The sequence below is a fragment of the Mesoplodon densirostris genome, chromosome X (genome assembly GCF_025265405.1).
Source record: "Mesoplodon densirostris isolate mMesDen1 chromosome X, mMesDen1 primary haplotype, whole genome shotgun sequence".
Lineage (NCBI taxonomy): Eukaryota > Metazoa > Chordata > Mammalia > Artiodactyla > Ziphiidae > Mesoplodon > Mesoplodon densirostris.
Window position 1 is genome coordinate 48,186,761 of NC_082681.1, and position 72,089 is coordinate 48,258,849.

The 72,089-nt window shown below is 43.7% G+C and overlaps 1 protein-coding gene and 1 pseudogene across 1 annotated transcript; both read right to left on the minus strand.

Moving 5' to 3' along the window:
• Positions 1-14,606: 14,606 nt before the first annotated feature.
• On the minus strand, positions 14,607-49,355 carry LOC132481426 (nuclear RNA export factor 2-like). The gene is made up of 19 exons (XM_060086265.1): positions 49,212-49,355; positions 48,518-48,601; positions 48,290-48,400; positions 48,099-48,179; positions 47,891-47,960; positions 47,656-47,744; positions 47,429-47,536; positions 47,137-47,246; positions 45,287-45,323; positions 44,840-44,908; positions 44,701-44,756; positions 44,450-44,557; positions 44,285-44,343; positions 44,061-44,176; positions 43,923-43,965; positions 17,998-18,070; positions 17,289-17,456; positions 14,816-14,876; positions 14,607-14,680 (listed from the first exon to the last, which is right to left on the minus strand). The coding sequence occupies exons 1-19, from the start codon at positions 49,338-49,340 to the stop codon at positions 14,636-14,638; spliced, it is 1,617 nt and encodes a 538-aa protein (XP_059942248.1). The 5' UTR covers positions 49,341-49,355; the 3' UTR covers positions 14,607-14,635.
• Positions 49,356-71,667: 22,312 nt separating this feature from the next.
• The window catches only part of LOC132481560 (nuclear RNA export factor 3-like), a 17,162-nt pseudogene continuing 16,740 nt past the window's right edge, over positions 71,668-72,089 (minus strand).

Consider the following 72,089-nt stretch of genomic DNA (forward strand, 5'->3'; position numbering starts at 1 on the left):
CTGCTCTGCCCTTCTTGGTCCATCTTGTGAAGGATGTGTTTGGATGATACACGCCTTTTCTCAATTGCACAAAGCCAGGGCACATGCTGACAGCCTCCAGTTTATTTTCCCCATTTCGGTACCCTGAAGTGTTTAAGGTATGACTGTTCTCACCATCCAGCCGAGTGGTGCCAGTTCTTTTTATGCACATGTGCATGATCTGTTGAGGCATGAGTGCACCTTCTGCAGGGGTGTCCATGGAATGCCGGTTCTGAGAGGGTCAAGAACATGGAGTGCTGGATTTGCTCGTGGGCAAATTGAGGCTTCTGTAGGTGATGGGTCCTATGAGGTTTGTAAGGTACAGTCTCTGAGGCAGTTAGAAGAACTGCAGCCCTTTGTTGAGCTTAGCGCCCTGTTTGCTGTGAGCCATTGCCCTTTCCCCTTCTCCTTGCTATCCCAAGACTATTCAGCCATGCTCATCGCCTCTGGGTTCTGGGTTTGGGCAAGAAAGAAGTGGGATTCCTGGGCAGCATCTAGCACCACTGGGTATTCAGGGGCTCACCACACTCTCACTTTCCCCCATGGGAGGAATTGCAGGCGTAGTGCGTCTATCTAGGCATTGATATGTGTAGCCTTGGGGGAAGTTTGATATTGGTAGGGTGAAGCTGTTCTTCCTACTCTCTTCAACGTGTCTGTTCTTGGATTCTTTTTTCTAATGGATCAGGGTGTTGGAGCTTCATCACTGGATACTGGGGCTCCCACAAAAACACTCTTGCCCATGGCTGATTAGGCAAAATATTTATTTGGAGACTCCTGTTATGCCAACTTCCTGACATCACACTCTAGAACTATGTTTTGAATGGAAAAATATTTGACTGGATAAAAAGAAGCAGCCCAGGAAAAAGTTCATTCCCGACTAGTACTATGAAAATCGATGAACCACAATTTTATTTTCAATGGTTTTTACGTGGAAGGGGTTTCCAAATTGTACTGGACAGTCATGTCATGACAAACGACACAGCTCATGAATAAACACCCTGTACAGAATCCCTATCTTCTCACTTGTCTCCATCCTTGGCCTGGAAGAAACTGTAATTTAATATTAACTTTAATCCATACTACAGTAATCCTTACAGGATGAGCCCTTTATGCTACCTATTATATTCAACTTAGGGCTGTTGAATTTTACTTCGTGATGGTTGGTGGGTAGGGATATTCAACTCTACGCCACAGGACAGTAACTGCAACCATTTTCCTTCTTTTGAGGTGGATGGACCTAGAATCTGTCACACAGAGTGAAGTAAGCCAGAAAGAGTAAAACAAATACCGTCGGCTAACACATATATATGGAATCTAAGAAAAAAAAATATAGGTCATGAAGGACCTAGTGGTAAGACAGGAATAAAGACACAGACCTACTAGAGAATGTACTTGAAGATATGGGGAGGGGGAAGGGTAAGCTGTGACAAAGTGAGAGAGTGGCATGGACATATATACACTACCAAACCTAAAATAGATAGCTAGTGGGAAGCAGTCGCATAGCACAGGGAGATCAGCTCCTTGCTTTGTGAACGCCTGGAGGAGTGGGATAGTGAGAGTGGGAGGGAGGGAGGCAAAAGAGGGAGGAGATATGGGAAGGTGTGTGTATATGTGGCTGGTTCACTTTGTTGTAGGGTGGAGGCTGGCACACCATTGTAAAGCAACTGTGCTCCAATAAAGATGTTAAAAAAAGAATAAAAACACTGACTGTAAACTTACTTCCATATATCTTAACGAATTTCACAAAGGAACAAAGAAAAACAGGTTCTGAATGCAATTTCCATAATGATACAGCCCCATCTGACGCTATCTCCTGTGTACTGTTGCTAGGTAAGTCAACTTTGCTCTCTGAAAGTAAAGTCACATAAGACATCTAGTTCAGTTGTACATAAGTGTGTTAGAACCAGAAGAATTTGAGTATTTTCCTTTAGGGAAACAGCATCACAACTGTTCTCTTGCTCCCCTTTCCCACTTCTCTGTGTTACATAAAGCCACTCCTCCTCCTAAAACCACTGGCACTAACTTCCAAAGTGGCCACCTCAAAGCAAAAAAAGATAAAAGAAGGAAAATTTGTTCCCATGAAGTCCTGCTAATCACATGCAAGAGAAATGGATTATCATGCTGCCTAAACACAGTGCCTGATAAATGTAATGCCTAAACTGGACCCCAGATACACAGATCTTTAAATATAGAGTTTCTTCCCTGCCCCTGCGATATGTAGTAGAGGGTGGTGACAGAGCCCCACTGATGTAACTAAATGTTTTCAAAAGGTCCTGAGGAACTCCTGATCGTCCTCTCAGAGAAAGAAGGATTGATTTGAGTTATCAGGTCTGACAGGAGCAGAAGCTGACTTAAGAAGGTAACGAGGAGGCCACAATTGTTCTTTTGGTCAAAAAAGTTGACCTGAATCACCATCAGGTGAGCATAGTTAGGCTCGATAAAATTGTTCTGCATCTTGCACTGTTGATCTGCTCATCTGTATCTAATTATAACAACTATATCAGGTCTTGGTGTCAGATTCCATCCTATGACTACATGGAGATGTTTCCTAAATCCAGTGTAAAGTTTCATAATAGGCTCTATTTTAAATAAAGATATACGTCCTTTTTTGTCTCCTGAATTTATGTGTGCAACAAAAAATTCTCCACAGTTACATGAGACACAGTGATCTGCACGAATAACTGTCTTCTCTTAGTATTCTATTCCCCAAACTAGGACATTTTTCAGTAGGCCTGGAACCACAGATTCTCTTGACTTTTCTAAATACTTCAACTTTAACCACAGTGGAAAATTTGATCTGTTGCATTTTCTTCAGCTCATTTATGCAGCCATGCCACATTGCAGGAACCTAGAAAAATAATCCGAACAATGTATAACATTGTTTACCAAGCCCAGCAAACCAGAAAGATCAGATCACACTTATTTTGGACATACTGATGATCCTGCCGTTTCCCACACAAATCAGTAAAATAGGTGTTCCTGGATTTGCAATTAAAAAAACCCCACAATATATATCCTCCTACTCCTTTCTCTCTTCTTTCTGGGGAGAGACAGACAGAATATACACTGTAAAATCTAATGAATTCAGATTCCACTCATTTGAAATTGTTGTAGTTCAAACTTTATGATACTTCCTTTTCAGGGTTTATTTAAAAGAAGGAAATGTTTTCATCTATCATCAAGCAATTCATAAACCACTCATATATACATATTCCACATAGTAGATATACATTTATATCTATACACAAAATTTAAATAGAGGCCATGAAATAGACTCAAATTTGACTGGGTGTAATTAGTGTGGCATCCCAAAGAGACCTCTCATGATCTCAACTTTTCAGTAACTGGGGCTGATTTCCCAGATTTTGTGAATTAGTAAGGGTGAACTCAATGTTACCTTCTGGTGAGGGCCCTGGTGGCTGAGCAGAACACAGATCCTGGAGCCAGATGGACTGTGGGCCACTCTTGGTGTGCCACCTGCAATATCCATGACCTCTTAGTCAACTGATCAATTTAATAACTCTGGAGTTCAGTGTTCACATCTGTAAAATTCTGTAACAGCACGTAACCTATAGAGTTACCTGTCTTAAATGAGTTATCCTTCTCAGGTTTGTGGCCTGCAGTCATCACTATACACTATTCCTCCAAAATTAAAAACTACAACTCATTAGACTTGCTTTAATTTCCTTTAGACCTGCATGAAACTGAAGTCAACAGCACTTACCTGTACCCACGGCTTAGGCTGTTAACAGTAGTTTCTACAGCATGCCTAGGACAGTGGTTTTGGGGGAAGACTTATTTCATCCTTATGTGTTAATTTGTTACCTGTTAAATTTCATGTGCTAACGGCGGGAAAAAAGCACATAAAATTAACACATTAGAGAGGGGTGGGTGTAGGTAAAGCCCAAGCTTGTCCGCTTAGAAGGTCACTCAGAGGCACCAATATCAGGGAGGAGATGAGGAATGGGGGCAATCTCAGATCTCCTGTTCTCCCGAAGGTAATGTTCCCCTGAAACATGCAGATAGAGTAGAACCCTAATGTCATTGGACTCTACTGTCAGAAAGCTGACTCGGCCCTCCCAGGCACATGAGCGTTGTGGGTACCTAAGGGTGCGGGTCATGTGGATGCTGCCCTCCTGTGGACAATAGCTACCTGACAGGCCAAGCCCTTCTTGTCCAGTCAGAACCCTGGGCTCTTAAACCCAATGGGCATGTGGGATCTTTGGGCCTGTTGCCGCCATGGCCCTGTGGTAGATCCGGCCTTACAAGTCACTAGAGCATGGTGGACTCCTAAACCCTGTGTGTCACATGGCTCCTTCTCTCATGTGACCCTGTCTAGCTACCAGCATGTGGTAGCCTCAGCCCTTGATGTGATCTACTGCTTAGGGTTATGTGGATGCTATGGTCTGGTACCCTTCCCAGCATGGTACATGCCAAGTTCAGCAATATCCATCATGTGAAGTTTGTGGGCTACTAAATGCTGTAGATCCATGTATGGGCAACAGTGTGGCTCCTACCACACGTGGCACCCAAGGTTCTTCCACTCATGTGAACTCTGCAGCTTCTGGACCGCTGTTGGTCTAGTGGACCTTATGGTCATGTGCCACCATGTGGTCACGTGAGACTCAGCCCCCTCAGTCAGGTGAAGATTGAGGGCTTCTCATTTTGGTGGTTCAGGTGGTCTCCGACGTCATGTGATCACCTATGGTCGTGCAGGATGGGATGCCATTTAAGAGTGGGTAGGGTCTACTGAACTGCAGTTTGGCTTAACCTCCAGAAGAGTCAGACCCATAGGTGCAGAAGACCTTTAGACCTGTGGTGGTCACTCTGGCTGAGGGGGCACTTTGAGGAGACTCTGGCTCATATCCCAACCTTTCCACCAACTTTAATATCCTGCCACGGTTGGTGGTACTCGGGTAGGAGTTGCCCCCGCCGGTACTAGAAGTTTACTCAGGGAACTGGGTTTTTAGAGGCGCCCAAGCAACATCAGACCGAGGTCCGGCAAAGAGCCGTGGGCCCGAGAGAGAGTGTTGGACATAGGTGGGGGGTGGGAGGGGGCTTCTGGACACGGCCTAACTGTTGTACAGCTGGCAGAGAAAGCCTGTGGGTGTGAGCGACCTGAACCTGGACTGACGGGAGCAGCTTCTGGTAGAGAGTGAAGTGGAGAAGGAGGATGGCCTGGCCTGGGTGGGTGGGGCGGCCATGGACAGGGTGGCTGGGGTTCATGGACTTGGATGTCATCTCTCAGCAGCAGGGTCCTGGTCTGTCATGAATGTGGTATTGAATGAGTCAAGTTGAGCAGATAGTGAGATTCTGTTTACATTTATGGGGTAGAAATACTTCTTGCTACATGGCTCAAGAATATTGTCACATGTGATAATTTATATTACATGATGCTTAAATAATCCACTTTAGTTTTCTCTCACTTCAGCATTTCTAAGCTTGTTCTGCAAAACACTAGGGCCACAATAAAACAGCACCAACGAAATTGGACACTACGTCAGACATGTGTGGAACACACAGGACTAGAGGTAAATGAATTTCAAAACAATAGGATGTTTTTTAGATAATATGGTAATATGCAATATGAATGTCAAAAGGAGGGATAGTTTCCCCAACTTATGCAGGGATGATACATTTTTCCACAGAGCATCTGAGGAACGAGTGTTCCCAGAAATTATTCTGTGAAGACCTGTCCACACTAAGTCTCCTACCACTTTAAAACCTTGTGCCTTTGCTTACTAAGAGTAAGAGAATATGTTTATAATTATTATAATCTCTTCTTCTCTTTAAGAAATTACTTATTGCTCTGAAATGCAGTTTATCTTATCACATCAGCCAGAGTTTCTCCTGCTTAAATCTATTCACTTTTTAGTCTTCAGAGGTAACTTCAATTTCTAAACATATGTTTGATAGCGTGGTGGCAAAGAGAAGTGCATAAGTGCAAATCATTAAGCAGTCTTACCTATAGCAACAAATATAGTGCCCCCCTCTGGAAAGCAAAGTACACCTTACCTGTCAGGATGAGCAGACACCATACCTCTCATTTTATACAAATATCCCACACTTTTCCAAAACAATTTTTTTAATATGTAATAATTAAAGCTGCCATGTTTTGAGTCCCTATAATGTGTCAAGCACTGAGATAACCTCGTCATGTAAGTTAAGTCATTTCACCCTCAGAAAAATCCTGAGAGGTTGTTATTTCAGTTGGCAGATGAGATACGTGAGTCAGGAGAGGCTGAGCTATGCTGTGGTCATAGACAATCTCCAAATCTCACTGGCTTATTCCTCACTCCCACTACATGTCCATGGCAAGTGCACGTCCATCACAGGATATTGGAGGTCAGAGATCTGATCTCTTCCTAATGGAATGACCTGGAGACTGAACCCGACAGAGCAGCCACCATGTAGAAAGTTTTTGATCGCTGTGCCCGAGGGAAAGAGGGCCCTGGGCCTGGAGGGAGGTCTCACACCAACAACCATATGTTGTGGCCCAGAATTATTTCACATATCACTCAAACCCATTAGGCAGAACTAGTCACATTTATGGCCCCGCCCAAACAAAGGGGATAAAGCAAGAAGTGCAGTTCTGCCAGGGGCCTGGAACAGGGGAGAAGTGGAAACACTTGGCAAACAGGACCACTGACTGCTGCATGATGCAACTGAAACGCAGAGAGATTGAGTACTTGTGTAAAGTCACATGGGCAGTAAGGGCCAGAGCAGGATTTGAATCCAGACAGGTATGTTTTCAAAGTCCAGGTTGTTTACATACTCTTTTCTATATTGTATGCTATTCTCTTAAATGAAATACATATATATTCTTGACCCTTGAACAATGCGGGAGTTGGGGACGCCGACCCCCTGCACAGTCAAAACTCTGCAGATAACTTTTGAGTCCCCCAAAAACGTAACTACTAATAGCCTACTCTTGACTGGAAGCCTTCCCGATAACATAAACAGTGGATTAACACATATTTTGTGTGTTATATGTGTTATACAGTGTATTCTTGCAACAAAGTAAGCCAGAGGAAAGAAAATGTTATAAAGAACATCATAAGGAAGAGAAAGTACATTTACAGTACTGTACTGTATTTATTGATACCGAAAGTGTGCATCATCTGCTTACAAAATGAATCGTCTGTCCGTCAGTACCAACATCAATACTGTCTTATATGATACAAAATATGGTACATGTTATATGTACTACTAATGCTAGACACCAAAAGTAGAAAGATACTGTGAAAAAAAATTCATATTTTTTAGAGGTATAGGGATTAGTGCATTGATAACGACGAAGCAGCAATATGATTGCTTTATGGTTGTCCAGTGTGATGGATACCATTGCTTCATGGTAGCCTAGACCATACACTAATGAATGAATCGTTATAAAACTTTTATTGCATACAGTATCACCGTCATATTCATAATACAGCATGGAAACATTGTTATACTAAAAAAAGCACATACCTGTGGTGATGATAGGCTGATGCATAGTTTCTCCAATTATGAGAGAGACAGAGACAGAGAGAGACAGAGAGACAGAGAGACGTACTGAATGGGTATGTAATTCTTTGAAAGCAAAGTTGTAAAAGAGTAAGAAAACAAACACGTCATTAATTTTTTGTTAAATATCCCTCACCTTCTGCCTGTGTAAGGATAGGCTATCCACTTCAATACCTGTCTTGTACACGATGTTCTACACGTGTATTTTTTCTACATTTTTTGAAAAAACTGCACATATAAGCAGACCCACGCAGTTCAAACCCTGTTGTTCCAGGGTCAGCTGTACTTAGAGTAGAGAGCCTATTACTTCAGTGCTCCAGTTCCCTCTTCCTCAATCATCTGATGTGCCAACAGTGGAACTGAATAGACGTCGTGGCAGTGGCAGCATTGCAAAGCTTTGGGCCTCCTCCAAACAGATGAATGGATTGGATATTTGTGTGTTCATTATATTCAAACATAAAACTTAGAAAATAAAACCTGGAGTTAGATGCAAAGCCTGTTCATGGATCATTTAATGTACAAAAATTAATCTCATGTCTTTCCACTCTTGTCAAGGAAAAATAATAAAAATAAGAACAGAAATTAACGGAACTGATAGGAGATATGACAGAGTTCAACAACAACAACAAAATGCTAGCTGCAAACAGTTTAGAGAGATAAGAAAATAAGGATACATCTGGCAACAAGGCTCAAGAAAATTAGAGATAAGGCATGGAGAAGCCACTCTGAAATGAGAAAAGCTGTCACACTTTCAGTTTCAGCAAAGATTCAAAAGATACAACAGTGTTATGGAAAAGATATGCTGATAAATTTAAACTTTACAGAAAACAGACAAATCCCAGAGAAAAACATGATTTTCCATGCTAAAGAAACAGAAAATCTTAATGTTATTAAAAGTATTCTTGACAAAGAATACATGAGAAGGCAAAATTATTAGCCAATCTCAGATAATTACACAAATGCAAAAAGTATTCATAAATGTATAGCAAGCTAAATCCTGCCACGGCCAAGACAGGAAGCACAGGATGACAAAGTCGTGTTTAACTCCAAGCATGCCACGTTGGTTTAACATTAATAGATCTATGAAAAAAATTTTAGCCCATTAGTGCTATAAAGGAAGGAGGAAAGGAGGATTATCAAAAAATACTCAGTAAAAAAAGGCCTAGAAAAATTGAAACAACCAGTCAGCAGTAAAACTGACAATAACAGGAATTCTCAGCAAGTCATAAATTGAAAGATGTTTCTTTAGACTGACAACAATTATTTAAAAAAGAGTAAACTGCATCAAACATCATATGTAATAGCGAAATGTTGGAAGCATTCCCTTTAAAATCAGAAGACAGACAAAGATGACTTACATGACCATTTTGTTTTAGCATCACACTACATCTACTAGGCAGTACAGTGAGCCAGAATGTATATATGCATCTATACACATGTGAATTAATAAATGTGTACAAGGGAAAATAAAGCTGTCAAGATAACACAGTTACCTTCATGCAAATTCAAGAGAGGCTAAGGAAATTAAGATTAACGATAGAGATTAATAAGTTTGTTGAGTATAAGACAAATATACACAAAATAATTGTGACAAGTACAAAGTCCCGTTTCCATTTTGAATATACCATTTACAGAAGCAAAAATTATAACGTTCTATAAAATCAACGATGAATCGGATTCCATTGGCAACTCTTCAGACATACCTGAACACTCATATGCTTTCCTGTTCTTTAGTGAACAAAAAGCTAAAGACATGAAACCAGTGTCTGTGTGTGTGTGTGTGTGTGCGTGTGTGTGTACACATTAAGCAGAACCCCTTACAGCTTAATTCCAAGTGGGATCTCGGTTGTATCAAGCATATGCAGCATCCTGAGAATTGGAGGTGTAAATGAATGACATGGGAGCCACGTATGGCTCAGTGACTTGGTAAGCTGTGTATGATGGGAGGGGTCTCTGGTTCTTATGGAGCAGTCACAGCAAAGTGCCTGGAATGCATACATGTCAGTTAGCACACAGGCAGCAGTGGTGTTTCAGCTATAGCAGTCCCAAAGCGTGAGTGGACTTCCCCTGGCTGCATAGCATCCAAGCCGGCTTTTCTGGCCCTCACAGAGTTTTTGTCAGCTATGTAATATATTTTATTAACAACATCTTATTTTTATGAAATAGCTATTAGAACGAATAGCTGGCATAGGCAAGTGGGAACTTTGATTGATAGAGTCCTTGACACCAAAATTGGTTCAAGCCAAGAGCCCTGGAGGAAGTGGGAAGCTGAGAAAAGTTATTTGGCTTAGGTGCATCTGACGACGGTAAGGATCCAACTGACATTAGAGGATGAAATATTGGTGTCCCATGGCACACAATGGTGAAACAGTTGCAGGAGTTGTCGCCTGTGGTCACTTGAATGAAATGCCTTTGAAGTCAATGTGTCCGTGGTCCAAACAGATGCTGTTAGGGACTCAGAGGAGGCTCCCTTCCCCACAACACTGAGAAACACATTAGTGCGGAGGGCATCTTCATCTTCGAAGTGTTCTGAAGTGGCTGACTTGTGTAGGCCACCGATGAGATGGGAGATCCCCTCAATTTAGTGGGGATGTTGTGGTTGTGGAGTTGCAGGCCGAGTAGGAGCACTTAACCTCCTGCCTCAAGGTGAGTGCTGTTTACCTTAATAAGCAGCAAGGCTGGAAGGGTAGTCACATTGGTTTGACCAACAGCAATCTTTGAAGGTGGCTAATTGATCAACAGATCCCTTGGATCTTGAAATATCTGAACATACTCCAAAGTTGCATTTGATCAGTGTAAAAATAAATAGAATATAAATAAGTATTTATTTATAATAAAATATAAGAATATTAAAGTTAATAAATCAAGCGCTAGATCTGGTGACTTGAGCTATCATGATGGCAAATGGTAGTCCCTTACTCAATTCCCACACTTGACCCAGAACACGATGAATGAGTGGACTACTGAGGAAGGACCCTACAGTGAAGTCGCAAGTTACTGCAGTAAATTTTCTTCCCAGGCTTAGCCAAAGGGACCGTCAGCCATTTACTGCTATTACTGTGCATTTGCTTTAAGGACAATTGCTCTAAGCCAGAGCTCAAAAAACTTTTCCTGGAAGGGCCAGATGACAAATATATGAGGCTTTGCAGGCCTTTCAGTTTCCGATGGTGCTATTCAGATCTGCATTGTAGAGCAAAAGCTGCCACTGACACAGCATGTCTCTCTTCCAATAAAACTTTATATATGGACAGGGACATGTGAATTTCAAGTAATTTTCACATGCCAGGAAATACGATTCTTCTTTGGATTTTTTTAACCATTCGACTATGTAAAACATTCTTAGCTTGCAGGTCATACAGAAACAGGCTCGTGGACCACAGTTTACCAATCCCCACTGTAAGCTAATGGAATCACTAGGTCCCCAAAAAGAGCACTGAGTGGAAAGTCAGCAAAGTGAGGTGGCAGGCATTCCTAAGGTCTTCTGCCAAGCATAACCCCAAAGCTGAGGCCTTTTAACATAGTGGTTTTCAACCTTGGTTGCACACTGCAATCACATGAAGAGTTTTAAAAATGTGATTGCTTGGGTCTACCCCCAAATCTGTTTTAAGTGTTGTGGGTGTAGGCTGGCGCTAGTGATTTTTTTCAACCTTCCCAAGTGACTCTAGTGTGTAAACAAGGTTGAGAAGTGCCTAAACAATTTAAATGATGAGAGTGCAAGTATTTTACAATATTTAGTTTAAAAACCTTATAATTGTGGTTTTGGAATAATAATAGTCCAATAATGAATACATAGAATATTCCATTCATAATAAATACATAACTGTGCTCGAAAGTATGAAATAAGAATTCCCATGTAATAAACGGAGAATGCTCTCCTTCAAGGAAGGAAAGAAGGAAGGGAGGGAGCGAGGGAGGGAGGGAGCGAGGGAGGGAGGGAATGAGTGGTAAGGCAGGGGCCGCCAGTGGTAGGGTCAGGGAGGAAGGCTAAACCACTGACGAGCCCAGAGCCAGGTATGGGTTAAAGCCAAGCACCCACGAGCCCAGGGCTGACTCGACAGTGAAGTCTTCTCTTCAGGAGACGGTCACAACCCAGGGTAAGCGTGGAAGGGACAGAGCAAACACAACACATGGAGTGATTGGCACTGAGGGAAAAGGAAAAAGAGAAAAGCCTGGAAAAGACCTAAAGAGAGAATTTCCCTAGAGAGATAAAGGAGTGGTAAAGGTTGAAATTATATCCATTGTATAAGAGGAGAACACTGACCAGGAAGATGGCTGATTGAACACAAGGGTGGAGTTTCACTTCCTCCTGAAACTTCATTAAGACAACATGAAAGGTAAACAAATCAATACAATGGTATATTACCCAGCAATAAAAAGGCAAGAACACGGGTGGATCTCAAGAAAAAAAAAAAGCTAAATTCAAGAAGCCAGACACAAAGGAGTACAGGATATGTGATTCCATTTATACGAAATTCTAGAGCAGGAAAAGCTAATATATAGAAAAGGAAATCAGATCAAAGTTTGCATGGGACCAGAGGAAGAAGAGGAGATTAACTGGGAATCTTTAGGCAGAGTGGTACGTGTTCTATATGTTAATTAAGCTGGCGGTTATCCCTAACCCCTGATTTTTACATGTAAGGAACCGGGCATCAGGAAAAGTTGGGTGAGTCATGTAAAGTGTTGCAGCTTATTAATCAGCGAGGAGATACTCATATCTGCTTATCAATGATAAATTGTCCTTGTTATGCTGCGTAAGGAGCAAACAGGTATAGTGCTTCACCCTAAGCACCTGGGAAGACGCTGACCCAGACACAAACATCCTTTTGTACAAGCAAAGCGTAGATCTGAATGAATAACTATTGTGCATTCCAATCACATATTTATAAACATAGTTGACACTCTCACACGTTCCTTTGGCTTGACTTCTTAATGTTAATTATTACACATAAAAAAAATAGGGCTTCCCTGTTGGTGCAGTGGTTGAGATTCCGCCTGCTGATGCGGGGGACATGGGTTCGTGCCTCAGCCCGGCAAGATCCCACATGCTGCAGATCGGCGGGGCCCGTGAGCCATGGACACTGAGTCTGCGCGTCTGGAGGCTGTGCTCCACAATGGGAGAGGCCACAACAGTGAAAGGCTCACGTAGCGCAAGAAAAACAACAAAAAAAAAAAACCCATAAGCATTCATTAATATCTTCTTCTGAGGGACCATACTGTAATATACAGTTTTATACCCTGAGTTTTTTTTTTTTTTCACATTGTATCATGCGGTGTCAGGAATATTCTGTCTTGCATTTTGCAACCTACCACTTAAACCCAATCTGTTTCCTTTTTTAAAAAAATATCTTTAATGGAGTATAATTGCTTGCTTTACAAGGTGTGTTAGTTTCTGCTTTATAACAAAGTGAATCAGTTATATATATATACATATGTTCCCATATCTCTTCCCTCTTGCTTCTCCCATGAGACTGGCAGCCACATTCACGGTCCTTCTTGCTGGTCCCAGGGGTCATAATATGGACCTTGTTCTCCCCCAAAACTGTGATTGTGCCTTCTGCCCTCTATGGAGGACCCCTGAGGGTATGGCACAGAGGATGAGATTTGTTTCCCATGGCCCATCCCAGGCATGGAGTGGCTTTCTCGGTTGTGTCTCTCAAAAACATCTAAAAACGTATCGTACCCATAGCTGCCTGGGGCAAGGGAAAGAAGATAAGGCAAGCAGCAGAGAGCCCCCGAAGCCTGGGAAGGGTGAGGGTGATGAGGAAAATTCTTGGGGGAATAAGAGTTTTGAAGGGCATAGCAGAGATTCCAGAGTGCAATGCATATGTACAGGGTAGGACACAGGCTCAGCAAAGGTCTGACAGGAAGCCAAGCTTGCACATGTGGCTGACCTTTGGGCTCCTCAAAAGCTGGAGGTGAAGGCTAAGGCAGAGTTGGAGGCAGCCTGGCTAAGCATCGGTGGAGTGTCCCAGATCAGAAGCCAATCTGCAAAGACTAGACAATATTGTTTTCCTTTCCTTTTTGGCTCCAGGCCCTTCAGGAAATCTCTGTCAAGTCACTATCTGACCACTGATGAAATAGAAGGACAACTTCTGCGAGCACGTATGACAAGGATTTCAATCTTTGCAAAAATACATATCCCAATGTGTGTATGTACTACAATTTGTTTACCCACTCATGCCTTGATGGACAGATGGGTTGTTTCAACCTTTTGAATATAATGAGTAATGCTGCTGTGTGCATTCACGTACAATAATTTGTTTTGGCACCTCTTTCATTTCTTTCGGGTATACAGCTAGGAGTGCAGTAGCTGGGTCATATGGTACTTCTGTGTTTAATTTTGTGAGGAACCAACAAACTGTTTTCCACAGCAGCGAAACCATTTTATCCCCACCAACAATGTACAGAAGTTCCAATTTCTCCACATCCTCACCAAAGCTCTTCTTGTTATGTCTCTTTTTTAAAAAAAAGCTACAGGCAATGTAGTAGGTGTGAAGTGGCATACTATTGTGGCTTTGATTTGCGTTTACTTAACGACTAATAGATTTTCCTCTGATCATTGCTTTTGCTGTGTCACACAGGTTTTGGTATGCTGTGTTTCCATTTTCAATTGTCTAAAAGTATTTTTAAATTTCCCTGCTTGATGCATGATATATGTAAACCCATCTAGCTGGGACATAAAGGAGTTTTGACGCATGCACTTTAAGTCCCATTGCTATCCCATTTTTGTGCAGAATCTTCATGTTTTATAAATGGAAAAAAATTGTATAAAAACCCCACTTATTTGTGTTAGAAGGTGCCTCGTCCTCGGGGAGGAAGGCAGGGACGTTCAGGCCTGGACCTACTGGCTCGTGATTGGGGCAGGGAAGAGCAATGGAGGACACACGACATACAGCTTGCAACAGCACTCTTTATTATGAAACCAAACAGCAATCGTGAGTGGGGAAAAGACACAGGACAGCCGACCCTTCAAGTGGCTATGTTACCTGGCCTACAACGTAACTTTGGATTCTTGGTCAGCCAGGCCTCCAACCCCAGGCATGGACGTGGCCTGCGGCTGGAGATAAAAGATGATGTGGATGAAGACAAGGATGGCATCCAAGGGCTCCTTTTAGGGGATTTCTTTGAAGGCCTCCTCTGGGATCTTGTCCTCGGTCTGGAGAGAAGGGGTCGGAATGTCAGAAGAGCCCGCTCCCCAAGTTCCATTCCCAGGACACTGACCTCCACCTTCTTGGCCCCCCTGAAGGCCCAGAAATGTTCATCTTTACCCCACTTGATTCCCAGACCTCACCTTGAGCATACTGCAGACCTGACCAGCTCTGGTGCAGTTCCATTCGTTGTCCTGAAGGCACCTGCAGTGGGAGAACAACAGGTGATCTCCATTAGTACCACAGTACAGTCACGCTGACCATGCAATGCCACCGCTAAATGTATGCCACTTTCTTGCTGGGACACATGTACCAGTATGAACACTATGTGTAATGACGAAGAAAGGCCCAGTGAAAAGCAAACCATCTATCACTAGCATTCATGCCCACTAGAATTCAAAACAGAAAAGTAGAGCTGGGCTAAAGAACAAGGGAATTCAATATATACTGATTAAGAAAGATGTTCAAGAAAATAACAAATGAAAAATTCTAAAGTACAAGTCTCCAACCATCTTTTATTGAGATATAATGCACACACCACTTTAAAGTATACAAATCAGTGCTTTTTCGTACATTCACATGATTGTGCAACCACCACAACTAATTCCAGAGTCATTTTACCACCTCAAAAAGAAGCTCCTTAACCATTTGTGATCACTCCCTATTCCTCCCCGTCCCCCAGACCCTGGCAACCACTAATCTGCTTTTGGTCCCTGTGGATTTGCCGATTCTGGACATTTCATACAATATTTGACTTTTTGTGACTGGCTTCTTTCACTTAGCATCATGTTTTCAAGGTTTATCCATGTTATGACGTGTATCAGAACAGTATTCTTTTTTATGACTGAATAATATTCTACTATATGGATGTACCAAGATTTATTCATCCATTCATCAGCTACAGGACATTTGGGTTGTTTCCACCTTTCGTCTATTATCAATAATGCTGCTATGAACGTTCCTGAACAAGTTTTAGAGTGTACACATGTTTTCATTTCTCCTGGTAGGATACTTAGGAGTGGGATTACTGGGTCTTATGGTAACTCCGTGTTTTACATTTTGGGGAAGTACCAAAATGTTTTCCCAAACCACTGCTCCCTTTTATATTCCCATCATAACACATGAGAATTCCAATGTCTCCACATCCTCACCAACACTTGTTATCATTCCTTTCACTAATTAAGGCCATCTTAGTGGGTGTGACCTGGTAACTCACTGTGGTTTCAATTTGCATTTCCTTGGTGACTAACGATGTTGAGAAGTTTCTCATATCCTTCTTGGCCATTTATATGTCTTCTTTGGAGAAATGTCCATTCAGAGCCTTTCCCCAGTTTAAAAACATTGGGGTGTTTGCCTTTTTATTGTTGAGTTGCAAGGGTTCTTCACATATTCTTGCCAGATATGTGATATGCAAATATTTCCTCCCATTCTGTTGGTGGGCTTTTCACCTTTTGGATACTGTGCTTTGATGCTCAAAAGGTTTTAATTTTGACGAAGTCAACAATTTATCTAGTTTTTTTCTTTGGTTGCTTGTGCTTTTGGTGTCATATGTAAGAAATGATTGCCTAATTCGTGAAGACTTACACCTGTGTTTCCTTCCCAGATTTTTATAGTCTTAGCTCTTACTTTTAGATCTTTGATCCATTTTCAGGCTAGGTTCGTACATGGTGTGTGAGTCAGGGGTCAAAATTCTTTGGTTTGCACGCGGATACCCACTTGTCTCAGCACCATTTTTTGAAAACAATATTATTTTCCCATCAGATATTTTCAGCACTCTGTCTGGTTGATCATCAGTTGACCATAAATGTGAGGGTTTATCTGTGGACTCTCAGTTCTATTCCACTGATTCATACACTGTCCACAGGCCAGTACCACGTAGTCTTTATTACTGTGGCTTTGTAGCAAGTTTTGAAATTGGGACGTGTGAGTCTTCTAACTTTGTTCTTCTCTTTCGAGATTGTTTTGGTGCACTTCCATATGAAGTTTAGGATAACCTTGTCAACTGTTGCAAAGAAGGATTCTGATAGGGACTGCATTGAACCTAGTTTGCTCTGGGTAGTACTGCCATCATAATAATATTGCCTTCCAACCCATGAAAATGGAGTGTCTTTCCATTTACTTAGGTCTGCTTTATTTTTTTCAACAGCGTTTTACAGACTCTGGAATATGAGATTTGCACTTCTTTTGTTACATTTGTTTCAAAGCGTTGTACTATTTTGATGCCATGGTAGCTGGGCTTGCTTTCTTAATTTCATTTTCGGTTGTTCATTGTAAGTACATGGAAATACAAATAAGTTTTGTATATCGGTCTTGTATCCTGTAACTTTGGCGAACTTGGTTATCAGTTGTAGTAGGGTGTTTTGTTTTTTTGTTGGTTGGTTGGTGTGCGTGTGGATTGTCCTGGATTTTCCATATACAAGATAATATCACTGAGCATTTTACTATCTTGAAAACCCTTTACACATATACTAGTATGATACCTTTTTCATGGGCTCACTTTTATTTTTGGAAGCAAAATATTCAAAAAGCTATTTTTCCAAATTGCTTTCGAGTTTCCATGATTCACTCCCCTACCGTTCCAACCCAAACTCATTCCCATACACACCCAGCACTCACTTCTGAGACCACTCGAGTTCAATCCCAGACAGGGTGGAGAAAGCCTGCACCATCTCCTGCTGCTCCTGGGAGAGGGAGGAGGATGTAGGCTTTGGGATGGAGAACGCACTCTGAGTGTCACTGGGGCTGGCGTCCCTCACAAACAGTTCGTCTTTCACAATGCATAGACTGGAGGATAAACGGGCACTCAGACAACTGGACAGATGGACCACCGCACACTGCAAACAACGATCCTGCTCCCACTGCCACTCAGCAACTACATTCCTTCCATACCCCTGCTGTGTCTGTCTCCCAGGTTCCATAACTAGTACCTCTGCCCCTCCCCACAGAGCCCACCTTTGGAGAGACTGTCTATCACCTTCACTCGATTAATAGGTTTATCCCCAACCCACGGGCAATTTCACATTTACCCTTTACCACAGCCCAAGGGCTGGATGCTCTGATCCCCATTCTCGGAAGAAGACACTGAGTCACACAGAGGTCATGTGACTTGACCAAGATCACACAGTGAGTGAGTGTTGTGTCAAGGAGAGAACCCATAGGCTGATTCCAGAGCCCATGCTCTTCTTAACCACTAGGCTAGACTGCTCCTGGGATCTCCCTGATGGCTTTCCACAATACTGAGTAAACCTAAGGTCTGCACCACCACATTCCCATGCCCCTGAGCCCAGGCGGGGATGTGCATCCCCGCCCACAAAAGGGCTCTCACCTGCAGTAGCTGGCAGGGGTAGTGATGAAGGTCCGGGTGAAGGCACGCACACAGCCCTGAGAACTTCCTTCCACTTCAACAGCAAACAAACAACAGTACCCCTTAGAGCCGCACGTGCTCTACATGCTCACACGGTGTTGCCCAGTCAGGGTGTGACTGGACACTCATGCTGAGAGGGCAGCTGTTCACGGTTCCAGGGTGTCGGGAGTGGGGAGGGCAACTATAGGAGCAGTCTGCGCCCAGTGACAGGGTCCCTGACAACCACTACACAAGTTCACGGGATGCATTTTTCACAGCCGCCCAAGAGGTGGATACTACTACCCCATTGCGCAAATGAAGAAACTGAGAGGTTAAGCAATGGCCCAAGTTCTAAGAGCAAGGATCTGGAATGAGAGCCACCAAACTCCACAGCCTGTGTCCCCAACACCCAGGGTGTGCAGGGCAGACAGGCTTGGACACACCTCAGACCTGGGGTGTCTGTGGGAAGACTGAGGGCTAGAGAACACAGGAGGAAGGGGAAGGGAGGGGAGGGGAGGGGAAGGAAAGGAAGGGAAGTAAATGGAAGGGAAGGGAAGGGGTCCAGGAAGCTGGGTGGTTCTGTGCGTGAGCCTGGCCAGGGGAAGGCAGCAGTGGGGCATCTGGGGTGGGGGTCTACACACACCCACCTTTCTTGAACACCCCGCTGACAGAGAAACAGAGCATCATCTCCTGAAAGGGAAGAGCCCAGGCACCCAGTCACCACCTCCACCTCCTACCCACCTGTGGCTTCTTGGGCCCGCCCGAGGGAGGACGCAGGCGCTCACTGTCAGGAACCACATGTCCACCCGAAGGAGCTGAAGTCATGCTGAGTCTTGGGCAACACACAGAGGGTGTGCACAATGACACGTTTTGTGTGCTTCAGCAGCTGGACCCATAGGTCTGTGAAGAGAGGGGAAGCGAACAAAGGTCAGGGGCTGCCACGCCCTGGGCCCTATGATTGACCCTTTCACTGCCCTTTCCCACCCAGTCTTCCCATCGCACACTCACGGGGGTCCTTGAGGTTCTTTATATTCCTGCTGTCCTTGAAGTACTTGCACAAGCTGCTTCTAGGAGACAAAAAGGAAGAGTGGGTGGTGGGTGTGTGCAGGAGCTGGCCTGTGTCTGCTGGGGAGCCACACGACCCAGGAGCAGAGTCTGGCCTGTGAAACTCACGGGGCTGGGTCCTCGGGGAGGAATGGAATGGTCAGGGAGAAGCAGGCCTCCTCGAGATAAGCACAATGGATATGCGGTCGGTCTCCACACTCATGGATCAAGTAATACCTGAGGGAGAGTAATGAGGACAGTCGATCTCTGTGGTCTGGACCTCAAATGAGACTTGAGAACTCCGATGAGCAGACCTGTGCTTAGGTCTCCTCAACTCTCCTAGCCCTCCTCCCCTTGCTCAGATTCCCAAGGGTACTTACTGCTGCAGGAATTGCAGGACTAGACTCTTCAGTGTCACAGAGCCTATATAGCATTCCTGGAATCAAAAGGCATTTGAGATTGTGTGGCTGATAAGGGATCTGTGGCTCTCCTGCAACTCACCAAATGTTGTTTGATCCTCTTCATCACCTTGCAGGGCTTTATTATGTAGGGAGTGTCAACGTCAATGATAATTGGTGAGGGTAACTCCTGGCCATCCTGGAGAAGTGAAGAGGAAATCAGGATTGGAGACCAGGGGAGTGGCCCTGGATGACTGGGAAAAAAGTTTGGTCAAGTATGGTGAGGGTCAGAGGTCAGGTGTGAAAAGGCGCTGGAAATTCCATGGGAAAGCTTACAGTAGATGTCTTCATTATGAGGTCTTGGAAGTCTCTAGTGTTATATGCAACTTGTGTGTGTGTGTGTGTGTGTGTGTGTGTGTGTGTGTGTATTTATGGGTATTTTTCCAGAAAGTATATCCATGTCATTTTCAGGAGTCCATGTGCCCCAAAATGGTTAAGGGTCTGATGCCAACATGTACTCTAGGCAAGAACCAAAGGGCTTGAGGGCAGGTGCAGAGGTCACCGACATTAGTAAGAGACAATGATTTTCGTAGGCACGTACCAGGCATAACAACTTTGGGAAACATTCTCTGATGGCCCTGTCCAAAACCAAAAATAGAGAAGAGGTGGTTGATAGTTCAAGGTTGCAATGCTTCCTTTGAGCTAAAATGCTAATACCAAAAACAGAGATCAGTGTGTTCTGGCCCATCCAGCAGCCCCATTTGCACACCTCTGCTTCTGATTTTAAGGGTTTTTGGTCCACTTCCCTGTTGAGCACTGAGCATCTGTCATCTTACTGTGTGAAAGGCACTGTCTCCTAATCTCGCTCAATACCTTCACTTTAATATTCCTTCCCTCCCAACCTTCCTCTCCTTCCCGTGGAGAGCTCCCACCCAGACTACCCAGATTCCCTTCTCCAGTGCCACAGGGGCCAGCATTTCAAACCCATGCTGCAGGGCTACCTTCCCCTCCCTTCCTTCCTCCAGGGCCCTATAGTTCTCCATAGTGGCTAAGAATAGAACTAAGAATAGTTCTAAGAATCTTAGAATGTAAAATTATACAGCCACTATGGAGAACACTATGGAGAACGTAACGCGTCGCTGTGGGGCCCTACCTGACTTCCAGGGGCTTGGCTGGCAGAGGCCACAGAGTAGAAGGATGCATGTGACCTCAGGATTCAGGTGCCCTCAATCGTGAACTGTGACTGAGAGAACTGAGCCTCAGGAGACCACAGCATGTCCCATGACCGTAGAATATACACGACCAACAGCCAAAGGGTAGGTGCAGTGTTCACATGACGGCAGGTGCTTTGCCTGCCATGTGATGGTAGGGGCCACATCCCTGTTGACTCAGGGATCTGAAGATTCTGGTAGGCAGTAATCTTCACGAGATAGAGATGGCTGAGCCTGATATGTGAGCAAGGGGGATATGTGACCAACCATAGCATCCATACGACACTCAGAAGCAGGTCACCTTTGTGACTTGGAGGGCTGAGGCTTCCACATGCCACTAGCTAGTGAGGGCCACATGACAGGATGAATCCACATGATGGGCAGGGTTTAGGAGTCTGCCATACTCTAGCGACTTGAAAAGCTGGATCTACCACATGATCATAGTGGCAATAGGTCCAGAGAGACTACACGAGCTCAGGGTTTAAGGGCTCATGGTGCTGACATGGCCAGTAGGTCTGGGCCTGCCACATAACTGTCTGGGCCTGCCACTTGATGGCCGCATCCATGTGACCATAGCCTTAGGAGCCCACGGTGCTCAAAAGCTGGGTCAGCCTCCTGAGTGTAGCATAGTGACAGTAGGGTTCTCCCGGCTGCGTGTTTCAGGAGGGCGTTCTCTTCACGAGAGCTGGAGATCTGAGATTGCCCACATTCCTGGGCTTCCCATTGATGGTGGTGCCTCCGGACGATCTTCCTCAGAACACAAGCTGGCTTCACCTGCCCCAACCCCTTTTTAATGTGCTAATGTGCTTCGTTCGTGTGCTATTTTTTTTTCCTAATAACACGTGAAATTTAATGCATAAATTAACACATAGCAATGGACTAGGTCCTCCCTAAATCCATAACCATTACCATATTTTAAGGTCTACTTCAAAAACCTAAGCAGTGGGTACAGGTAAGCTTTGTTGCCATAATTTCATGCAAGTCTAAGAGAAATTAAAGCAAACACAGTAAGTGAATTTTAGCTGTTAATTTGAAGAAAATGTATATAATGATTACTATGTGTCAGGCACGTTAAAACGTCAACTCCTTTAATAGTGGCAATTCTATCAACTAGGTACTATGATTATTATTCCAGTTTTCACAGATGAGAAACTGGAAGCACAGATGTGTTAAGTCACTTGCCTAAGTGGTAACTGAACCTATAGGTGCCAAACCAGGGTTTACTCCTCGGCACCCTGGCTCCAGACTTTGTGTTTCGATCACCCACAAGAGTCTCCAAAGAAAATTAAAAATAATTCATTCTTCCTTATTCAGACTAAGTGGAAAGGCATCCACAGTTACTGAAACGATGAGATCATAGAGGACCTCTTTAAAGTGCCATTTAAATAATTTCCAGTACTACCAGTAATTAGAACTAATCATAGCTGAAGCCAGTTAAGGCCCTTAGATTCATTTTAAGGTATAAATATAAACGTATCCTTAATAAGTGAAGTATATGTGTATATAAAAGGTGATATAAAATGCTAGACGTTAGTTGAAAACGTTTCTTTCTTTTATTTTTAAACACTCTAAAGAGAAATACTGCAGACTTTATGGCTCTTTTTCTCTAAAGAGAAATATTGCAGACTTTATGGCTCTTTATGGAATTCCAAAAGTTAAAAGTGAGCATAATCTGAATTAGATATTACTGCACTTATATTTTGTTTGCATCTGCCTAGAAAGGACAGAGAAAGGGAAAGGAGAATATGCAATAGAGTTTTCTGTTTTTTTTTTAATTGCAGTTTTACAAACACCTCTTTTGCTGATTTATGTGGAAAACTGAAGATCTGTCTGTATATCCAAAAGAGGTTTGATGTGATCTTGCCCGTTTGTTGGCTTAGGCAAACTTAATGCTATACAAGCAGTGTGATTATTTTGCTGGCACCCTGCAACGTGGCATGGCTACATAAATAACCTGAAGAATATACAACAGACCAAATTTTGCACCATGGTTAAATTTGAATATACTAGTAAAGATAACAGACTGTAGTTGTAAGCCTATTGAAGGAAGTAGTGATTTTTTGGAGTGACTCTGTTTGGGCACATTGGTGTTACTTAGATAATTTTGGTAAATTATTTATGGGACATATGTGAATGCAGGGTATGAAAATGGAGACACGTGTTTACAATAGAGCCTATTATGAAACCTCAAGATGGATTTAGGAAGCATCTGTATAAAATCACTGGATGGAATTTGCCATCATGACCTGATGTCTGTCCCAACTGTAGCTTCTGTGATGGACAAATCCACTAATGGTGATTGAGGTCAACTTCTTTCACCAAAAGGCAAACCCTGCAGTTCTAATTATAACTTTCTTGCAAAGGGTTAGATATTCTCCTGTCAGAACTAATGGTCGTATCATTTATTCTTGCCCTGTGATGATTACCAGGAGTTATTTTAGGATTAAGTATATTTAGTTCCACCCATGGGTGCCTGTCAGCTCTTTCTAACATACATTGGGGAAGGGATGCTAAGGCTTTGGATAAACCCCTGTATGAACACAGCTTATGTGAGCTAGGCAGTTTAGGAACTGCATGTATCAGGTGCTGTGTCTGTTTAGGTGAGGCAGGCTGATAAGTTATTCTTCTTGAATGTTGTTTGGCAAGGTTTACTGGGAACAACTTTTACTTCTTTTATATTTCTGTTTTGGGGTGGACGTTTTGGAGGTCAGTGCTAGTGGCTTTGTTTAACACAGAGAAATGGGAAAGGAGAATAGCAGACATTTGTGATGCTGCTAAATTAAACACAAATACTCAAATGCTTTTGGTTCAAACACAAATATGTACAACTCAAGTAGAGGTCCTAAGTGAATTTACGTTCAGAAAGGAAAATTGACTTAATCTGGTAATATTATCCATAGAACTTATCAGATATTGCTGTACCTTTATAGAAATGGTAATCGAAACATGTTTTTCTTTGTTCCTTTAAGAAACTCGTTAATTAACTAGAATTGACTTTCCTGTCAGTGTCAAGCAATGGGAAAGAAGAGAAACAATTGTAGATAATGCTCCCTGTCAGAGTACTCAGTGTGCTCCCTTCCCCCAGCACAGTGTAAATTTTAACAGCTCTAGGTGATGAGCTCATTCTTGGGGACTACCACAGCGTGGAAACAGAAAATTACATCCACAGTGAAAACTTCTTTTGAGGCCAAAGGATGGAAAGGGTCGAGAAGGCAGGGATTCCTTTCACGGTTTTTGCTCATAAACTAGGTCATTTGTGATGGTATGATTCTCTGGTACAGTTTGAAAATCCCATCCGCATGAAGACCATTTAAAAATGAAATAAGTGTGTTTCAAGGCTTTTTTTTTTTTTTGTCATAGAGAATAAGTGGTTTATTATGGATGTTAACTGAACATATTCTCCCTGAGTTACTGTTTGTCACTTGACTTTGGTGTCTTTTGCCATACTGAAATGTTTAACTTCTAGGCTGTTAAATCTCAGGATTTTAAAATTTTTTTTTTAAACTTTTTTTTTTTAATTAGTTTCTGCTTTATAACAAAGTGAATCAGTCATACATATACATCTGTTCCCACATCCCCTCCCTCATGCATCTCCCTCCCTCCCACCCTCCCCATCCCTCCCCTCCAGGCAGTCACAAAGCACCGAGCTGATCTCCCTGTGCTCTGCGGCTGCTTCCCACTATCTATCTACCCTACGTTTGGTAGTGTATATATGTCCATGCCTCTCTTTCGCTTTGTCACAGCTTACCCTTCCCCCTCCCCATATCCTCAAGTCCATTCTCAAGTAGGTCTGTGTCTTTATTCCCGTTTTACCCCTAGGTTCTTCATGACATTTTTTTTCTTATATTCCATATATATGTGTTAGCATACGGTATTTGTCTTTCTCTTTCTGACTTACTTCACTCTGTATGACAGACTCTAGGTCTATCCACCTCATTACAAATAGCTCAGTTTCGTTTCTTTTTATGGCTGAGTAATATTCCATTGTATATAAGGCTTTAAAAATTATTAGACAGGGAGAATTGAAGTGGTCCTAGCTTGGCTCTTGTTATCCACTCATTGTAACTATTTTTTTGCCACAACCCCCAAATAATTCTAACTATAGTCTTTGAAAGTATTGTGATATGTGTTTTTCCGTAAACAGCCACATTGTTTTCTTGTTACGATATCACACTGCCATCTACTGCTGGTGGATATGTTCTCATATGATGTAAATGAGTGACATTTGCCAGCTTTCTTTAGGATAGAAGCAGGCTTTGAGGACTAAGTCATATCAATGAACTCTGCATTTTCATCACATCACCAGATGATGTTTTAATTATCTAATTCATGTAGCCTGTTTGGGTCCAAAGATCATCTAAAATGTACATGATGCTCTACCTTTTTCCCCCACAAAATCTGGAAAAACCTGGCATATCCTGTGCTCTCTAAAAACTGACAGGCACTTGCGATAGGTAACTATCACTGGATTCTGAAATTCTACTTTAGTCTAGTGTATCTGTTTTTATATGGGACACGTTGATGCAATTCAAAGTCTCCCAAATAGTGAGGGGGATCAAGATGGTGGAGTAGAAGTATGTGGAGCTCATCTCTCCCCACAAACACATTAAAAATACCCCTACATGTGAGGCAGTTCTCACAGAAAACCAACTGGAAACTGGCAGAAGATCTCCTACACAACCAAAGCTGCAAGGAATATCTCTACATATCCAGGAAGGACAGAAAAAAATTTTAAAGGCATGAGGACGGTCCTGGCACCACTGGGAGAGATCTGTAAAGGAGAAAAGGTCCACATAGGCAGACCCTTGCCCCGGGGAGCCCCCTTGCCTGCTGGAAAAGCCGCTGGGAGAGATGGAGGGGCTGGAAAAGCCTAAATTCTGCTCACAAGGAGTGCATGCATGCTGGCTTGCTAACAATCAGGGCAGAGAGAGACAGGCACTGGCGCTGCTGCCTTGCTGCACTTCCCAATCCAAAGCACACACAAGGTGGTGGGGCCACAGATGCACACAGCAGCTGAGCATTGAATCTTAGGTAGACAGGTCCAGGGAGAGGACTTGATCTAGATGTGTGGAGACAGACCGCAGGGCCTGGGGTATGGTCTGGGCCAAACCAAGGAGCCCATTGTCAGCCTGCACATAGTGGGGGCAGGTCCTGCCACAGTGCCCATTATCAGTGTGCACACAGTGGGGGCAGGTCTGGCCATGGTGGACTTTGCCAGCACGTGCGCCAGATGGCGCCATGGAAAGGCAGAGCAGCTGGGCACTGCATCTCGGTTGAACGGGCTCTGGGCAGGAGTATGCAGCCGTTCATTTCACGGTGGGAGCACACTGGCCCCCCTCACTCTACACCATAGCTTGGAGCCAGATCTGGAGCTGACAGGTCCTGGGAGAGGTCTGACACAGAGGCAGCCCAGGTTCCAGGCAGCGGCACAACCACCTCAATTCCTGCAGCCACAGGTCCCCGGCCCCCAGCACCAGCCTACTGCACACCACATCCCAGCACTAGGTCTGGGGTGAACACAACAGAGAAAGAGATGCAACCTTTGGCTGCTTCTGGGCAGAGCCATGGATGCCTGCACTGGAGGCACATAGGTTTGCAGTGACCACACGGACCTCATTAGCTTCAGTGGTCACCTCCTTTGCATCAGGGCATGGGCTCAGGGGCAGTGGAACCTGACTGAACCTGACCCTCAGGGCTTCTGCTCCAACAGCTGGGAATCAGACCCCAGCCCCAACAGGGCTGTGACAGCCATAATGCAAAGAGGAGGCCCCAGCCAAGAACCAGTGCAGGCTCTGGTCAACACAACTTCAAGCACACACCCTATCAAGGGAACAAGGGCCAGCACACTTTAAGGAAATACGTGGCAAGCACCCACACCAAAACCAGCCCTTGCACCAAAAGTATTGGACTCATACCGTCTACAGAGGGATCCTCCAACCTAAAAACACCCCTTCAAGAACACAGTAGATTGATGCCTGTCCTAAATTCAGAGACGAAGAAAGTTAAGTAGAAAGAAAAACAGAGATACTATTCCCAATAAAAAGAACAAGAGAAATCCCCTGAAGGAACAAATAACAAAGGAGACCTCACCAGTCTACTAGACCCCAGATTCAGAAAGGAGGTAGGGAAAAGGCTAAAGAAATTAAGGAAGATTATTGATAGAAATGCAGATCACTGCAACAAGGAAATAGAAACTATAAAGAGAAATCAATGAAAAATAGACAATTCAATTGCTGAGATAATAAACAAAATAAAAGCAATAAATAGCAGACTAACCAAAGCAGAAGAATAAATAAGTGATCTAGAAGTCAGAATAATGGAAACCACCAAATCAGAACAGCAGACAGAAAGACAAATTTTTTAAAATGAAGAATACATATGAGATCTATAGGATAATATAAAGCATGCGTAATATGCATAATCATATGCATAATGGGCACAGTCATATGCATAATAGGGGTACCAGAAGAAGAGGAGAGAGAAAAGGGGATAGAAAATGTATTTGAAGAAATTATGGCTGAAAATTTCCCAAACCTAAAGAAGAAAACCGATATCCAGGTACAGGAAGCACAGAGGGTCCCACACAAGAAGAACCCAAATAGAGTGACAGCAAGACGTAGCATAATTAAAATGGCAAAAGTGAAAGATATAGAGAACTACAAAGTCAACTGGAAAACAGGGTTTAAAATGGCAGTAACTACATACTTATCAATAATTACTTTAAATATCAGTGGACTAAATGTTCCCATCAAAAGACAGAGTGGCTGAATGGATAAAAAAAAAAAACCAAGAACCTACAATATGCTGCCTATAAGAGACTACTTCAGGGCACAAAACACAGACAGATTGAAAGTGAGGAGATGGAAAGCTATTTCATGCAAATGGAAACAACAAGAAAGCGGGGTGAGCAATACACATATCAGAAAAAATAGGCTTAAAATAAAGTCCATAAAGACAAAGAAGATCATTATGTAATGATAAAGGGATCAATAAAGAAGAGGATATTACACTTGTTAGCATATATACACCCAATATGGGAGCATCTAAATATATAAAACAAATACTTACAGACATAAAGGGAGAAATTAACAGGAATACTATAATACTAAGAGACTTTAACACCTCACTGACATCAATGGACACATCTTCCAGACAGAAAATCAGTACGGCAACAGAGGCACTAAATGACACAATAGACTTCTTGGACTTAATTTTTACCTACAGGACACTACATCCCCAAATAAACAGAATACACATTCTTTTCAAGCGTGCAAGGCACGTTCTCTAGGAGAGGCCACATACTAGGACAGAAAACAAACCTCAACACATTTAAGAGGATAGAAATGACTTCAAGCATCTTTTATTACCACAATGTTATGAAACTAGAAATCAAGCACAGAAAGAAAAATGGGGAAAGAACGAATACATGGAGATTGAACAACACGCTACCAAAAAACCAGTGGGTCAATGATGAAATCAAAGAAGAAATCAGGAAATACTTCAAGACAAATGACAATGAAAACACAACCTTCCAAAATCTATGTGATGCAGCAAAAGCAGTTCTCAGAGGGAAGTAAAAAGCGATTCAGGCCTTCCACAAGGAACAAGAAAAATCTCAAATAAACAAAAACAGAAAAAGAATTGAATGAATGAATTGGTGGGTGAATGATAGTTATATTCCAGACATACATCTTCCTTCTCTAATAGTTAGTAGCCCCTGGCAGGCCAGAGCCTTAGCCTTATAGTTAAGTCCAGTGGTTAGGACTCGGTTCTCTCACTGCAAGGGGCCCAGGTTCGATCCCCGGTTGGGGAAATAGGATCCTGCAAGCCGTGCAGAACAGCGGAAAAAAAAAAAAAGATGGATGCATTCTGTTGAACGTAAATTATAACTCAGTGAAGTAGGTTTTTATTATGTCATTGTATCCCTTCCAGAATCTAGACCTGCATCATGCTCATATGTGGAATCAACCTGTATTTTCAGATTGAACGGTACAGTTGGGTTTTTCGTTTGTTTTCTTGCATGCTTCTTCTTTTGTTTTTTTTGTTTGTTTTTTGTTTATTTTTGTTTTTGCCACAGCCAAGAATATTCTCAGGATCTCCTGACTTATACATCCACCCACATGCTCCCCACCCAGATTTTTCATAGGCTCCACAAACGACATGGTCAAAACAGAACTGTCAGTTTCCTGGCATTGCACTGAAGCTGGTCCCCCGTTCATTTCCCCAGCGAAGAAAACCACCGTAACCCAGCTGCCAAAATCCACATTCCAAGAGACACACTTACTTCCTCTCTATCCCTTACCACAAACGTGGACTTCATCAACAAGTTCAGTACTTCCAAGATACATGTCATTTCAAACCCCATCTCACCCCTTCCATTGCTACGACTGTGGTCTACGAGACTGTAACCTCTCACTCTCATGCATGTCGTAGACTCCTAATCTTGTCTCTTGATCTTACAGTTGCTCTAGTTCAGTCTGTCCTCCAAGGAACATTTAGAATGAGCTTTAATAAAGTAGATTATAATAATAATTTCCCTTCCTTTCAGAAAGCACCCATCATAATAAGATCAAAAGCCAGAGTCCTTACCATGGCTCACAGGACCTTCTGTTATTGGGCCCCTCCTACCATTCTCATCTCATTTTCTAAAGTTGTCCTCCCAATACACACTGGCATACAAGCTGTTCCCTAAAACTGCCAAGCTTGCCCATATCTTAGGGCCTTTTGTCTTGCTCTTCCCTCTGCCTCGAGGGTTCAGCTCCGATATCTTCCCACTGCTGACTGTGTACTTCTTGTTATTTGAATATTAAATCTAAGTTACGCCTTCAGAAAATCCTTCCTTGCCTTCCCCACCCTAGTCAATCTTTGTCACATTTTCCCATATTATTTTCTTAATGGCTTTTAAATCTTGAGTGTATCAACCCCTGTAGAATGTGAGCTCCATGAGAACCATGACCCTGTCTGTCAGGTTCTCTGGTTTATCTCCAGTGCCTATCACAGTGCCTCACATATCATTGGTAACCAATAAATATTTGTTGAATGAATGAATGAGTGAGTGAATGACGTAGATTAAGCACACTAAGTTGTGAGGACTCAGGCATAGTCTGGGACATGGGATTTGGGCAGATGGGAGAGTGAGCTCAGGTGTCTCTGAAGCAGCAGTTTTGTTTGAACCCATGAAAACTGTGGTTGGAAAACTGGGTAGAAAGGACATGATAATTGAGGTAGTGCTTCTAGCTGCCTTGGGTATGAAAGTGTAGCATATGTTCTATACCAATTCTCCTTCTTTCTTAATAAAAGAATCCCACATTTATTTGGTACAGTAATGTTTCCAGTAAAAGAACATATTTATAGCCTACCTTGCAGGCAAGAATGGTCACATGACCAACTTCTACCTAATGAGGTGATGGCAGAAGTGTTGTATAGTAGTTCCAAGAAGGTAGCTGAAAGGGAGACGAATTTCCCCGGCCAAGGTATTTCTCATACCATCTGTTGTGGACTGAACTGTGTCCTACTCAAATTCATATGTTGAAGCTTTAACCACCAGTACCTCAGAATGTGACTGTGTTTGAAGATAGGGTCTTTAAAGACGTGATTAAATTAAAATGAGGCCCTTAGGATAGACACTAACCCTATATGATTGGTTTCCTTATAAGAGGAGTTTAGGACACATAAAGAGATACCAGGGTGTGTATGCACAGAGGGACAACCATGTGAAGAAGGACTAAGAAGGAGGCCATTTGCAAGCCAAGGAGAGAGTCTCAGAAGAAACCAAACCTGTGGACACCTGGATCTTGGACTTCCAACCTTTAAAATGTGAGAAATAAATTTCTGTTGTTTAAGCTACTCAGCCTGTGGTATCTTGTTATGGCAGCCATAGCAAACTAATACACCATCAGATAAGGTTTTCAATTCTGACAGCTCATTAGAATCAACTGAGGTGAACCTTGAAGATACTGATGACTGGGCTTATCCCTAGAGGCTCTGATTCAGTTGGTTGAATCTGAGCATTACAGGGGATCCTAATGGATATCCAGAGTTGAAAACCACATGTCTAGGAGAATAGTTTTTTGCACTCCATTGAGCAGGCTGAGAGTGATGAATCTAGCATCATTTAGAAGGCATCCCCCCGTATCTCCCTCCTTCCACTGTTCTTCCTCTCCCCCATATCCCCCTTCTTTTTCTACCCTATCCAGATCTCCACAGATGGACCCAGAGATGCCCCCACCTCTTAATCCTGTTCCATATCCAAGTTCAGTCCTAATTTGAGGAACATTTAATAGCTTCAGCCCCACTTCTGCCCTCCCTGTCAAGAAAAGTGAGTCTCGAGGGGCCTCACATTCTCTTACTCTGCCTGTTAGCCAGAGCCAGGGCAGCTCTCTAGAGGTAACTTCTTGCCTCTTAATCCAATTATAAAATGGATGAAAGACATGAACAGAGGGCAAATAGGCTTAGGAAAAGCTATTCAACATCTTTAGCCGCCATGCAAATGCAAATTGAAGTACAATGAAATGTTAAACCCACCTATCCGAATGGCTGAAAAAAACAGTGACAAAACGAAATGCAGTCAACACTGGATAAACTGAGTCACTCATACATTGCCAAATGGAATGCAAAATGGTACAGGCCATCTGGAAAACAATTTGGAAGGTTTTTCCAAACGATACATGCAATTACCATACGATACAGCAGTTGCACTCTGGGCAATTTACCCAGAGCCATGAAAATTTATGTTTACACAAAAACCTTTACATGAAGTTCATCACAGTTTTACTCCCAATACTTAAAAAGTGGAAATAGCCCAGATGTCTTTCAATGGGGGAATGGCTAAACAAAGTGTGGTACATTCACAACATGGAATTCTATTCAGCAATAAAAAGGAACAGACGATAGACACACTTTACAACTTGGATGGATCTCAGGAGAGTTATGCTGAGTGAAAGAAATCCATTCCTACAGGTAATGTACTATAGGATTCCATTTCTATGACATTTAGGAAATTATAATAGTGTTTGACAGAGTTTAGGGATGTGGGATCAGGAAGAAGGTGGGTGTGGCTATAAAGGCTAACATGAGGGAAACGTGTGGTGATGAAACAGTTTTTGATCTTGTTTGTGGTGATAGTTAGAACACCTGCATAGCTGGTAAAAGTGCATGGAATTATATGTATGAGTATTATGCACAGGCGTTCTAACACACAAATGAGTACATGTAGAACAGCAAAATCTGTCTTTAAAACTTTGAACTCAAGGCATACCAGAGAGAGATTTGCTTCCTTCATAAAGATATGTATATTCTCATTAGGAGAAAGAATGAAAAACGCATTTCCACAGTGCCTGCCTTAGCCCTAAGGCTGAGCCAGGCCCTGCTACTGAGTCTTGACTTTTAAAGAGCCCTTGAAGTCCCACAATATGCCATATACTTTGGGCAGGTTTTCTCAGTTTCTCCTTGGGATGGCTGTGTGACAAAAGGATCCTGAGTCCCATTTCACAGACAACAAAGCTGAGGCTCATAGAACTGGCAGCACCTCTTCAGATAAGTGGCAGGATTCAAATGAAGTTACATCCCTTGCCCTAAGAAGAGGACACAGAGCAGCCTCCCTTTGAGAAAATGGGCTTCCAAGGCTTGAGAAGTGAGCATCTTACACTCCCCTGACATTGTGGCCCCATGGGTACTCACCCAAAAGTCCCTCTTGACGATGAAGATGATAGTGCACATATGTGTGCACATACATTCTTCACGTTATAAACATTCATTACATTCAATTTTATAGAAGAACAAAGTAGATTTTACAATTGAATTGACACTGTGTGTATGTGTGTGTGTGTGTTTCTATATGTCCTATGGCTTGTACACTCCACGTCACAATCTTTATCTTCATATCAGACCAGAGCTTGATTCCTATCTCAGATTTAGATATGGCAGAAAAATGGTAGATACAGAGAAATTGCCACCAGCAAGTGAACAATTCCGGAAAACACTGGCTAAAACCATTAACCCAGAGCCCAAACTTCGTCCTCACTCTCCTTTGCCAAGCTCCCTGGTCAGAGCCTCAGAGCAGCAATTCTGGATCTGGCCAGCAGGTGGCTTCCACCTCCATTTTTCTTTTACAAAGAAAATGAGCGCTTGACGCCAAGAATAAGAAGATCTTGGGATGTTTTGTTTACTAAGACACTAATTAAGTTTGTGAAATTTATATGTATTACTAGAGCAGTCCCATCTGCTGTTGACCCGAAAAGAACATCGAGTTCATTGAGGTATCTCCTTCCCTCCTAAGCGTAGTTTGAAGTGTCCACACTGCAGATGGGGGGTCCCTCCCAGAGAGTAGGGTGTTCACCCTCCAGCCCCACCCAGCCCGTAGAGTCTGTCCAGAACTTTTCCCACTCCGTGTCAATCATACCCTGTCCATGACACTGGACACAGCCGCCAAGACCCCGCTCTGGAGCCCCATTCTCTCTTCCACCTCCCACCAGTCCTGCAAAGCCCTTCAACAGCCGACCATTGCCAACACGCTACTGCCACCTGCTATTTCCTCTTCGTATTCAAGACCCGGAGTATAAGTTTTTACACTCTGCTTTTACACCTAACAGGTTTTTCAGACAAAATTAGAAGCATTCTATACATAGTTTCATGGGCTGTGTTTTGAGGAAGAGGATGGAATTTTTTTGCTCTTTCAATGAAAGTCTTTGTGGAGAAGTTTGACCATCGAGGTACGAAGGTGCCAACTCGTGACAGTGGACTGAACTGAAGCATGAACATCGCTGAGCCAGAAGGTGGGAGGGAAAGGCCTAAATCCAGAGAGCTTTCTGGAAGTCTGCGTGGAAAAGGGACACACTCCGGCTACAGGGATACTGAGGTATCTAGACAGAAAGTGCAGCCTCTTTCTATGCTGAGTGGAAAGCTCTATGTGATTTCAACAGAAAGACCATTTTTATTTTTTATGTTTTAACAGAAAGATTTTTTTAAAGACCTCTGGATAGAGGGGTATACACCTATATAAGCAAATCTGGATCCCTGTTATTTATGATCATTTTAACCCACCTTGGCACTTATTGTGACCATATTTCCATGTAAATGAATTTCTGTGATAACATTTTAAGTTACTTGACAATAAAATTTCACTTATTTTTTTATATTGACCTGTTGTTGCATCATATGGATGCTCCAGAATTCACTTTTCCAGTACTAGTGATGTAAATATAGTTCCTTTACCACGTTTTCTATTACAAACTATAGTGTGCTTAACATTCTTGTTCATATACATGCAGATATCTTAGTAAGCATTTTTATAAGTTCCTGAAGTATTCTTTCAAAACAATGAAAAACCTATTTTATTTGAACAAACTCTTACTATTTTATATTTCTAACAATACTATATGAAAATTCCTGTTTCTGCACACTTTAGAAATAATGTGAATCACTGTTAATCTGATAGGCCACAAATACTCTCTCCTTGTCATCACTATAACTTGTTTTTGCTGCCTGACTAGAATTCCATCCTATGGATGTGACATAATGGAGTCTCACAACCTCGTGTCATTTGGAATTCAGTGTTCCTTATATTCCCCATTGTCAAGGCTGTGTGGATGGCATTTAACTGTGCTGAAGGGCACAGTTCAGGATTCATGTGGCTATTTGCACATGAGCTGAATGTGTCCTCTTTGAGCACACATTGCACTCTCTGGTGAGAGTCCTAGGATTCAAAACGCAGCCTGGTCGATGCATGAATATATATGGTGTGAGTGTGTCAGTGTATGGGTGCATGTGTGTGTGTGTGCGCACTGACAACCACATTTCCTTCTGTTTCGTTCAGCCCCTTCATGGCCTTGCTTCTCATTCGTTCTCCCTTCCTAAATCCAGGCTCAGGAAGGAAGGTAGGGAATTAACAGGATGGCAATCCTTATAACCAACTCCTATCACCATCCTTAACTGCATCCGTCCTGAATGTAATTTGCTTGGTATGGTGGTACAAAAGAAGACGAGATCAACATCATATTTTATTTTTATTTTTAATTTCTTTTATTTTAAACAGCTTTCTTTGGGTAAAATTTACAGGCAATAACGTTCACACATTTTAAGGGTACAGTGTGATGATTTTTAGTAAATGCATGCAACCATCACCATAACTGAATTTTAGGCATTTCTGTAGTTCCCAAAACTTCCATAATGCTTGAAAACACTGAAGCCCCATACTCATACTTAGTACCAGGCAAGCACTGATTTGATATCTGTCTCTATGGATTTGCCTATTTTGAACATTCCCTATAAATTGAATCATATAGTATTTGGTCTTTTATGTTTGACTCTGTTCACTTAGCATAATGGTATCAAGGATCATATATGTTGTACATGTATCAGTGCTTCATTCAATTCATGCCTAAATAATAGTTTGTTGTATGGCTATGCCAAATTTTACTTGTGCATTTATCAACTGATAGGCATTTGAGTTGTTTCCACTTTTTGGCTGTTATGAGTAATGGTACTATGAACATTTTTCCCCGAGTTTTTATGTAGACGTGTTTTTATTTCTCTTCAGTATGTAACTAGAAGTGGAACTGCTGGGCCATACGGCGCCTCAACACGTGAGACAACATCACATTTTCAGATGATTTCATTCCATACTTGGAAATACCTTGAGAAAAAAAAAAAGAGAGACAGGTGAGACAGTCTCTAGTGAGACAACCCTAATAAACATGCTTATCCTGCTGTAGACCTATTTGTAAAATCCCTTTCAATGATGCAAAAGTATGAGACATGTGGGGGACATTTTCAACTTCATTTGAAAGCCTACTGTCTATAGCACACACTTCCCCATTATCTGACTTGGTCTCCATGAAAGGTGTTTTACAATTCTAGATTTCAGGTAACTGACAGTATCAGTTTGCAATGTCATCCTTGTCTGTAGACAAGCAACGTAATTGTATCCTGGCTAGGGAAACCTCTGTCTCCATTTGACCATGCATTTCAACACTCATGGTGTATAAATGTGACAAAAAGTTGGTTGTTGACTTTGGCAAAATCAATTTCAGTGGAGGAGTGGAGGGACGTCCCCATTAGATGAGAGATGAAGACTGAGTTGGAGGGGAGGTCGGGGGATGTGAATTGAGTATCAAGAGTTCATTGTAGATCTTTGGTTGCAGAGTGCAGAATATATATGTAAAGAGGTCAGTAACCAGAGATGTGGACAGAGGTCCACAGCATTAAATGATGTTCTATAATCACCATTTATAAGATACTTGAGCAGCTTGAAATCTTAATGAGAAGGATCTATCTCTTCTTAGATTTAACATCTGAATTTACCACACCAGCCTTCCCACACTTTATTTCCTTGTTTCCTTCCATTCAGGAGAAGCCTTAAACTTACTGAAGGGCTAGTGCAGAGTTTCTTCATAATGTCTGTTAAACGTATGAACAGATGAATAGGTGGATGCACGACGTGCCAAAATGTGCTAAGAATTTAAGGATTTTTATCCCTGAGTGCGGAGCTCCTCGTGCAGATGACTGAACCCATGGTGGTGGGTGGCTGAGAGGATGCAGCTTCTCAGGACTCTGCAACTGACAGCTGCAAGATGGGAGCCCTCAAATTCAGTGTTCAGAAGCACATATAGGCAGACTGCCACACCTTATGTCCTGGAGGGATCCATCCCTGACCTGAGCAGGTGAGTTCACAGACAGGCTTGCCTTGCATCTGGGGGAACGAGACTATTGTCTGCTCAGAAGCTTGCTGTGGTCCAACTCTTGTGCCATTTCTACAGACTCCAGAACGAGCAGATCCAGCTCCTCTCTAAACTTGAACTCAATATATATCACAAAGAGATATTCTCAGTCTCTTTCTAGGGTTACACATTGTCCATAGGAGCCCCCAGAGGACACACACACACACACACACACAGCCTGGAGCCTTCATGCAGGCAGTAGCCCTAGGAAAACCTGCTGGCTTATAAGGCCGTCACTCACGGTTTGGTAGGTTGCAGAGGTCACTGGAACTTTTTGCGTTAATAACTAATGCAAATGATGATTAGCAGAATAGTCTGCATGCTAGGGATACTTTTAAAAAACCTTACTATCCAATTAAATCTGATGACAATAAGAGAATTTCTATGTTCCTGTTTTTCAAGTGTAACAATAAACTACTGAGAATTTCCAGTGTGGGTGTGCCTGTGGGGTCTCCTACAAAGTCTGATATTGCTGGTGGGGATTTCACTTAGTACAACTTTTTCACAGGTTGATTTATCAATATGCACTAATGAATCCAGGAAGTTTTGACCTTCTTGCATTTGGAGCCTGTTCCTTCAATTATTCATCCTCAGCATAACACCTGTCCCTCTATTATACTGTGCGTATTCCTTATGTTGTCTGGGAATTCACTTTCAAACACTAATGACCTAATCACATTCACTTGTCTCCACAGAATAGGAAAATGAAGTACAACTTGCATAAATACAAGCAGGACTATCAGCCTGGCATCGGAAGTGAAGATAGATTTCAGAAGTGACACAGATCAGCAGGAAAGCAAGACTTATTTGAATACGGTGTCATGTACGGCTGAGCATCATGCAGTCTGCACTTGGAAATACAGGGTGTCAGTCTCTGCTTTTCCTCTTAAGAGAAGGATGACCCCCAGCCGAGTAGCGTAAACTCTGTACATTACTGTTTCTCCAGCTACAACATCATGTAAAGAGATGTTATTCTCTACCTTCCAGGAATGTTGTGGAAAATGCATGAGAGAGAAAAATGCATGCATTCACAATAGATAAGTTCCTATGATTTTCTGGGTCAGAGGTCCTGCCCTAATATATAACTTTTCAGTTCCAACCATCCAAAGACTATTCACAAATGGCCGTTCAAGTACAAAGTAATGCAAGGACTTAGGCCTATTGAATTCATTCAACACAGAGTATGATAATATCTGAAGTGTAGATTGGAAAGTAATTACGTAGAAATAATAGCTTCTTCCATCCCATCTAAGGTCTCAAAAGTGCTTTCCCAGATGGTATCTCATTAGCCTCTACATCTGAGAGGTTTTATCCAAAAACATGGCCTGCATGGGGGAAACGATTTAGCCAAGAACCTATGATGTGCCTGAACCCCAGTGATTTACTGTAGTGTTCTTCTGCAAAGCCCATTCTTGCTGGGTTACAGTACATGTTATTCTTTTTTTATTATTATTGAAGTATAGTTGATTTACAATGTTGTGTCAATTTCTGCTGTACAGCAATGTGATTCACTTACGCATATATATTCCTTTGGACTTTCTTTTCCATTATGGTTTATTAGAGGATATTGAATATAGTTTCCTGTGCTATACAGTAGGACCTTGTCGTTTATCCATTCTATGTATAATAGTTTACATCGGATAATTCCAAACTCCCAATTCGTCCCTTCACCACCCCCTCTCCCCCTTGGCAACCACAAGTGTGTTCTCTGTCTGTGAGTCTGTTTCTGTTTCATAGATAAGTTCGTTTGAGTACACATGTTATTCTTAAGAAATTAACATTAATTATTAAAAGTGGAATGGGAAAGGATATGAAATAATGTGAAATGGACCAATGGTTTTCTTTCACACACCCACTGGAAATGCTGGAGTCAGGTTTCCTTTCTCCTAAATTATCTGAGAAATGACTCTAGCACAGAGGAATGACACTGAAGTGAATACGTAATGAAAACTTATACATTTCCCTTCCATTTAATATTTCCACATTATTGTCTTATAATCATGTGGTTTGGATTGTATCAAGGGAATCTCCTTTAAAGGATGGTCAGGTATGAAATAAGACTATTCATCCCTATTCAGTACTATATGTATCATCTGCCTGATTGACCTTTTGCTCCTCACAGTAATTGTCTAATATGGATAGAATTGTTTCCATTTTACAAGTGAGGAAAGGCAAATTCAGAGATACTGTGATGCAGCTATTATAAAATTTCCCAACTGCTTTTCACATCCCTTTTTTTTGCAGCCTCTAATGATCATTGCCTAGAGCTACGTTTCATTAAAGGTTGCAAAAGCATGATGTACACATTCTTTAATTGCTTCTGCATGTATCGGCGGAAATTCTTTTATAAAAGAATTCTTCCCTCAACAACTATGTGTAGGTATAACATGCACAGGAAAGGCAAGGTGTATATACAGTTCATTGGCAATATTTCCACTTTCAAACATCAGGTGTTTCCCTAGGACTCTCAAAGGTGAGCAGTGAGTTGGTGTTGTTGGCTTTTTTTTTTTTAGAGTTGTCATAGATGTTTCTATATTTGACGTGTTTTAGTGCATGATAGTCATTAATGTTTGTTCTATCTTTGGCCAATGGGAGGCCCTGAGGTTATGAGCCTTTTTTTTTTTTTTTCTGGTACGCGGGCCTCTCACTGTTGTGGCCTCTCCCGTTGCGGAGCACAGGCTCCGGAAGCGCAGGATCAGCGGCCATGGCTCACGGGCCCAGCCGCTCCGCGGCATGTGGGATCTTCCCGGACCGGGGCAGGAACCCGTGTCCCCTGCATCGGTAGGCGGACTCTCAACCACTGTTCCACCAGAGTAGCCCCAGAAGCAATTTCTTATTGAGCCCAAGGAAGAAGAATTAGCACAGAAGAGCAAAGAATAGGCACAGTTCAGCTAGACAGAAGTCATCAAACATATGTCCAGTTCCAGAGCCATCCACTGACCACAGGACCTGGGTTGAGTCTCTTCCCCTGTGTCGGCCTGAGTCCTAACATAGAAGTACACTCGATATAGAAACAGGGGTTGGGGTGGGAGGTTTTCGGTCAGAAGACCAGGATTTGATACTGGGAACCATTACTGTCTGGTTGACTTATCTCGAGCAAGTAATTTATCTAATATGTGTGCTATACTTGTTGCTATCTTTTATTACTATTGTGGGTTTATTCTTTCAGTTTTATGAGTATTATTATTTTTCTTACCACCCAGCCCAATGTGAATGGTAGGAGTGGTGATTAGCACAAAGTTAGGGATGAACCCAACTGAGGGTGGAGAATATAGGAAGTGAAGACAGAGAATGGAGGTGAAGTAAGCAGACGAGGCCTGGGCTCTCTCTGGGTGCCAGGCCCTGGGCCCACCCTTTCATGACCCAGGGAAGCTTCTTACCCAACAGCACTCCTGCTTCTCAGCTGCAGACAGTGGTGACCTGGGGGCTCCCAGGGAAGTGCCCAGATGAAGGATTATAGCCTTATTAGCTCCCTCCACACCGAAGACCACCAGAGCTGCCTCTCCATTGCCATCTCCCTGCTCTTTGCTTCTGGGTATCGGAAAAGGTACCACGTGGAAACTTCCACACCTGACCCTTGAAGGGCTTTCCTCATACAAAAGGTACTCTACCTTCCTCAGTCCTCAAAGGTTGTCCTGCACAACTTACATTCCCACCAACAGTGCAAGAGGGTTATGACCCAGCAATCCCACTACTGGGCATATACCCTGAGAAAACCATAATTCAAAAAGAGTCAGGTACCACAATGTTCATTGCAACACTATTTACAATAGCCAGGACATGGAAGCAACCTAAGTGGCCACTGACAAATGAATGGATAAAGAAGACGTGACACATATATACAATGGAATATTTACTCAGCCATAAAAAGAAATGAAATTGAGTTATTTGTAGTGAGGTGGATGGACCTAGAGTCTCTCATACAGAGTGAAGTAAGTCAGAAAGAGAAAGACAAATACCATATGCTAACACATGTATATGGAATGTAAAAACCAAAAACGGTTCTGAAGAACCTAGGGGCAGGACAGGAATAAAGACGCAGATGTAGAGAATGGACTTGAGGACATGGGGAAGGGAAGGGTAAGCTGGGACGAAGTGAGAGAATGGCATGGACTTATATATACTACCAAATGTAAAACAGACAGCTAGTGGGAAGCAGCCGCATAGCACAGGGAGATCAGCTCGGTGCTTGGTGACCACCTAGAGGGGTGGGTTACGGAGGGTGGGAGGGAGACGCAAGAGAGAGGCGATATGGGGATAAAAATACACATATACCACATTCACCTTGCTATACAGCAGAAACTAACACAACGATGTAAAGCAATTATACTCCAATATAGATGTTAAAAAAAATAATTGTTCTGCAGACTAAGGAATGCGGACTCTGAGGTAAAGAAGGAAGTGCCTGCCTCTCAGAGGTATGTCATCTCCACGTTTTTACCTGACATATTGTACTTTTATCACTAATGACTTTATACATTTCCTATACACAGCCCATCGATACGCACACACAAAGACACACACACACGGAGATATGCTGTCAATTCCATTTGGTTCTACTTTATCTCCCCCATGAAACTGAGCACAATGAATGCTTTTCCAAGTTAATGAAAGCATGTGCACATGTATGTGTACTATCCTATTCCTCAATAGGGGTTTTGAGGGAGTACCCCTTGGGCCTGTTATATCAGGGGGGAACAAATTGACCATTTCCCCAGCCCTAGAAGCCCATTGTCTAAAAGGGAGGCTGCTCCACTGTCCTCTAGAGAGGGTGAGGGATGGAACCTCATTCCCAAACTCCCACTTACCTGGATAGGTGACAGAAGCTATATGAGGAGGAGCTTTGTCATGTGTGAAATGGGACTCATCTTTAACACAGAGCTGTCCTGAGGGGTGAATGAGAAAACCTGGGGCTAAGGCAGGCATTGTGGAAAGGTGTTTCTCATTGTTTCTCCTAATGAGAACATAGATATCTTTATGAAGGAAGCAAATCTCTCTCTGGTACGCCTTGAGTTCAAAGTTTTAAAGACAGAAGGATCTCTAGCTTCTTGGGAGACTCAGAAGCTCCTAAGAGCTGCCCAACATCGTGCCTCTGAGCAGACCCTAACCCAGTTCCCCATGCTGGGAAGACAGGCTTGCCTTTGATTCACCTGGTGAGCTCAGTGAGAGATGGCACCAGGGCAGCAAGCTGTGGTGTTTGCCTAACTGCTGCTCCTGGACTGCTCCGCCTGTTAATACGTTTATGGGAAAAGTCTAGACCTGTCTCCCATTCAGCAGTGCAGGGGTCCTCAGATCACGTGTCATCCAGCCACGTCACACCACAGTTTCAACCATCCGCTGCCTCCCTGTGAGACCAAAACCTAAAAAGTACTACCATTTCATTGAAATACAATTGTCCCTTCTTTCTTTCACTAATAACTAAATATATATTGGGCTTAAAATTTATACTATTCCATTTGAGGTGTCTCATTAGCTCTGTGGTAGAAATAAGATAAGAAGGAAAATTAATATATGGGCAAATTTAAGAGTGGAAAATGAGCTGAGATGGCTCCTTCCCATTAGCTGTTAACTTGCTCAAGCTTCAAGGCACTGAAGATTAAATAATCCCTCTTTGGACCCCTCTTCCCCATTCAGCCACAAGCCCCTCTTTCTCTTTGTCTCTGTCTCTCTATTTCCTTCTCTCTCTCTCTCATGATGAGATCTCATTTTCTGTAGATAAATATAGAAATATATAAACGTGCATAATAAATATGTAAACACCTACATAAGCAAACTTACAGGAAGATATGATGAAGATGAAAACATTCAACGGTTACCTCTGGGTAGTATGTTTTGGGCTAACGATTTTTCCCCCCTCCACATATACTGTGACATATACAGTGGAATGAACCTCATGCACACTCCTGAACACCCAACTCTCTGTTAATACAGAAGCAGCATCCATGAAATTAATAAAAATAATACAAGGCTGCTCAAAATAACTAGGTAGCTTTATATGTACCACGAATGAAATGTTCAGATTAAAAATGACTGAAATAAACAAGGAAAACAAATTACCTTTAAGTTCCCATTAATCCCTCCTCTACTCGTCCCAGCTCCCTCCTATCCCCATGCAAACCCAGCACTCACTTCTGAGACCACTAGAGGTTCATCTCAGATGGCGTGGAGGATGCCTGCATGATGTCCTGCTGCAGCTGGGAGAGGGTGTGCATGGAGCTGGAGGTGGGTGTAGGCACTGGGATGCAGAACACCTCTGGGTCTCACTGGGGTTGGCATCCCTCACAAACAGCTCGTCATTCACGATGCACAGACTGAAGGAAAAATGGGCCCTCAGACAACTGATGGATGGACACCCTCACCCCCAATACTGACTCTGCTCCCAGTGGCACTCAGCAACCAGATTCCTTCCACGTCCCTCCTGTGTCTGTCTCCCAGGTTCCTTGACTGGTACCTCTGCCCCTCCCCACAGAGCCCACCTTTGGAGAGGCTGTCTACCACCTTCACTCGATTTATAGGTTTATCCCCAACCCATGGGCAATTTCGCATTTACCCTTTACCACAGCCCAAGGGCTGGATGCTCTGATCCCCATTCCCGGAAGAAGACACTGAGTCACACAGAGGTCATGTGACTTGACCAAGGTCACACAGCGAGTGAGTGTTGTGTCAAGGAGAGAACCCATAGGCCGATTCCAGAGCCCACGCTCTTCTTAACCACTAGGCTAGACTGCTCCTGGCATCTCCCTGCTGGCTTTCCACAGTGCCGAGTAAACCTAAGGTCTGTGCCATCACATTAGCACGCCACTGAGCCCAGGGAAGGATGGGCATTCCCACCCACAACAGGGCTCTCACCTGCAGTAGATGGCAGGGGTAGCGACGAAGGTCCGGGTGAAGGCACGCACACAGCCCTGACAACTTCCTTCAACAGCAAACAACAGTACCCCTTAGAGTAGCACATGCTGTACATGCTCACACGGTGGTCCCCAGTCAGGGTGTGACTGGAGACTCAGGCTGAGAGGGCAGTTGTTCACGGGGGCCAGGGTGTCGGGAATGGGCAGGGCCACTATAGGAGCAGTCTGCGCCCAGTGACAACAGGGCCCCTGACAACCACTACACAAGTTCACGGGATGCATTTTTCACAGCCGCCCAAGAGGTGGATACTACTACCACATTGTGCAAATGGGGAAACTGAGAGGTTTAGTAACGGCCCATGTTCTCAGAGTAAGTATCCGGGTAGAGAGCCACCAAACTCCACAGCCTATGTCCCCAAAGTCCAGGGTATGCAGGGCAGACAGGCATGGACACAGCTCAGACCTGGATTGTCTGTGGGAAGACTGAGGGCTGGAGAACACAGTGGGGAAGGGGAGGGGAGGGGAGGGGAGGGGAGGTGGGGGAGGGCAGGTGGGGAGGGAAGGGGGGAGTGGAGGGAAGGGAAGGGAAGGGAAAGGAAGGGGTCCAGGAAGCTGGGTGGGTCTGGGAGTGAGCCTGGCCAGGGGGAGGCAGCAATGAGACATCAGGGGTGGGGGTCTACACACACTCACCTTCCTCGAACACCCCGCTGACGGAGAAGCAGAGCATCGTTTCCTGAAAGGGAAGAGCCCAGGCGCCCAGTCACCACCTCCACCTCCTACCCACCCGCGGCATCCTGGGCCCGCCCGAGGGAGGAAGCAGGCACTCACCATCTGGAACCAAATGTCCACCACGAAGGAGCTGAAGTAATGCTGAGTCTTGGGCAACCCACAGAGGGTGTGCACAATGACACGTTTTGTGTGCTTCAGCAGCTGAACCCGCAGGTCTGTGAGGGGAGGGCAAGCGAGCGAAGGTCAGGGGCTGCCACGCCCTGGGCCCTATGATTGACCCCTTCACCGCCCTTTCCCACCCAGTCTTCCCATCGCACACTCACGGGGGTCCTTGAGCTTCTTCATATTCCTGCTGTCCTTGAAGTACTCGCACAAGCTGCTTCTAGGAGACAAAGAGCAACAGTGGGTGGTGCGTATTTGCAGGAGCTGGCCTGTGTCTGCTGGGGAGCCACACGGCCCAGGAGCAGAGCCTGTGCTGTGATACTCACGGGGCTGGGTCCTCGGGGTGGAAGGGAATGGTCAGGGAGAAGCAGGCCTCCTCGTGATAAGCCCCTGCGAGAACCTGTCGGTCTCCGTAGTCATGGATCAAGTAGTACCTAAGGGGGGGCAATGAGGACAATCTCCCTCCATGGTCTACACCTCAAATGAGACTTGAAAACTCCCCTGAGCAGACCTGTGCTTAGGTGGCCTCACCTCTCATAGCCCTCCACCCCTTGCTCCGCTTGTCAGAGGTACTTACTGCTGTAGGAATTGTAGGACTAGGCTCTTCAGCTCATCAGATCCAAGGTAGCTGTGCTGGAATCAAATGGCACTTGAGACTATGCAGTAGATAAAGCCTCCCTGCAACACCCCAAATGTTGTTTGATCCACTTCCTCACCTTGCAGGGTTTTACTATGTAGGGAGTGTCAACGTCAAGGGTAACTGGTGACTGTAACTCCTGGCCATCCTGGAGAAGGGAAGAGGAAGTCAGGAGTGGAGACAAGGGGAGTGGCCCTGGATGATCCGGGAAAAGGATGGGCCCAGGAGGGTGAGGGTCAGAGGTCAGGTGCGAAAGGGCCCTGGAAATTCCATGGGAAAGCTTACAGTGGATGTCTTCATCATGAGGTCCTGGAAGTCTCTAGTGTTATATTCAACTTGTGTGTGTGTGTGTATTTATGGGTATTTTTCCAGCAAGTATATCCATGTCATTTTCAGGAGTCCATGTCCCCCAAAATGGTTAAGGTTCTGATGCTAATATGCGATCTAGGCAAGACCCAAACGGCTTGAGGGCTGGTGCAGAGGCCACCAACATTCGTAAGAGACAATGATTTACGTAGGCACTTACCAGGCGTAACAACTTCGGGAAACATTCTCTGATGGCCCTGTCCAAAACCAAAAATAGAGAAGAGGTGGTTGATAGTTCAAGGTTGCAATGCTTCCTTTCAGTTAACACAATAATACCACAAAGAGAGATCAGTGTGTTCTGGCCAATCCAGCAGCACCCCTTGCCCAGCTCTGCTTCTGATTTTAAGGGTTTTCGGTCCACTTGCCTGTTGAGCACTGAGTATCTGTCATCTTACTGTCTGAAAGGCACTGTCTCCTCATCTCTCTCAGTACCTTCACTTAATATTCCTTCCCTCCCTCCCTCTGCTTCGCCTTGGTAGCTCCCACCCAGACTACTCGGACTCCCTTCTCCAGAGCCACAGGGACCAGCATTTCAAACCCATGCTGCAGGGCTTGCTTCTCCTCCCTTCCTTCCTCCAGGGCCCCACTGAAGGCTGTGGGGAGAAGAGGGCATGGAGTGGGAGCCCGGGGCCCTGCCACCTCACCGGGAGTCCAGCACTCTGGCAAGACCCGGACACCCTCCCGGGATGGCCCAGGATGCTGGGCTAGGGAGGTGAGTGAGGTGGGGCTCAGGAGGCAGGGAGGAAGATGGAGGGGATGAGGACAGAAAGGAAGTGAAGGTAGGAGGGGAGAGATGAGAGAGACCTAGGGGCACAGAGACAAGGGAGAGAGAGAAAACAAAGGGAAGGGAAAGAAGCTCTCCCATGGTGGGGGTCAGGGAAGAAGAGAGAAGAAAGGGGAAACGGCACACCCATTGCGGCTCTTCACCTGCCCCAGAATCACCCAGACACACCAGCTAGGAATGGAAAATATGCACATGTTGAACTGGGGGCCCATTGTATGCTGGTTGAAACTTTGTCACCTGTGTGAGCTCAGCCAGACTTGGGCATGGGAAACAGAGCAGCCATGGGGGCAGATCTTCCCCAGAAGGAGGAAAGGGTCAGGTCCCAGCTCAGCATGGGGCTGAGGATCCCTGGCCCCCTCTGATGACCACCGTCTTCTCTCCCGATGACCCCTGCACCTGTCTGAGTTGGTTCTTTATCTGAGGAATCATACCTGTCTCAGGCTGCCCAGGGCTCCTGTGAAGGACCAGGCAGGATGCTGTGACGTGCGCAGGGAGGGATGGCAATTGCCCCTGAGAGGCCTGTCCTTCTGTCTCCTCTACCACCTCTGCCCTGTGCCATCCACTCCTGCCTCAGGAAGCCCTCTGATCACTGGCGAGGACCCACGTCTGGCCCCCTGACTCAAAGAGCCCTGCTTTTTCCCAAGCTGGACCCCAAGGAGGGTCCAATTCCTGGCACTGGGCCACCAGAATGCATGTCATGACAGCAGCCACCCACGGCCTCAGCCCTCAGCATGGCGCAGGAAAGCCCCCATGTCAACCTGGGAGAGGAGGGTGGACCGCTTTGGAGGCAGGGAAAGAGGGCCCCTCTCAGAACGGGAGAGGCACACCCCAGCTCAGCACGAAGAAGGAAGGCTTCGCTCAGCAAGAGGCCCGGGACTGGAGGACCCTTCTCAGTCCAGGGCGCCAGCATCTGGATCAAGGCTGGTCGCTCCTGGTCCTGGTGAGGAGGAGAAGCCCTGCTTCCTGGGGCACACTCTTGGGAGGCCTTGGTGCAATATAGCTGGGAGCAGAGAGCTGGAAACAGACCCCAGAGCGCCTGCAGAGGTGAGCAGGTCAGGGGAAGGAAACTCCTCACTGGTGATAGGCACAGAGAGAGCAGAAGGTGGGGCCTGTGATCCTCCCAGAAGACCAGGGTGGCCACCTGCGGCATAGGGGCACTGTCACAGATAGTCTAGGCTCCCATGGGTGAAGGTCACCAAGAAGGGTGACAGGGTGTTCACACTGACCTTACATAGGTGGACTGGTCTGCGAAGGTGCTACACAATGGGTTCCCTTGCAGCCACAGCTCTTCAAGCTTCAGCCCTTGCATCTTGCTCAACTCCCACACAGACTTCAGCTGAGAAATATGGGGTGGAAGTGGGAAATGGAATCCCATGAAAGGGGACATCCAAATCCCTGCACCCCCAGACCCCTCCCTCCCTGACAGGTCCCTTCACCTGCCTCCTGTCGTCACTCTGATGGCCACTAAAAGGCCCCCTCTGCTCTCAACCCAAGTTTGACCTGGCTCCCTCTTCTCACCTCATTTTCAGACAGGTTCAGGGTTTTGACCGTAGGGGCCACCTGTATAATGTCAGACAGGCCATCCAGCTGGTACAGCTTGTTGCTGCTCAAGTTCAAGGACAACAGCTTTGGGGCAAGAAGAGGTAGAGTGAAGTTTACTATCGAGGACCTTGGAGACAAATCTGCCCTGCACCCCAGCTCTTGCACCCCCTACCCTAATACCAGCACTGGGCCTACAGCCTCACCTCAGGGAAATTCTTTTCGATGACATGCAGGGTGGCAGCCATGCAGCTTCTTCGATTCAGAATTATATCAATATCATGGCCTACCAAGTCTTCAGGAAGGAGAGGGGAGGGAATCAGGTGGCCGAGTGGTGTCTGGGGCCAGCACCAGCCCCTCCCCACGTTACCATCCCTAAGTCACACTCCAGGAAGACCCCTCTGCCCTCGCCTGCCCTAGAATTACTGCTGTCAGCCATACCTGGGTCAAAGCGGAGCCTCTGGAGGTCAAGAGCTTGCTTGAAGATATTATATCGTTTGCTCAATGTCAGCTGCAGAGTGAGAGATGGAGACAGCCGCTCTGAGGCTGTGGTGATGGCAGGGAAATCAGGGGTGAGGGGGACGGGGGACTGGAGGAAGGAGAGGTGGGTCTGAGCGTTGGCACACAACACGTCTTGAATCTGCATTACCTTTAGCTGCTCCATTTCTTCTGGCTGCAACTTATCCCGCACAGAGTAGGGAACAGGGGAGGGGCCAACAAAGACAGGTATCTGCAGGAAGAAGACGTGGGGTAAGCACCAGGAACTCTAGTTCCAAAGAAGACAACCAGCCCCTGGCCTGTCCTCCTTCCTCAGGATGAGGTACATGTAACGCCCTCGACACACACCTTTCGTCTCTCCTCGTCACAAATCTTGTAGCTGACATCCATCAATGCACAGGCAGTGCTAGCTTCCTGGACAAAGAACTGAGCCCCAGTTTGCAAAAAGTGGAACTACAGGGATTGAATGCAACAGCAATAGTATCAGAAGCCAACAGACCCTGCTGAACCAGGTCTCTATCTCTCCCCCTTCCCTGTGCCCACGCATCTGTCTTCCGCATCCTCTCTTACGTCCACTGGAGTGAAGGGGACACTGCAATGGCTCTGGATTGAGTTCATTAGCCATGTCTTGTCATACTTCATCCCACAAGGAATCTAAGGATGAAAAGAAGGGATGGGAGAGAGGACAGACAGCAGGGAATTTAGGCTGCAGGACGAACCTTTTCCTGTTCTTTTCTGGCCTTCTACTGAGCTTGAAAGGGCTTCTAAAGAAGGGATCACTGGTCCGATTTCTTATGGGTGTGCGTAATATGGATTTCCTAAATACCCTTTCTCTCCAGTCAAACTCTCTTCCTCATAATGAAGGTGACAGAGATGATCTTCCTTTTATAAATTTCCAGGAGATCCTACCCAGTGCAGACATTGCTTGCCCCTCAGACAAGGTCTCCAGAGGCTTGAACCTCCATCTCGCACACTCAGCTTGCCAAACTGAGACCTCCAATGTGGAGTTGCTCCATATCCTTGGCAGTAGTTTCCATCTTTGCTTTGAGACAGGCTCCTCCGTTCTCCTCACAGTCAGCCTGTTCCCTTAACATTGCTTCTCTGAATCTGACCTTAGATGAACAAGACTGTTAACTCTTGGTAATAAAAGGGACAGATTACAAACTGTCCCCAGTGAAATAAACCAGCATGTCTACATGAGCCCAACACAACTCCCCCTGGCTTTTCTCTCCTGCACATTCCATACATTTTTCAGGATACTCACTGTGACCCTGAACCAGCTCCCTGGGGTTCCATCATGTGTGTTCTCCCCCATTTCTCTCTCCACAGGTGTTCTCTTTCTCCACACACTCTTATCCCTGTGGCCTTCACTGTGCCATCTCACTCTCCTCATGTTGTCTCGGATGGTACCGGGAGAGCTGCAGGGGGGATGTGGAGAGAAGGAGGGTGAGGGGCCATAAGTGCTAAGGAAGTCTTCTGTACACCCTCGTCTCTTTGACACCAGCACTACACTTAGCTTTGCTCAACCATTATTTCACTTCGAGCAAGCTTCTGTTTTGCAGTGAGAGAAGAAAAACAAGTCCACGGAGACTGAGAGAGGTGCATAGTCCCAGGGGCTCCTGTGTAAAAACCCTGCTGCCTGACCACTTACTGTCTTACTTCGGGGTCCTCCGGGACAACCCTCTTCACCACGTTTCCAGCATCCTCCTGGAGGTGTGAGGGCTGAGGCTCACACCCATCGTGTTCGTAATGAGGGCTCCTCTCGCCAGAATTACCTGGGAAAGAACTCCAACCTTTCTTTCTTCCTTGAGGTGGTCTACCACCATCACTGTATTCTGAAAAGAGGAACAAAAATACAAGTTTGCAGACACATCTGTGGTCCACTTACCACATACCATGTCTTAGGCTAACAGCATGGTAGGGCAGGCAAAGTGCCAACCTGGCCTAAGGGACCAATCCCACAAACCTCAGAAAGGACACTCTTCTGCCTGTCCAGAGAGGACAGCCTTATCCAACAGATGGCACTATCAGGGGACGAATCGAGGAGGAGCAGGATGAGGAAGAGGAGGACAAGGAGGAGAAAGAGGGAGGAGAAGGAGGAGGGAAGAGAGGACAACTGCGGTGAAACTTTTAAAACAGTGGAGCTGGACTGATAAAGAACTGAGGTGTAAGCGTCCATGGGTTAGACTGGACAGCAGTCATATATATACCAGGAAGGCACCCGAATCTTGCCTTCTCTCAGGACTTTCCAGCAACCACACCAAAACCTCTCTTGTGCTTGACAAATCCAATGAGCCACCAAACCGATTCCACTAACAACCAGCAAGCTGGCTGGACTTACTTTGCCAGTGCACTAGGAGCTTTAATCTCAGGTGGCACAGAGGTAACAACCTCCTGAACTGTCTCCCTTCCTCCAGCCTTGCCCTGAACAATAGGCTGTTTGAAAGAGCCAGAGTGATCTCTCTCCTGGTCTAGCCTGAAATGCCTTTCAGCTCAGCAGGCAACTCTTCCTCACTTCAGCTCTTCTATAACAAGGGTGTGAATGATAACCTGGAATGATGTGTCAACCACCATTTCCAAGTGTTTAGGGATCCTTCTATTTGCTTTCTATTACTGGTTTCTAATTTGATTCCATCGTGGCCAGGGAGCACACTCTGGGAGATCTCAAGTCTTCTTATTTTTTTAAATAATTTTCTTTCTTTATTTATGGCTGCATTGGGATTTTGTTGCTGCACACGGGCTTTCTCTAATTGCGGCTAGCGGGGGCTACTCTTCGTTGTGGTGCATGGACATCTCATTGCAATGGCTTCTCTTGAGCTCTAGGCGCGCGGGCTTCAGTAATTGTGGCACGCGGGCTCAGTAGTTGTGTCTCGAGGGCTCTAGAGCACAGGCTCAGTAGTTGAGGCGCATGGGCTTAGCTGCTCGGCGGCATGTGGGGTCTTCCTCACCAGGGCTCGAACCAGTGTCCCCTGCACTGGCAGGCGGATTCTTAACCACTGCACCACCAGGGAAGTCCCTCAATTATGTTTGAATTTACTGACAATTGTCTGATGGTCAAGGAGATGGTCTAACTTGGTGAATGTTACAGAGACCCCCGGGGAAAAACCTGTACTCTGCTGTTGGTGGGCGGACTGTTCTATTTATGTCATGTAGATCTCCTTAGTTTACTGTGTTATTCAGGTCTTCTATATCCTTGCTGATTTTCTCTCTAGCAATTCTGTCACTTGCTAAGAGGGAGGTGGGTGTCAAAGGCCCCCACTATAATTAAAGATCTGGTTCTTTCTCCTTTCAGCTCCACCAGCTTCTGCTTCGTGTACTTTGAGGCTCTGTTGTTTGGTGAGTACGCATTTAGGATCTTTATGTCTCCCGGGTGTCCTGATCCTTTCATCATTCCGTAAGGCTTTGGCTCTTGTTCATTTTCTTTACTCTGACATCTACTGTACTGCATACTGAAGCTACAGGCACGCTTAGAAAGTGTCCTGGGTACACTTCACCTTGTATTCACTCCCAGAAGTTGTGTTGCTGTTCACCCCTCCGCCCACAAATTCTCCCCTCCCACATGTCTAATTCACCATGGAAAAAGATTTGGAAGTTTTTCGGCCCCTGCAGAAATAAGGTCGTGTCAATTCTCTTCCCCATAGGTGGATTCACTAAGGGTATTTTATTTTTAACACATTCCACTGAAACAGTGAACCAGCAGATAATCATACTAGTGGCTTGTGGGGAGGGAGGATTATGGTAATTACACTGTTAGAAACCAGCTTCCTTTGGGTTGTAATGCTTAAGGTTCTCTAGGTTTGTGTGCTGTGCCTTTTGTACATTAACTATTCCATGTTGTCTCAGGGCACACATATGAGTAAAGATCCGTCCACTGCTGATCACTCCACGATAGAGTGATTACGACCAGGCCTCAGATGAACTCCTCTGGGGAGCTGTTGCTTTCCCCGTGTGGCCCGCTGTCAGGGCAATCCTGCTACTCACAACCTTGGGACTTTCCCTGTGTGGCACTGGAAGTGAAAGTAAACACAGATGGGGCACTTGACCCACAAATGTCACTTGCTCAGTCCCCAAAACTCGGAGGGGGCATGGTGTGCTCTCTTTCTCCCACACTCCACATCCAACTGGTCAGGAAATTCTCTCGGCCCCTCTCTCAAAGTATGTCCAGAAGCCAGCCACTTCTCACCACCTCCATTACCACCACCCTGGCCAAGACACCAACATCTACCTCCTGGACTGGACTGCTGTCCAGCTGGCCCCTCTGCTTTCATCCTGGCTCCCTTACCTGTCTGTTTTCAGCCCAGCAGCAGAGTGCAAGTCACATCATTTCAGTCCTCTGCTCAACACCACATCACAATGGTTTGAAGCCCACCAACATGCTCAAAAGCCAGGAGTTCATAATGACCCTCATCAACAATAACAACAACAAAGAGGAACCTTATTGCTGACCTTTGGAGAATGCCGGGCAACCAACTCGTTTTCAGGGAAATCCAGCAATGAAAGGGAAAAGTTCACATTTTAAAGGGAGCAGTAAGGGCATGTGGTCTACATACGGTGTATAGGAAGAGTCAGAGTCATTTGCAAGAACCCACATTCCTTCCGAAATAACGTTGACGAGGGGAAAGGGTAAAAGGAGCTAGCTGACAGCTACTGCAGTCCCCTGGCTGACCAACTGCATCAGGTGCCTGAACAGGGCTAGAGACCTCCCTCCGCAAGGTGATTCAGACACAAGCAGTCTCAGACATCGCCTTGTCAAGTATTTGATAGAATAATCCAGTGAAACCATGTGGTCCTGGGATTTACTTTGCTGGGAGATATTTGTTAACTGATTAAATCTCCTTACTCATTAATCGATCTGTTCATATTATGTAATTCTTTATGATTCAGTCTTGCTAGATTGTCTGTTTGGGGGACTATATCCATTTCTTCTAGGTTTTCCAATTTGTTGGCATACAATTATTCACAGTATTCGCTAATAATCCTTTTAATTTCTGTAGTATCAGTTGTAATGTCCCTCTTTCATTTCTGATTTTAATTATTTGAGTGTCCTCTATTTTCTGTTTCTTAGTGAGTCTAACTTAGGGTTTCTTAATTTTGTGTAGCTTTAACAAAAACCCAACTCTTAGTTTCATTTACTTTTCTTCTATTGTTGTTGGTTTTTTTCTCTATTTCATTTATCTCTGCTCTTATATATCTCCTTCCTTCTGCTAGCTTTGGCTTTAGTTTTTTCTTCTGTTTCTAATTTCTTGAGGTGTAAAATTAGGTTGTTGATTTGAGATCTTTTGTCTTTTCAATGTACACATTTAAAGCTATAAACTTCCTTCTTAACACACCTTTGCTGCATCCCTTAAGTTTTGGTATGATGGACTTTCCTTTTAATTTGTCTCAAAGTAGTTTCTAATTTCCTTTGTGACTTCTCCTTTGACCCATTCATTCTTTATGAGTGTGTATGGGGATTCCAGAGAAAATGAAAACTAGAACGCCCATATGACCCAACAATCCCACTTCTTGGTATATATCCAAAAGAACTGAAAGTAGAATCTTGAGGAGATACTTGCACATCTATGTTCATAGCAGGACTATTCACAACAGCTAAGAAGTAGAAACAATTAAAATGTCCATCGATGGATAAAAGGATGAACAAATTGTGGTATATATATATATATATATATATATATATATATATATATACACACACACACACACACACACACACACACACACACAATGGAATATTATGCAGCCTTTTAAAGGAAGGCAATTCTGTCATATGCTACAGCATGGATGAACCTTGAGAACATTACGCTAAATGAAATAAGCCAGTCACTAGGAGACAAATACTGTATGATTCCACTTACATAAGGTTTCTAGGGACTTCCCTGGTGGTCCAGTGGGTAAGACTCCATGCTCGCATTGCAGGGGGCCCATGTTCAATCCCTGGTTGGGGAACTAGATCCTGCAAGCATGCTGCAACTGAGAGTCTGCATGCCAAGGCTAAGAAGCCTGCATGCCACAACTGAGTCCACATGCCGCAACTAAGAAGTCTGCATGCCGCAACTAGAGATCCAGCATGCTGCAACAAAGAGCCGGCACAGCCAAAATAATAAATAAATATATATATATATCTTTAAAGTTGGGAAAACTATCGTAAACAGAGTCCATGGGTTTAATCAAAATAAGGTATCTAAAGTAGTCAGATTCATAGAAACAGACAGTAGAATGGGGTTACCAGGGACTGGGGGGAAGGGACAAAGGGGAATTGCTGTTTAATGTATAGAGTTTCAGAATTGAAAGATGAAAAAGTTCTGAAGATTGGTTTCACAGCAATGTGAATCAACTTAACTGTACTGAACTGAACACTTAAAAATGGTTATGATGGTAAATTTTATGTCACGTATTTTTACCATAGTTTGTAAACCTGTATATTAGAGTGTGATTACTCAAAAGGAAATATTAAGAAAAGTTTTTGTTTGGATATGTAAATACAAACGTAAACAAGTCAACGTAAAGGAACACGTGAGAATGTCAACTGTGCTTATGAGTAGGTGTTTGGAATGCACAAGAGGTGTACTTTCATGTGCATGCTTTACTTGCATAAAAGGCTGGGTCAGGTTTTGCCATGGGCTTGGGGGGAAGCACTATTACTATTGACTCATTCCATAGCATAACAGGAAAAAATTACTGATAATCAGATCCACCTGTCTTCTCTCTGATTATTAAGCTACATCACTTTGGACAATTCACCCAACTTCTCCTGATCTCAAATTACTTACATGTAAAAATCAGGGATTAGAGCTAACCACCACCTCAATCAAGATACAAGGCATACAGCCATAAAAAGAAATGTAATTGAGCTATTTGTAATGAGGTGGATAGACCTAGAGTCTGTCATACAGGGTGAAGTAAGTCAGAAAGAGAAAGACAAATACCGTATGCTAACACATATACATGGAGCTTAAGAAAAAAAATTTCATGAAGACCCTAGGGGTAAAACAGGAATAAAGGCACAAAATTACTTGAGAATGGACCTGAGGATATGGGGAGGGGGAAGGGTAAGCTGTTGCAAAGCAAGAGAGAGGCATGGACATATATACACTACCAAACGTAAGGTAGATAGCTAGTGGGAAGCAGCCGCATAGCACAGGGAGTTCAGCTCGGTGCGGTGCCTTGTGACCACCTAGAGGGGTGGGATACGGAGGGTGGGTGGGAGGGAGACGCAAGAGGGAAGGGATATGGGAACAGATGTTTATTAATAACTGATTCACTTTGTTATAAAGCAGAAACTAACACACCATTGTGAAGCAATTATGCTCCAATTTAAAAAAAAAGATATAAAGCATATATCACACTCCAAACGGTTCCCGGTTAATCTTTCCACCTCCCAGCTCCATATAAACCTTGATCTGCTCACAGTCCCTATATATTTGTTTTGCCTGCTGTAGAATTTCTTGTAAATGGAATCATACATGCTGCACACCTTTGTGTCTGGCTTTTTAAAGTCAGCATCATGTTTTTGAAATCCATTTATGTTCCTGCCTATTCTATTGCTGAGTAATGTCCCACAGTATGGGTTGTAGTTCTCCACCTCGTTTACACAGTAGAGCCACTTGGGGAGTTTGAGAATATCACCAGCTCCAAGCTATACCCACAATAATTAAAGCAGAACTGGGTTGAGACCCAGGCACCCTCATTTTGTAAATTCTCCACGTGACTGAAGTGTGCAACCACAGTTGAAAGCTACTGTATTAAAGTATCAGCTTTTGGTTTATGCTTGCCAGAGACCATAGCAATGGATGCCACCTCATTTTGCTGGCTTTCCACTCTGCTGTTTTAGGGACCTAGTGATTCCATTAGCTTAAATTAGAGACTGTCAGACTACAGCCCATGGGCCAAACCTGGCCTGGGGCCTGTTTCTCTAGGGCCTGCAAGGTAAGAATGGTTTTTACATATTTCAATGGTTAAAACAATAATATTTCTTGACATGTGAAAATTATTTGAAATCCACACGCCAATGTCCATACGCAGAGTTTTAGTGGAACACAGCCATACTTGTCTGTGGAGGCTTCCGCTCTACAACAGCAGAGCTGAGTAGTTACGAAAGAGACAAAATGGCCCACAAAGCCTCAAATATTTGTCACCTGGCCCTTTCCAGGGAGTTTGTTGAGCTCTGGCTTAGAGCAAGTGTCCTTAAAGCAAATGCACAGTAACTGTGGTAAATGGCTGACGGTCCCTTTGGCTAAGCCTGGGAAGAAGATTTACTGCAGTAACTTGCGACTTCACCGTAGGGTCCTTCCTCAGTAGTCCACTCATTCATGGTGTTCTGGGTCAAGTGTGGGAATTGAGTAAAGGACTACCATTTGCCATCAAGAGAGGTCAAGTCACCAGACCTAGAGCTTGATTTATTTATTTTTATGTTCTTATATTTTATTACAAATCTTTGTTTATATTTTATTTATTTTTACACTGATCAAATGCAACTTTGGAGTATGTTCAGATATTTCAGATCCAAGGGATCTGTTGATCAATTAGCCACCTTCAGAGGTTGCTACAGGTCAAACCAGTGTCACTACCCTTCCATCCTTGATGTTTATTAAGTAAACAGCACTCACCTTGAGGCAGGAGATTAAGTGCTCCTACTGGGCCTGCAACTCCAGAACCCCAACATCCCCACTCAAGTGAGGGTGACCCTGTCAATGGCAGAATCTCCCATCTCATCTGTGGCCTACACAAGTCAGCCACTTCAGAACACTTCAGAGATGAAGATGCCCTCCACACTAATGTGTTTCTCAGTGCTGTGGGGGAAAGGAGTGTCCTCTGGGTCCCAAACAGCAGGTGCCTGGCCCACCAACACACTGACTTCAAAGGCATTTCAATTCAAGTGACCAGAGGTACAGCTGGTAACGCTTGAAACTGAGTCCCCCTAAAACCGAGTTCCCTTGCCAAGTTTATGATTAACTTCTCTATCCAAAACTTTATTCCCTCTCTTGTCCCCCTCATGATCCCCTCAGGATTGAGGAGTATCTAAGAAAATGGGGGACTGACACTGAACAGAACCCTTCAGGGCCCTCCTGGGCACAAAATCCCCACTGTGTTCCTTGTTTCTTGTCGGTAGAAAAAGGCTTTGGCCCCCTAGGCCTTCCCTGAGTTCCAAAGAACAGACTCAAGCACTTACTAGTTAGGGAAGTGAGGAAATGCAGAAACAAAGGAAAAGCAGTCAAAGAAACAAAACTGAGCTATTTGTAGAGAGGTGGATGGACCTAGAGTCTGTCATACAGCATGAAGTAAGTCAGAAAGAGAAAAAGAAATACTGTATGCTAACACATATATAGGGAATCTAAAAAAAATTGGTCATGAAGGACCGAGGGGCAAGACGGGAATAAAGACAACGACCTACTAGAGAATGGACTTGAGGATACGGGGACGGGGAAGGGTAAGCTGGGATGAAGTGAGAGAGTGGCATGGACATGTATACACTACCAAACAGAAAATAGATAGCTAGTCGGAAGCATCTGCATACCACAGCGAGATCAGCTCAGTTCCTGGTGACCACATAGAGGGGTGGGATAGGGAGGGTGGGAGGGAGTAAGATGCAAGAGGGAAGAGATATGGGGACATATGTATATGTATAACTGATTCACTTTGTTAGAAACAGAAACTAACACACCATTGTAAAGCAATTATACTCCAATAATGATGTTAAAAAAAAAGAAAGAAAGAAAAGTAGTCAAGAAACAATAGTGCAGTGATAAAGCAGAGTCCTAGTTTCTCTGCAAGGGATAACAACTTCATACATATCTTTGAGCTGTTACGCAGAAACTAAGATCCCCTTCCCAGGTGCAGGATGGTGACTGCATGCTGACCACAGCACACTGAACCCAGACAGGTTAGAACCAGAATGCTGATGATTAAGATCCCTGAAACAGCACCCTGTTTACTCACCAACAAACAATCAGAGGAAAGTCATGCACTTCCCTGAAAGTCAGCAGGGGGTTAGAGTCTTCTGAACACAAGCAGCCAGTTCTCCTTGCTTGGCACCCAGAAAACAAACACTGTACTTTCCTTCACCGACAACCCAGCGTCAGTAGATTGGCTTTGCTGTGCAGCAGGCAAGTGGACCCAACTTATGTCCAGTCTCGCAACTGCAACTCTTTCACCATTGTGTGCCATGGAACACTATGATTCATCCTCTGTTACCAACTGGTTCCTTACTATCTTCAGATCCACCTAGACCGGATAACATATCCCCGATCCCCACTGCCTTCAGGGCCCTTTGCTTGCAAACAATTTTGGTGTCAAGTACTCTATTAATCAAAGTCCCCACTTCCTTATGCCAGATATTCATTCTGGTTATTTTATAAAAATAAGACATCTTTAATAAAACATATCACACAGCTTACAAAAATTCTGTGAGGGCCAGAAGAGTGGGCTTGGATGCTGCACAGCCAGGGGAAGCCCCCTCACGCTGTGGGACTGGTATAGCTGAAACACCCCTGCTGCCTATGAGCTAACCAACATGTATGACAGAGACTGAATTCCAGGCACTCTGCTGTGGCTGCCCATAAAAAGCAGAGATATCTCCTATCATATGTAGCTGATCCTGCTTGTGGCTCCCACATTACTCAGTTCTACCTCCAAGATTCACTATGGTGCATAGGCTTGATACACAGAGGTCTTCTTTGGGACCCCAGACAAAAGGGAGTCTAGGAAACAAACACACACACACACACACAAACACACACATACTAATGTAGGTCTCCATTCTTGTTTTTAGCTTTCCAGTTCTCTACAGTACAAGAAAACATGTAAGAGTGTTTATGAGTGTTGGAATAGTTGCCAGGTGAGCCAACTTGAGGTATATTCCACAGGACTAATATTTTTGCTATCGTAAATGGTATATTCACTTTGAAAATATTATTTTCTATTTTGTGCAATTATTTTGTGTATATTAGTCTTTCATCCAGTAACTGGTTAATCACTATTATTATAATTTTCCATAGATCCTCTTGAGTTTTATATGAAGACAATTATACTCACAGTTTTGTTCCTTTTCACTTTTGCACATGTATTAATTAATGTATGTATGTATTTTGGCTTACTGCAATGCCTAGGAGACTCAGTAAGATGTTGAACAGAAGTGATTATATGAATCATCTTTGCCTCTTCTGATTTAGAATGGAATGCTTTTAATGTCTCATTATTACGTACAGTGTTTGTTTTAGATTTCTTAAAGCACACATTATCATTTTCAAGAAATATCTTTCTATTCCCAATTAGCTAAGAGTTATTTTTGTTGTTGTTTAAACTTGATTGGTTGTTGAATTTTATTGCATGCATGTTTTTCTGGAATCTTTGTGACAATCATCCTTTTCTTGCTCCTTTATACTATTAATGTGTTGAACTACATTATGAATCTCCTAATGTTAAACCAACATTGCAAGTTTGGTATAAACACAACTTTGCCCTGCTGTATTATCTGTTTTAGCCATTGCTGGATTAAGTTTGCCTTTATCTTATTTGTAGTTTTTGCATTTTTATAACTAATTAAGATTGACCAGTAATTTTGCCTTCTCATGCATGCAATGTCAAGAATAAGCTGAATATTTTGTTTCCCCAATATAATGTTCTTTTTTCTAAAACTTTCCCATTTAGTATTAATTTTCAAATTATCAGCATATCTTTTTCATAATATTACCTTTTAAATCTTTACTGTAAATACAAGCAAGACACCTTCTTCAAAAGTGGCTTATCTGTGCCTTCTAATTCTCTTGACTCATATTGCCAAAGGTTTCCTTATTTTTTATACTTTCAAAGCACTAACATCTAGCATTTTTATTCAACTCTTCCATGTCTGTTATCAATTTCATTAATTTTTGCTCTTATTTTTATTATTTTTTTCTTGCCAATACAGAAATGTATGAGATAATTTTTATCAAGTATATGACAAATCCACAGTCTTTTCATCTACCATCACGTTTTCTTTTATAATTTCTGTCCTCGAATAGCATGGATATCCAAATATCCAGTACATTTCATTACTTGGAAAAGACCTGTGGCTTACTGATGAGGGGGGTTTAACTAAATCCATTGTTGAAATATCAGATGATTAAGGGAGATGGAACTGCAGTATTGAAGCAAAGGAACTTCTATGATAAGTACATATGAACTTCACTGAAGAGGACAGCATACAATATAGAAAGGAGTAGGAACAGAAAGAACACGGACTTTGAAATCATATATCCAGAATGTGCGCTGTCCCTTACTGCGTATGTGATTTTAGGCGAGTATTTTACCTCTCTGAGCCTCAATTCCATCATGCAGTAGTGCTGTTTGCCATGTGTTTCCATTTGTCCCTGTTCCGGGGACCTGGAAGAGCTGTACTTCTTCACCTCCTTGGTTTGGGCAGGGCTGTGTATGTGACTGGTTCTGGCTAATGGGTTGTGAGTGACATGTGCTATTTCTGGGCCAGAACATATGGTTGTTGGATTGAGACCTTGCAGGGTCCGCTTCTCCTCAGGCACAGGGACTGACAATTTCCTAGATGATGGCTGCTCTGTCAGTTTGAGTCTCCAAGTCATTCCAGTAAGAATGGCTCAGACCCCCAAAGTCCACCATCCTGTGAGGGGCATGCGCCTGCCATGGACATGTAGTCGAAGTGAGGAATAAGCCCCTGAGATATGGGGACTGTCTATTACCACAGCATAATCTAGCCTATCTTGATTCTTGGATCTTATCTGTAAATTAAAATAACATCCTCTCAGGATTTTTCTGAGGAATAAATGAGAAAACTGGTATGACAAGGTTTCCACAGTCCTTGACGTATAACAGGAACTCAAAAAATGGCAGCTATAATGATTAAATAATAATAGAAAACTAGTTTTGAAAAAGTGTGGAAAACTGCTATAAAAGGAGAGCTATTTCATCCACTCATCGTTACGGTAAGTTGTATCATCTTTTAAAGAGTGGGGCATTTTAATTTATTTTTCAGACTTCCTAATGACTAGCACTTATGCACTTATTTCTTGCCATCATGATAACAGAAACATAAATTGAGGTTGTATGTAAAGAATGAAAAAGTGGAAAGATTAAGCAAAAGAGAGAATGACTAATGACATAAGATAAAATGAGTTAGCAATAAGTAGTTTCTCAATGAGAAGAACAGATTATAATTATTAGTAAGCATACATTCTACTTAGTAAACAAAGGTACAAGGTATTAATGTGGCAGAAGAGATTTAGTTTGAACAGGCTTTCCCAAAATGTTTTCTGAGGAACACTAGTACTTCCAGTGGACTGTGGGAAAATGTTCCATCCCCATATAGCTTGAGGAAACTACCTGCTACAGACTGACTGTTTATGTACCAACCTAGGCTCCAAGGTGACAGTATTTGCAGGTCGAGTCTTTGGTAGGTGATTAGGTCATGAGGGAGGTGCTGTGATGTATGGGATTAGTGCCTTTATAAAAGAGGACCCAGAGAGCTCCCTTGCCCTTTCTGCCACGTGAGGATACAGCGTGAAGACAGGCCTTTAGGAACCAGGAAGCAGACTCTCACCAGACACTCAACTTGCTCGTGCCTTAATTTTGGACTTCACAGACTCCAGAACCGGGAAAAATAAATTCTTGTAAGTTACAAGCCACCCGGTCCATGGTGTTCTACTACAGCAGCCTGAACAAGCTAAGACACTACCCTTCTCTTTGAGATTCAAGTGGCATATGATCTTAAAAATATGACATATAGAAATCCTTTATACCTTCATTCTTGTATGTCCCATATTTCTTCAATGGATAAAAGCATTTTGGTTGTTGCTGTCTCTCAGACATAGTGCGTTGTAGAACAAACCTGAAAGTGCTGAAATGAGAGGAAAGAAATGGCTATTATATAATTTAAAAAATATATCACTCCTTTAACCATCTCTCAAACAATCTTTAAATCCCTCACAAATGTGAACACCTTATTTTACTTGCTGCATTTTACTCATTAAGTACCATCTACGTGATTTTTATGATATGTATCATCTATAATTTTACTTCATATGGTTTTCTTAAATAAATTCACTGTTTTTTCCCACATGAAGGAAAGGGGAGAACTTTCAAGGAATGTAACAAGGAATGGTTAGAAAACCAAGAGGAAAATCAGAAGCCAATTGTGGCTGGCTGGACTAATTTAAGCCGTTTAGAGGGTCCAAGCAGAAAAAGATTATGGCATCCCACCCCACACACACTTTGAAAAACTACTGGTCGGCAAAGCATATACAGAAAACAAATTCTGAACCTTAACGTGCTGGCTACTTTCACACTTTTACTGAAAAAAATATCAAATTAAAAAAAGTCTCTCTCCTTGCCTCTCTCCACACAACAAATTAAGAGACAGAAATTCAGATCAGATTTGAAATCATCGATACGAAGTGGCATCTAGGAGTTCTCTGCTGTTCCTAATAACAAACGTGGTCAGCAGAGCGCAGAGGACACCATCACATGGCAGGTAGTGAATACGGATACGAAACAGAGATAAGCAAGAGTAGGGCTTTAATGTGGGGGTTGGGAAGGAAGGGGGAAGGGAGGGGTCCACCCAGTTTCCCGAGCCTAGCTGCCGAGAGCAGCCCATGAACGCCTGCCGCCCGCTGTCCCGCCGATTCTGAGTGAACCTCTAGTACTGGAGGGCGCCCCTCCTACCCGACTACCGCCTACCGTGTCAGAATATGAAAGTCGGTGGAAAGGATGGCATCAGAGCCAGAGCCTCATCAAGTTCCCCCTCAGCCGGGACAAGTACCTTAATTCTAAAGGTCTTCTTCACCTCTCGGTCTGACTCCTCAGAAGGCTAAGCCGAGCTACCCACCGTTCGGCAGGCTCTGCGCACGCTATAACGGCGCCTCCCGAGGTCACGACCTTACGGCGTCACGTGACTGCGGGACCTACGTAACGTAACGCGCCGCTGTGGGGCCCTACCTGACTTCCAGGGGCTTGGCTGGCGGAGGCCACAGAGTAGAAGGATGCATGTGACGTCAGGATTCAGGAGCCCTCAATCGTGAACTGTAACCAAGAGAACTGATCCTCAGGAGACCACAGCATGTCCCATGACCGTAGAATATACACGACCAACAGCCGAAGGGTAGGTGCAGTGTTCACATGACGGCAGGCGCTTTGCCTGCCATGTGATGGTAGCAGCCACATCCCTGTTGACTCAGGGATCTGAAGATTCTGGTAGGCAGCAATCTTCACGAGATTAGAGATGGCTGAGCCTGATGTGTGACCAAGGGGGATATGTGACGGACCATAGCATCCATATGACTCTCAGAAGCAGGTCACCTTTGTGACTTGGAGGGCTGAGGCTTCCACATGCCACTAGCTCGTGAGGGCCACATGACAGGATGAATCCACATGATGGGCAGGGTTTAGGAGTCTGCCATGCTCTAGCGCCTTGAAAAGCTGGATCTACCACATGATCATAGTGGCAATAGGTCCAGAGAGACTACACGAGCTCAGGGTTTAAGGGCTCATGGTGCTGACATGGCCAGTAGGTCTGGGCCTGCCACATAACTGTCTGGGCCTGCCACTTGATGGCCGCATCCGCGTGAACATAGCCATAGGAGCCCACGGTGCTCAAAAGCTGGGTCAGCCTCCTGAGTGTAGCATAGTGACAGTAGGGTTCTCCCGGCTGCGTGTTTCAGGAGGCCGTTCTCTTCACGAGAGCTGGAGATCTGAGATTGCCCACATTCCTGGGCTTCCCGTTGATGGTGGTGCCTCCGGATGATCTTCCTCAGAACACAAGCTGGCTTCACCTGCCCCAACCCCTTTTTAATGTGCTAATGTGCTTCGTTCGTGTGCTATTTTTTTTCCTAATAACACGTGAAATTTAATGCATAAATTAACACATAGCAATGGACTAGGTCCTCCCTAAATCCATAACCATTACCATATTTTAAGGTCTACTTCAAAAACCTAAGCAGTGGGTACAGGTAAGCTTTGTTGCCATAATTTCATGCAAGTCTAAGAGAAATTAAAGCAAACACAGTAAGTAAATTTTAGCTGTTAATTTGAAGAAAATGTATATAACGATTACTATGTGTCAGGCACGTTAAAACGTCAACTCCTTTAATAGTGGCAATTCTATCAACTAGGTACTATGATTATTATTCCAGTTTTCACAGATGAGAAAGTGGAAGCACAGATGTGTTAAGTCACTTGCCTAAGAGGTAACTGAACCTATAGGTGCCAAACCAGGTTTTACTCCCAGGCACTCTGGCTCCAGACTTTGTGTTTGGATCACCCACAAGAGCCTCCAAAGAAAATTAAGAATAATTCAGTCTTCCTTATTCAGACTAAGCGGAAAGGCATCCGCAGTTACTGAAAAGATGAGATCATAGAGGACCTCTTTAAAATGCCATTTAAATAATTTCCTGTACTACCAGTAATTAGAACTAATCGTAGCTGAAGCCAGTTAAGGCCCTTGGATTCATTTTATGGTATAAATATAAACGTATCCTTAATAAGTGAAGTATATGTGTATATAAAAGGTGGTATAAAATGCTAGACGTTAGTTGAAAACGTTTCCTTCTTTTATTTTTAAACACTCTAAAGAGAAATACTGCAGACTTTATGGCTCTTTTTCTCTAAGGAGAAATATTGCAGACTTTATGGCTCTTTACAGAATTCCAAAAGTTAAAAGTAAGCATAATCTGAATTAGATATTACTGCACTTATATTTTGTTTGCATCTGCCTAGAAAGGACCGAGAAAGGGAAAGGAGAATATAAAATATAGTTCTGTTTTTTTTTTAATCGCAGTTTTACAAACACCTCTTCTGCTGATTTGTGTGGAAAACTGAATATCTGTCTGTATATCCAAAAGAGATTTGAAGTGAACTTGCGTGTTTGCTGGCTTAGGCAAACTTAATGCTATACAAGCAGTGGGATTATTTTGCTGGCACCCTGCATCGTGGCATGGCTACATAAATAACCTGAAGAAAATATAACAGACCAAATTTTGCACCATGGTTAAATTTGAATATACTAGTAAGGATAACAGACTGTTTGTAGTTGTAAGCCTATTGAAGGAAGTAGTGATTTTTTGGAGTGACTCTGTTTGGGCACATTGGTGTTACTTAGATAATTTTGGAAAATTATTTATGGGACAAATGTAAATGCAGGGTATGAAAATGGAGCCACGTGTTTACAATAGAGCCTATTATGAAACCTCAAGATGGAATTAGGAAGCATCTGTATACAATCACTGGATGGAATCCGCCATCAAGACCTGATGTCTGTCCCAACTGAAGCTTCTGTAATGGACAAATCCACTAATGGTGATTGAGGTCAACTTCTTTCACCAAAAGGCAAACCCTGGAGTTCTAATTATAATTTTCTTGCGAAAGGTTAGATATTCTCCTGTCAGAACTAATGGTCGTATCATTTATTCTTGCCCTGCGATGATTACCAGGAGCTATTTTAGGATTAAAAAATATATTTAGTTACACCAGTGGGTGCCTGTCAGCTCTTTCTTACATACATTGGGGAAGGGACGCTAAGGCTATGGATAAACACCTGTATGAACACAGCTTATGTGAGCTAGGCAGTTTAGGCACTGCACATATCAGGTGCTGTGTCTGTTTAGGTGAGGCAGGCTGATAAGCTATTTTTCTTGAATGTTGTTTGGCAAGGTTTACTGGGAACAACTTTTACTTCTTTTATATTTCTGTTTTGGGGTGGACGTTTTGGAGGTCAGTGCTAGTGGCTTTGTTTAACACAGAGAAATGGGAAAGGAGAATAGCAGACATTTGTGATGCTGCTAAATTAAACACAAATACTCAAATGCTTTTGGTTCAAACACAAATATGTACAACTCAAGTAGAGGTCCTAAGTGAATTTACGTTCAGAAAGGAAAATTGACTTAATCTGGTAGCATTATCCAAGAGAACTTATCAGATATTTCTGTACCTTTATAGAAATGGTAATCGAAACATGTTTTTCTTTGTTCCTTTAAGAAGCTCCTTAATTAACTAGAAGTGACTTTCCTGTCAGTGTCAAGCAATGGGAAAGAAGAGAAACAATTGTAGATTGTGCTCCCTGTCAGAGTACTCAGTGTGCTTCCTTCCCCCAGCACAGTGTAAATTTTAACAGCTCTAGGTGATGAGTTCATTCTTGGGGACTACCACAGCGAGGAAACAAAAAAATTACATCCACAGTGAAAACTTCTTTTGAGGCCAAAGGATGGAAAGGGTCAAGAAGGCAGGGATTCCTTTCATAAACTATGTCATTTGTGATGGTATGATTCTCTGGTACAGTTTGAAAATCACTTCCGGGTGAAGACCATTTAAAAATTAAATAAGTGTGTTTCAAGGCTTTAAAAATTATTAGACAGGGAGAATTGAAGTGGTCCTAGCTTGGCTCTTGTTATCCACTCATTGTAACTATTTTTTTGCCACAACCACCAAATAATTCTAACTATAGTCTTTGAAAGTATTGTGATATGTGTTTTTACGTAAACAGCCATATTGTTTTCTTGTTACGATATCACACTGCCATCTAATGCTGGTTGATATGTTCCCATATGATGTAAATGAGTGACATTTGCCAGCTTTCTTTAGGATAGAAGCAGGCTTTGAGGACTAAGTCATATCAATGAACTCTGCATTTTCATCACATCACCAGATGATGTTTTAATTATCTAATTCATGTAGCCTGTTTGGGTCCAAAGATCATCTAAAATGTACATGATGCTCTACCTTTTTCCCCCACAAAATCTGGAAAAACCTGGCATATACTGTGCTCTCTAAAAACTGACAGACACTTGCGATAGGTAACTATCACTGGATACTGAAATTCTAGTTTAATCTAGTGTATCTGTTTTTATATGGGACACGTTGATGCAATTCAAAGTCTCCCAAATAGGGAGGAGTATCAAGATGGTGCAGTAGAAGTATGTGGAGCTCACCTCTCCCCACAAACACATTAAAAATACCCCTACATGTGAGGCAGTTCTCACAGAAAACCAACTGGAAACTGGCAGAAGATCTCCTACACAACCAAAGCTGCAAGGAATATCTCTACATATCCAGGAAGGACAGAAAAAAATTTTAAAGGCATGAGGACGGTCCTGGCACCACTGGGAGAGATCTGTAAAGGAGAAAAGGTCCACATAGGCAGACCCTTGCCCCGGGGAGCCCCCTTGCCTGCTGGAAAAGCCGCTGGGAGAGATGGAGGGGCTGGAAAAGCCTAAATTCTGCTCACAAGGAGTGCATGCATGCTGGCTTGCTAACAATCAGGGCAGAGAGAGACAGGCACTGGCGCTGCTGCCTTGCTGCACTTCCCAATCCAAAGCACACACAAGGTGGTGGGGCCACAGATGCACACAGCAGCTGAGCATTGAATCTTAGGTAGACAGGTCCAGGGAGAGGACTTGATCTAGATGTGTGGAGACAGACCGCAGGGCCTGGGGTATGGTCTGGGCCAAACCAAGGAGCCCATTGTCAGCCTGCACATAGTGGGGGCAGGTCCTGCCACAGTGCCCATTATCAGTGTGCACACAGTGGGGGCAGGTCTGGCCATGGTGGACTTTGCCAGCACGTGCGCCAGATGGCGCCATGGAAAGGCAGAGCAGCTGGGCACTGCATCTCGGTTGAACTGGCTCTGGGCAGGAGTATGCAGCCGTTCATTTCACGGTGGGAGCACACTGGCCCCCCTCACTCTACACCATAGCTTGGAGCCAGATCTGGAGCTGACAGGTCCTGGGAGAGGTCTGACACAGAGGCAGCCCAGGTTCCAGGCAGCGGCACAACCACCTCAATTCCTGCAGCCACAGGTCCCCGGCCCCCAGCACCAGCCTACTGCACACCACATCCCAGCACTAGGTCTGGGGTGAACACAACAGAGAAAGAGATGCAACCTTTGGCTGCTTCTGGGCAGAGCCATGGATGCCTGCACTGGAGGCACATAGGTTTGCAGTGACCACACGGACCTCATTAGCTTCAGTGGTCACCTCCTTTGCATCAGGGCATGGGCTCAGGGGCAGTGGAACCTGACTGAACCTGACCCTCAGGGCTTCTGCTCCAACAGCTGGGAATCAGACCCCAGCCCCAACAGGGCTGTGACTGCCATAATGCAAAGAGGAGGCCCCAGCCAAGAACCAGTGCAGGCTCTGGTCAACACAACTTCAAGCACACACCCTATCAAGGGAACAAGGGCCAGCACACTTTAAGGAAATATGTGGCAAGCACCCACACCAAAACCAGCCCTTGCACCAAAAGTATTGGACTCATACCATCTACAGAAGGATCCTCCTACCTAAAAACACCCCTTCAAGAACACAGTAGATTCATGTCTGTCCTAAATTCAGAGACGAAGAAAGTTAAGTAGAATGAAAAACAGAGATACTATTCCCAATAAAATGAACAACAGAAATCCCCTGAAGGAACAAATAATGAAGGAGACCTCACCAGTCTACTAGACCCCAGATTCAGAAAGGAGGTAAGGAAAACGCTAAAGAAATTAAGGAAGATTATTGATAGAAATGCAGATCACTGCAACAAGGAAATAGAAACTGTAAAAAGAAATCAATCAAACTAGACAATTCAATTGCTGAGATAAAAAACAAACTAAAAGCAATAAATAGCAGACTAACCAAAGCAGAAGAATAAATAAGTGATCTGGAAGATAGAATAATGGAAATCACCAAATGAGAACAGCAGACAGAAAGACAAATTTTTTAAAGTGAAGAAAACATATGAGATCTATAGGATAATATAAAGCATGCGTAATATGCATAATCATATGCATAATGGGCACAGTCATATGCATAATAGGGGTACCAGAAGAAGAGGAGAGAGAAAAGGGGATAGAAAATGTATTTGAAGAAATTATGGCTGAAAACTTCCCAAACCTAAAGAAGAAAACCGATATCCAGGTACAGGAAGCACAGAGGGTCCCACACAAGAAGAACCCAAATAGAGTGACAGCAAGACGTAGCATAATTAAAATGGCAAAAGTGAAAGATATAGAGAACTACAAAGTCAACTGGAAAACAGGGTTTAAAATGGCAGTAAGTTCATACTTATCAATAATTACTTTAAATATCAGTGGACTAAATGCTCCCATCAAAAGACAGTGGCTGAATGGATAAAAAAAAAAAGAACCTACAGTATGCTGCCTATAAGAGACTCACTTCAGGGCACAAGACACAGACAGATTGAAAGTGAGGAGATGGAAAGGTATTTCATGCAAATCAAAACAACAAGAAAGCAGGGTGAGCAATATACATATCAGACAAAATAGACTTAAAACAAAGTCCATAAAGACAAAGAAGGACATTATATAATGATAAAGGGATCAATAAAGAAGAGGATATTACACTTGTTAGCATATATACACCCAATAGGGGAGCACCTAAATATATAAAACAAATACTTACAGACATAAAGGGAGAAATTAACAGGAATACTCTAATACTAGGAGACTTTAACACCTCACTGACATCAATGGACACATCTTCCAGACAGAAAATCAGTACGGCAACAGAGGCCCTAAATGACACAATAGAGCACTTGGACTTAATTTTTACCTACAGGACACTACATCCCCAAATAAACAGAATACACATTCTTTTCAAGCGTGCAAGGCACGTTCTCTAGGAGAGGCCACATAGTAGGACAGAAAACAAACCTCAACACATTTAAGAGGATAGAAATGACTTCAAGCATCATTTATTCCCACAATGTTATGAAACTAGAAATCAACCACAGAAAGAAAAATGGGAAAAGAACGAATACATGGAGACTGAACAACATGCTACCAAAAAACCAGTGGGTCAGTGATGAAATCAAAGAAGAAATCAGGAAATACTTCAAGACAAATGACAATGAAAACACAACCTTCCAAAATCTATGTGATGCCACAAAAGCAATTCTCAGAGGGAAGTACAAAGTGATTCAGGCCTTCCTCAAGGAACAAGAAAAATCTCAAATAAACAAAAAGAGAAAAAGAATTCAAAAAAGAAGAACGAAAAAATTCCCAAAGTCTGTTCTTTGGGAGAGATCAGCGGGAAATAATTAAAATAGAGGTAAAAATAGAAAAGATCAATAAAACCAAGGGCTAGATTTTTGAAAAGACAAACAAAATCGACAAACTTCTAGCCAGGCTCACCAAGAAAAAAAGAGAAAGGGCCCAAATAAACAAAATAAGAATTGAAACAGAAGCAACAACTAATACCAGAAAAATACAAAAAAAATAAACTCACAAAAACCAAAACACATAAGAGAATATTATGAACAGTTATATGCCAGAAAATTAGACAACCAAGAAGAAATGGACAAGTTTCTAGAAATATACAGCCTGCCAAATTTGAGTCAAGGAGAAACAGATAATTTGAACAGACCAATCACTAGAAGTGAAATAGAATCTGTAATTAAAACAAAACAAAAACTCCCTGCAAACAAAAGTCCAGTACCAGACAGCTTCACCAGTGAATTGTACCAAACATACATAGAACTTATACCTATACTTCTCAAACTCTCCCAAAAGGTTGAAGAGGAGGTAACAGTCCCAAATTCATTCTATGAAGCCACCATCACCTTGCTACCAAAAGCAGACAAAGACACTATCAAAAAAGATAATTACAGGCCAACGTCTGTGAAGAATATAGATGCAAAAATCCTCAACCACATATTAGCAAACCGAATCCAACTCTACATTAAAAAGGATCATACACCGTGATCCAGTTGGATTCATTCCAGTTGCTCTGATAGCCTTATGGGAGTTCCCCTGTATGTTATTTGTTGCTTTTCCCTTGCTGCTTTTAATATTCTCTCTTTATCTTTAATTTTTGCCATTCTAACTACAGTGTGTCTTGGTGTGGTCTCCTTTGGCTTGACCCTGTTTGGGACTCTCTGTGCTTACTAAACCTGGATATCTCTTTCCTTTCCCAGGTTAGGGATGTTTTCAGCTATCATGTCTTCACATATGTTCTCTGCCCCTTTCTCTTTCTCTTTCTCTTCTCCTTCTCAGACCCCTATAATGCAAATGTTAGTACACTTGCTGTTGTCCCAGAGGTCTCTTAAACTGCCCTATTTCTTTTTCTCTTTTTTCTTTCTTGTATTCTGCTTCAGTTATTTCTTCTACTCCGTCTTCCAGCTTGCTCGTCCATTCCTCTGCATCATTTCATTTACTGTTGATTCCGTGTAGTGTATTTTTCATTTCAGTTATTGTATTCTTCTCTGTGTGGTTCTTCTTCATATTTTCGAAATCTTTGTTAAAAACTTCTCACTCTGTTCATCCAATCTTCTCCTGAGTTCTTTGAACATCTTTATGATCATTACCCTGAACTCTTTATCAGGTAGATCTCCTATCTGCACTTCACTTGGTTCTTCTTCTGGGGTTTTATCGTGTTCCTTTGTTTGGAATAGATTCCTCTGTTGACTCATTTTGTCCAATTTTCTATTTTGTTTCTCTGTATCTGGTAGGTTGGCTATATTTCACAACCGTAGAGAAGTGGCTTTTTGTAGGAGACGTCCTGTGTGTCCCAGCCGAGCTCTCCCCTCTGGTCACCAGAGCTACATGCTCTAAGGGTGCCCCCTGTTAGGGCTGCGTGTGTCCTTCTGTTGTGAACAGCACACTACTGTGCATGCTGTGGTAGGTGTTGCTGGCCCCTGTTCCAGTGAGTTGCCAGGCCCTGCCTTGTGCAGAGGCTGGTGACCACTGGCGAGTGAGGCTGGTTCATGAGGCTACTGGCTGCAGTGCCTCAAGAAGTCCCGGGATTAGCGCTGGCCCACTGGTGGGTGGTTCTAGGCTCTGCAGTGGGTGGTGGTGGGGCTAGAGGTCCTGTATGTAGTGTCAGCCTGCTGGTGGGCAGGGCCAGTTCCACATGGCTGGCTGCCGGGTTTGGGGGTGTCCAAAAGCTAGTGTTGGCCCACTGTTGAGTGGGGCTGGATCCCAGGGCAGTTGGCTGTGGGGACCAAGGTGTCTTGGAACTGGGGTTGGCCTGCTGGTGGGTGGGGCTGTGGCCCAGAGAGTCCTGGAGGTAGTGTTGTCTCGCTGGTGGGCACAGCCAGGTTCCTGGGTCTCTGACTGCTGGGCCTCGGAGTCCTGAAGCTAGTGTCAGTTTGTTGGTGTGTGGGGCCAGTTCCTGACATAGCTGGGTATAGGGTCTGGGGTGTCCCAAGG

Excerpts from the sequence above, each read along its gene's own strand:
- LOC132481426 (XM_060086265.1), bottom strand. The coding sequence starts at position 49,340 with ATGAGGAGAGTGAGATGGCACAGTGAAGGCCACAGGGATAAGAGTGTG. Across the intron at positions 44,909-45,286 it reads TCCCGAAGTTGTTACGCCTG|GATGGCCAGGAGTTACAGTC; the intron begins GTAAGTGCCTAC and ends TCCCTTCTCCAG. Across the intron at positions 44,558-44,700 it reads GTCCTACAATTCCTACAGCA|GTACTACTTGATCCATGACT; the intron begins GTAAGTACCTCT and ends GCCCCCCCTTAG.